This window comes from Procambarus clarkii, chromosome 44, assembly GCF_040958095.1.
Source record: "Procambarus clarkii isolate CNS0578487 chromosome 44, FALCON_Pclarkii_2.0, whole genome shotgun sequence".
In the NCBI taxonomy this organism is placed as follows: Eukaryota; Metazoa; Arthropoda; class Malacostraca; order Decapoda; family Cambaridae; genus Procambarus; species Procambarus clarkii.
The window spans coordinates 2,611,779-2,683,867 of NC_091193.1; the positions used below are offsets into that span (position 1 = coordinate 2,611,779).

Consider the following 72,089-nt stretch of genomic DNA (forward strand, 5'->3'; position numbering starts at 1 on the left):
GAAAACTGCAGGGAGGGTTTGGGCAAAATGTGATTCTTCGACGCTTTCAGTAATTGGCATATTTTCGGTATAAAAATCTTAATTTCAAACTGCGAATAGGAGCAGAAGCCAGAATTTGGCTCCAAAATATGGCTCAAGCGTCGAATTTGGGAAGTTTGGGATATTTTGAAAACTGCAGGGAGGGGATGGGTCAAAATGTGATCCATCGCCGCTTTCAGTAATTGGCATATTTTCGGTATAAAAATTCGTAATTTCAAACTGCGAATACGAGCAGAAAGCCAGAAATTGGCTCCAAAATGTCGCTTAAGGGTCGAATTTGGGATGTTTGGAATATTTTGAGAACTGCAGGGGGTTTGGGCAAAATGTGACCCATCGCCGCATTTAGTAATTAGCATATTTTCCGTATAAAAAGTCGTAATTTCAAACTGCGAATACGTGCAGAGAACTAGAATTTGGCTACAAAATATGGCTCAAGGGTCGAATTTGGTATGTTTGGGATATTTTGAAAACTGCAGGGAGGGTTTTGGGCAAAATGTGATCCATCGTTGATTTCAGTAATTGGCATATTTTCGGTATAAAAAGTCGTAATTTCAAACTGCGAATACGTGTAGAGAGCCAGAATTTGGCTCCAGAATATAGCTCAATGCTCGGATTTGGGATGTTTGGGATGTTTTGAAAACTGCTGGAAGGGTTTGGGCAACATGTGATCCATCGCCGCTATAAGTAATTGGCATATTTTCGGTATAAAAATTCGAAATTTCAAACTGCGAATACGTGCAGAGAGCCAGAATTTGGTTCCAAAATATGGCTCAAGTGTCGAATTTGTGACGTTTGGGATATTTTGAAAACTGCAGGGAGGGTTTGGGCAACATGTGATCCATCGCCGCTATAAGTAATTGGCATATTTTCGGTATAAAGCGTCGTAATTTCAAACTGCGAATACGTGTAGAGAGCCAGAATTTGACTCCAAAATATGGCTCAACGATCGAATTTGGAATGTTTGGGATATTTTGAAAACTGCAGGGGTGTTTGGGCAAAATGTGACTCATCGCTGCTCTCAGTAATTGGCATATTTTCGGTATAAAAAGTCTTAATTTCACACTACTAATACGTGCAGAGAGCCTGAATTTGGCTCCAAAATATTGCCCAAGCGTCGAATTTGGGATGTTTGTGATGTTTTGAAAACTGCGGTGGGGGGGGGGGGCAAAATTTGACCCATCGCCGCTCGCAGTAATTGGCATATTTTCGGTATAAAAAGTCGTAATTTATACAGCGAATACGTGCAGAGATCCAGAATTTGGCTCCAAAATAAGGCTCAAGCGTTGAATTTGGGATGGTTGGGATATTTTGAAAACTGCAGGGAAGGTTTAGGCAAAATGTGATCATTCGCTACTTTCAGTAATTGGCATATTTTCGGTATAAAAAGCAGTAATTTTAAACTCCAAATACGTGCAGAGAGCCAGAATGTGGCTCCAAAATATGGCTTAAGGGTTAAATTTGGAATGTTTAGGATATTTTGAAAACTGAAGGGGGGGGGGGGGGGTTTGGGCAAAATGTGACTCATCGTCGCTCTCAGTAATTGTCATATTTTCGGTATAAAAAGTCGTAATTTCACACTACTAACTCGAATGCTTGTTCTGATATTTACCCTAAATGAGTGGAATATTAGGGAAGTCAAGATGGAAGCACCCTTGGGAATGAGTGATCACAGTGTATTGAACTTTGAGTACCTGGTAGAGCTCGGAATTATCCCCCCCCCCCCCCCCGAAAAAGAACTAGGAAACAAAAGGCTGGCATACCGAAAGGGAAATTATGAGGAGATGAGAAGCTTCCTAAGGGAAATACCTTGGGACACAGTCCTCAGAGCTAAGTCTGTACAAGATATGATGAACTATGTCACCCAAAAGTGTCAGGAGGCAGTAAGCAGATACATCCCGGCCCAAAAGGAAAATCCGAGAAACAAAAGAAGAATCCATGGTATAATAGGGCATGTATGGAAGCAAAGAAACTGAACAAAAGGGCATGGAGGAACTTCCGGAATAACAGAACACCAGAGAGCAGAGAGAGATTCCAGAGAACAAGGAATGAGTATGTTAGGGTGAGAAGAGAAGCAGAGAAAAGTTATCAAAATGATATAGCAAACAAAGCCAAGACCGAACCAAAGCTACTCCACAGTTACATCAGACGGAAAACAACAGTGAAAGAACAGGTAGTGAAATTTAGAACATGCGAGGACAGGTATACAGAGAATGACATAGAGGTGTGTGATGAACTCAACAAGAGGTTCCAAGAGGTCTTCACAACAGAACAAGGTGAGGTCACTGTGCTAGGGGAAAGGGACGTAAACCAGGCGGCCTTGGAAGAGTTTGAAATTACGAGAGAGGAGGGTCAAGAGGCACCTGCTGGATCTGGATGTTAGAAAGGCTCTTGGTCCAGACGGGATCTCGCCATGGGTACTGAAAGAGTGTGCAGAGGCACTTTGCTTGCCACTCTCCATAGTGTATAGTAGGTCACAGGAGACGGGAGACCTACCAGAAATATGGAAGATGGAGAATGTGGTCCCAACATACAAAAAGGGCGACAGGCAAGAGGCACTGAACTACAGGCCAGTATCCTTGACTTGTATACCATGCAAGGTGATGGAGAAGATCGTGAGAAAAATCCTGGTAACACATCTGGAGAGAATGGACTTCGTGACAAATCGACAACATGGGTTCAGGGATGGTAAATCTTGCCTGACGCGTTTAATAGATTTCTATGACCAGGTGACACAGATTAAGCAAGAAAGAGAGGGCTGGGCGGACTGCATTTTCTTGGATTGTCGGAAAGCCTTTGACACAGTACCGCATAAGAGGCTGGTACATAAGCTGGAGAGACAGGCAGGTGTAGCTGGTAAGGTGCTCCAGTGGATAAGGGAGTACCTAAGCAATAGGAAGCAGAGAATTACGGTGAGGGGTGAGACCTCTGATTGGCGTGAAGTCACCAGTGGAGTCCCACAGAGCTCTGTACTCGGTCCTATCTTGTTTCTGATATATGTAAATGATCTCCCGGAGGGTATAGATTCATTTCTCTCAATGTTTGCGGACGATGCCAAAATTATGAGAAGGATTAAGACAGAAGAGGACTGTTTGAGGCTTCACGAAGACCTAGACAAACTGAAGGAATGGTCGAACAAGTGGTTGTTAGAGTTCAACCCAACCAAATGTAATGTAATGAAGATAGGTGTAGGGAGCAGGAGGCCAAATACAAGGTATCATCTGGGAGAGGAAATCCTTCAGGAGTCAGAGAAAGAAAAAGACTTGGGAGTTGATATCACGCCAGACTTGTCTCCTGCAGCACATATCAAGAGGATAACATCAGCGTCATATGCCAGGCTGGCCAACATACGAACGGCCTTTAGAAACTTGTGTAAAGAATCATTCAGAACTTTATATACCACATATGTCAGGCCAATTCTGGAGTATGCAGCCCCAGCATGGTGTCCATATCTAGTCAAGGATAAGACTAAACTGGAAAAGGTTCAAAGATTTGCCACCAGACTAGTACCCGAGCTGAGAGGTATGAGCTACGAGGAGAGACTGCGGGAATTGAACCTCACTTCGCTGGAAGACAGAAGAGTTAGGGGGGATATGATCACTACATTCAAGATTCTCAAGGTCATTGATAGGGTAGATAAAGACAGGCTATTTAACACAAGGGGCACACGCACAAGGGAACACAGGTGGAAACTGAGCGCCCAAATGAGCCACAGAGATATTAGAAAGAACTTTTTTAGTGTCAGAGTGGTAGACAAATGGAATGCATTAGGAAGTGATGTGGTGGAGGCTGACTCCATACACAGTTTCAAGTGTAGATATGATAGAGCCCAATAGGCTCAGTAATCTGTACACCTGTTGATTGACGGTTGAGAGGCGGGACCAAAGAGCCAGAGCTCAACCCCCGCAAACACAACTAGGTGAGCACAACTAGGTGAGTACACACACATACACACATGGAATGCATTAGGAAGTGAATGGAATGCATTAGAAAGTGATGTAGTGGAGGCTGATTCCATACACAGTTTCAAGTGTAGATATGATAGAGCCCAATAGGCTCAAGAATCTGTACATCTGTTGATTGACGGTTGAGAGGCGGGACCAAAGAGCCAGAGCTCAACCCCCGCAAACACATCTAGGTTAGTACAACTAGGTGAGTACACACACACACACACACACACACACACACACACACACACACACACACACACACACACACACACACACACACACACACACACACACACACACACACACACACACACACACACACACACACACACACACACACACACTCACACACACACACACACACACGCACACACACACACACGCACACACACACACACACACACACACACACACACACACACAGGGTATGGGGTGAATGGGGCGGTAATTGGCATATTTTCAGTATAAAATGACGTAATTTCAAACCGCGAATACGTGCAGAGAGCCCGAATTTGGCTCCAAAATATAGTGGGTCGAATTTGGGATGTTTGGGATATTGTGAAAACTGTAGGGAGGGGTTGGGCAAAATGTGATCCATCGCCGCTCTCAGTAATTGGCATATTTTCGGTATAAAAAGTCCTAATTTTAAACTGTGAATTCGTGCAGAGAGCCATAATTTGGCTCCAAAATATGGCTCAAGCTTCGATTTTGGGATGTTTGGGATATTTTGAAAACTGCAGGGAGGGTTTGGGAAAAATGTGATTCTTCGACGCTTTCAGTAATTGGCATATTTTCGGTATAAAAATCTTAATTTCAAACTGCGAATAGGAGCAGAAGCCAGAATTTGGCTCCAAAATATGGCTCAAGCGTCGAATTTGGGATGTTTGGGATATTTTGAAAACTGCAAGCGGATTTGGTCAAAATGTGACTAATCTCCGCTCTCAGTAATTGGCGTATTTTCGGTATAAAAAGTCGTAATTTAAACCGGCGAATACGTGCAGAGAGCCAGAATTTGGCTCCACAATATGGCTCCAGCGTCGAATTTGGGAAGTTTGGGATATTTTGAAAACTGCAGGGAGGGGATGGGTCAAAATGTGATCCATCGCCGCTTTCAGTAATTGGCATATTTTCGGTATAAAAAATCGTAATTTCAAACTGCGAATACGAGCAGAAAGCCAGAAATTGGCTCCAAAATGTCGCTTAAGGGTCGAATTTGGGATGTTTGGAATATTTTGAGAACTGCAGGGGGTTTGGGCAAAATGTGTCCCATTGCCGCTCTCAGTAATTGGCATATTTTCGTTTTAAAAAGTCGTAATTTCACACTACTAACACGTGCAGAGAGCCAGAATTTGGCTCTAGAATATGGCTCAAGCGTCGAATTTGGAATGTTTGTGATATTTTGAAAACTACAGGGAGGGTTTGGGTAAAATGTGACCCATCGTTGCTCTCAGTAATTGGCATATTTTTGGTATAAAAAGTCGTAATTTTAAACTGCAAATATGTGCAGATAGGTAGGAGTTGGCTCCAAAAAATGGCTCAAGGGTCGAATTTGGGATGTTTGGGATATTTTGAAAACTGCAGGGAGGGATTGGGTCAAAATGTGATCCATCGCTGCTCTCAGTAATTGGCTAATTTTCGCTATAAAAAGAAGTAATTTCAAACTGCGAATACGTGCAGAGAGCCAGAATTTGGAGCCAGAATTTTGAATTTGGAGCCAGAATTTGACTGTGTATGGAGTCAGCCTCCACCACATCACTGCCTAATGCATTCCATCCGTTAACTACTCTGACACTGAAAAAGTTCCTTCTAACGTCTCTACGTTATGTGGGTACTCAGTTTCCACCTGTGTCCCCTTGATCGTGTCCCACCAGTGTTGAATAGTTTATCCTTGTTTACCCGGTAGATTCCTCTGAGGATTTTTAAGGTTGTGATCATGTCTTCCCTTACTCTTTTGTCTTCCAGTGTCGTAGTGAACACCACGCCAAGTGTAGTGAACATTACGCCAAGGGTAGTGAACACCACGAAAAAGGGTAGTGAGCGCCACACCAAGGGTAGTGAAAACCATGTCAAGGGTAGTGAACACCACGCCAAGTTCAGTGAACACCACTCCATGTTCAGTGAATACCACGCCAAGGGTAGTGAATCTAAGGGTAGTGAACACCATGCGAATGGTAGTGAACACCAAGCAAATGGTTTAAAAATATCTCAAACATCCCAAATTCAACCCTTGAGCCTCATTTTGGAGCCAAATTCTGGCTCTATGCATGTATTCGCAGTTTGAAACTACGAATTTTTATACCGAAAAAGGCCAATTATTGAAAGCGGCAATGGATCACACTTTGCCCAAACCCTCCCAGCAGTTTTCGAAATATCCCAAACATCCCAAATTCGACGCTTGAAATATATTTTGGAGCCAAATTCTGGCTCTCTGCACGTATTCGCAGTTTGAAATTATAATTTTTATACGGAAAATATGCCAATTACTGAGAGCGGTGATAGGTCACATTTTGCTTAAACACGCGTGCAGTTTTCAAAATATCCCAAACATCCCAAATTCGACCCTTGAGCCTTATTTTGGAGGCAAATTACAACTTTCAGCGCGTATTCGCAGTTTGAATTTTCGACGTTTTATACCGAAAATATGCAAATTACTGAAAGCGTCTTTGAATCATATTTTGCACAAACCCTCCCTGCAGTTATCAAAATATCCCAAACATCCTAAATTGGACGCTTGAGCCATATTTTGGTGCTAAATTCTGGCTCTCTGCACATATTCGCAGTTTGAAATAACGACTTTTTATACCGAAAATATGTCAATTACTGAGACCGGCGATAGGTGACCTTTTGTTCAAACCCCTCTTGCAGTTTTTAAATATCTCAAACATCCCAAATTCGACCCTTGAGCCTTATTTTGGAGCCAAGTTCTGGCTCTCTGCATGTATTCGCAGTTTGAAACTACGACATTTTATACCGAAAAAATTCCAATTATTGAAAGCGGCAATGAATAAAATTTTGCCCAAACCTTCCCTGCAGTGTTCAAAACATCCCAAACATCCCATATTCGACGCTGGAGCTACATTTAGGAGCCAAATCCTGGCTCTCTGCACGTATTTGCAGTTTGAAATTACGACGTTTTATACTGAAAATATGCTAATTACTAAGAGCGGCGATGGGTCACATTTTGCCGAACCCCCTCTGCAGTTTTCAAAATATCCCAAACGGCCCAAATTCGACACTTGAGCCATATTTTTGAGCCAAATTTTGCTCTCTGCACGTATTCGCAGTTTGGAATTATGATTTTTAAAAAGAAAATATGCCAATTACAGAGAGCGGCGATGGGTCACAATTTGCCCAAACCCCCGTGCAGTTTTCAAAATATCCTAAACGTCCCAAATTCGACCCTTGAGCCATATTTTGGAGACAAATTCTGGCTTTCTGCACGTATTCACAGTTTGAAATTGCCACTCTTTACACCGAATAAATGCCAATTACTGATAGCGGCGATGAATCACATTTTGCCCAAACCCTCCCTGCAGTTTTCAAAATATCCCAAACATCCCAAACCCGACGCTTAAGCTATATTTTGGAGCCAAATTCTGGCTCACTGCACGTATTCGCAGTTTGAAATTACGACGTTTTATACTGAAAATATGCTAATTACTTAGAGCTGCGATGGGTCACATTTTGCCCGAACCCACTCTGCAGTTTTCAAAATATCCCAAACGCCCCAACTTTGACGCTTGACCTATATTTAGGAGCCAAATTCTGGCTTTTTGCACGTATTTGCAATATGAAATTACGATTTTTATACCGAAAATATGCCAATTACTGAAAGCAGCGATGAGTCACATTTAGCCCAAAACCTCCTTGTGTTTATCAAAATATCCAAAACATCCCAAATTCGATGCTTGAGTCATAATTTGGAGCCAAATTCTCGATCTCTGCAAGTATTCGCAGTTTGAAATTACGACATTTTATACTGAAAATATGTCAATTTAAAGAGAGCGGCGATGGGTCGTATTTTGCTCAAACCCTCCCTGCAGTTTTCAAAATATCCCAAACATCCCAAATTCGACGCTTGAGCCATATTTTAGAGCCAAATTCTGGCTCTCTGCACGTATTCGCAGTTTGGAATTACGATTTATATACCGAAAATATGCCAATTACAGAGAGCGGCGATGGGTCACAATTTGCCCAAACCCCCATGCAGTTTTCAAAATATCCCAAACATCCCAAATTCGACCCTTGAGCCATATTTTGGACCCAAATTTTTACATCAAATCAAAAAACGAGGTTGCGTATTATTTTGATCATTAAAAAGGCATATGAAAACGTTGTTTCCAATTCAAATGATAAAAATCAATGTATTTTCATAAGAATTACCTAAAATGTTCCTGAATTTCCGTATATATTACTGTAGGAAGAGGTACTCGTAAAACCGCTTTAATCCGGCTGAAACGTAGAAATATGCAATAAAACAGAATTTCACTCCTAATCAATACCTAACTCACTATTTTAACGAGGTATAAATAGTTGATTGAAAATCTTGTATTTAAGGTTAATTTGCAACTATTTACGTGTTTGAATCATATATATCGTAAATTTATTGAATTAATGGCAAAAAAAATAGAAAATGATTGAAAACGCGGAAAACGGCTAAATATTGTCAAAATCGTTGATGTATGGATGAAATATTATAAAGGAAACAACGATGAAAAACCTCAAAGTATTGGTAAATTCGATGATTTTATATTCAAAGCACAATGCAAGAAAACTTGCTTAAAAACGCAATATTATGTGAAATTCTGAGATTTGTAGGCAAAATCACATATAGTGGGACAAAATGAAGTATTATCAAACTATTAATAAATTCGAACATTTTTACCTATATTCACTCTACATGGAAACGTGAAAAAAGTCACTATAATACCAAATTTGAGGATTTTTACATCAAATCATAGAGCGAGGTTGCGAATTATTTTGATCATTAAAAAGGCATATGGAAACATTGTTTCCAATTCAAATGATAAAAATCAATGTGCTTTCTTTAGAATTACCTAAAATGTTCATGAATTTCCCTTTATATTACCGAAAGAAGAGGTTCTCGTAAAACCGCTTTAATCCGGCTGAAACGTCGAAATATACAATAAAAACAGAAAATCTCTCCTAATCAATATCTTACTCACTATTTTAACGAGGTACAAATAGTTGTTTGAAAATCAAATATTTAAGGGTAATTTGCAATTCATTACGTGTTTCCATCATGTTTATCGTAAATTTAATGAATTAATGACAATAAACCGAAAATGCTTGAAAACGTGGAAAAACGACCAAATATGGCCTAAATCGTTGATATTTGGATGAAATTTCATAAAGGAAACAACGATGAAAAACCTCAAAATATTGCTAAATTCGATGATTTTATGTACAAATCACAATGCAAGAAAACTTGCTTAAAAACGCAATATTATGTGAAATTCTGAGATTTGTAGGCCAAATCACAAATAGAGAGACAAGATGAAGTAGTATCTTCAATTGTTTCAGTAAGTTCGAACATTTTTACCTAAAAATCACCCTACTTGAAAAACGTGAAAAAGGTCACTATATTACCAAATTCGAGGATTTTTACCTCAAATCATAGAGGTTGCGTATTATTTTAATCATTAAAAAGGCATATGAAAACGATGTTTTCAATTCAAATGATAAAAATCAATGTGTTTACTTTAGAATTACCTAAAATGTTCCTGAATTTCCGTTTATTTCTGAATTCGTAAAACTGCTCTAATCTGGCTGAAACTTCGAAATATGCAATAAAAACAGAAATTCTCTCCTAATCAATATCTTACTCACTATTTTAACGAGGTAAAGACAGTTGATTTAAAATGAATTATTTGATTTTAATTTGCAAATAATTTCGTGTTTGCATCATATTTAACGTAAATTTATTGAGTTAATGGCAATAAACCGAAAAAGCTTGAAAACGCGGAAAAAACAGCAAAATATTGCCTAAATCGTTGATATTTGGATGAAATTTCATAATGGAAACAACGATGAAAAACCTCAAAATATTGTTAAATTCGATGATTTTATGTACAAGGCACAATGCAAGAAAACTTGCTTAAAAACGCAATATTATGTGAAATTCTGAGATTTGTAGGCCTAATCACATATATTGGGACAACATGAGGTAGTACCAAAATATTAGTAAATTGGAACATTTTTACCTAAAATCACTCTACATGAAAAACGTGAAAAAAGTCACTAAAATACCAAATTCAAGGATTTTTACATAAATTCATAGAGGGAGGTTGCGTATTATTTTGATCATTAAAAAGGCATATGTAAACGTTGTTTCCAATTCAAATGATAAAAATCAATGTGTTTTCTTTAGAATTACCTAAAATGTTCCTGAATTTTCGTATACTCGTAAAACCGCTTTAATTCGGCTGAAATGTCGAAATATGCAATAACAACAGAAAATCTCTCCTAATCAATATCATACTCACTATTTTAAAACACTTTGATGCAACCGGACCGTATATATATGGCCAACTCGGCCAACGGGTTCCGCGCCCGCGCCGTAAATAGCCGGCCGAGCTAAAAAACAACATATAAAATCCAATTCTTATTTGATTGACTTTGGTTTAGTATGAAAATGTTTGCCATTAAATTTTCGTTTTCTCTAAAAGGCACATGGGCCTGTTTGAGAAAACAGCATTGTATTGTAACTTAGAGGAGAGACTATTGAGTTGTTGACACAACGAGGGTAATCGCCCACTTCACACACTCTTGGTGTGGGGGGTTTAGGCAATTTGTGACTCTTCGCCGCTCTCAGTAATTGGCATATTTTCGGTATAAAATGACGTAATTTCAAACCGCGAATACGTGCAGAGAGCCCGAATTTGGCTCCAAAATATAGTTCGAGGATCGAATTTGTGATGTTTGGGATATTGTGAAAACTGCAGGGGGGTTTTGGGCAAAATGTGACCATTCATTTTTTTGGAATTGGAAATGTGAGCCATATTTTGGAGCCAAATTATGGCTCTCTTCACGTATTCGCTGTTTGAATTACAATTTTTATACCGAAAATATGCAAATTTCTGAGAGCAGCGATGGGTCACATTTTGACCAAACCCCCCCCCCCCCCAACCTGCAGTTTTCAAAATATCCCAAACATCACAAATTCGATCGGTAATACATCTTCCATCGGTAATATAAACGGAAAATCAGGAATATTTTAGTTAATTTTAATGAAAACACATTGATTTTTATCATTTGTATTGCAAACAACATTGTCATATGTCTTTTCTAGGAGCTAAATAATACGAAACCTCGCTTTATGATTTGAAGTTAAAATCCTTAAATTTGGTAAAATAGCGACTTTTTTCACGTTTTTCATGTCGTGTGATTTTACGTAAATATATTCGTTTATACCAATATTTCGATACTACTTCATGTTTTCTCACGATATGTGATTTGGCCTTCAAATCTCACAATTTCGCATATTTTCCATTTTGTTGAAAGTTTTCTTGCATTTTGTTTTGTACTAAAAATCATGCAATTTAAACGTCAATATTTTGACGTTTATCATCCCCTTTTCCTTTATGTGATTTAAAGAAAATATCATCGAATTAGGCAATATTTTGCCGTTTTTCCACGTTTTTGAGAATTTTCAGTTTATTGTTATTAATTCATTATATATACGATAAAAATGATGCGAACAGATAATTGATAAGAAATTAACATTAAATACTTCATTTTCAATCAACTATTTGTTTCTCGTTAAAATACTGAATAAGATATTGAAAAGGGGTAAAGTTCTGTTTTTATTGCATATATCGACGTTTCAGTCGGATTAGAGCGGTTTTACGTGTACATCTTCCATCGGTAATATAAACGGAAAATCAGGAACATTTTAGTTAATTTTAATGAAAACACATTGATTTTTATCATTTGTATTAAAACAACATTGTCTTATGTCTTTTCTTGGATCTAAATAAAACGAAACCTCGCTCTATGATTTGAAGCTAAAATCCTCAAATTTGGAAATATAGTGACTTTTTTCACGTTTTTCATGTAGTGTGATTTTACGTAAATATATTCGTTTTTACCAATATTTCGATACTATATCATATTTCATGTAGTATCACGATATGTGATTTGGCCTTCAAATATCAGAATTTCGCATAATATTGCATTTTAAGCAAGTTTTCTTGCATTTTGTTTCGTACTAAAAAACATCGAATTTAGCAATATTTTGACTTCTATCATCCCCTTTTCCTTTATGTGATATAAACAAAATATAATCGAATTAGACAATATTTTGCCGTTTTTCCACGTTTTTGTTCCACAATTCGACCCTTGAGCCTTGGAGGCAAATTCTGGCTCTCAGCATGTAATCGCAGTTTGAAATTACGACTTTTTATACCGAAAATATGTCAATTACTGAGAGCGGCGATAGATCACATTTTGCCCAACCCCTCCCTACAGTTTTCAAAATATCCCAAACATCCCAAATTCGACCCTCGAACTATATTTTGGAGCCAAATTCGGGCTCTCTGCACGTATTCGCGGTTTGAAATTACGTCATTTTATACCGAAAATATGCCAATTACTGAGAGCGGCGAAGAGTCACAAATTGCCCAAACCCCCCACACCAAGAGTGTGTGAAGTGGGCGATTACCCGCGTTGTGTCAACAACTCAATAGTCTCTCCTCTAATTTACAATACAATGCTGTTTTCTCAAACAGGCCCATGTGCCTTTTAGAGAAAACGGAAATTTATTGGCAAACATTTTCATACTAACCCCAAGTCAATCGAATAAGAATTGGATTTTATATGTTGTTTTTTAGATCGGCCGGCTATTTACGGCGCGGGCGCGGAACCCGTTGGCCGAGTTGGCCATATATATACGGTCCGGTTGCATCAAAGTGTTTTAAAATAGTGAGTATGATATTGATTAGGAGAGATTTTCTGTTGTTATTGCATATTTCGACATTTCAGCCGAATTAAAGCGGTTTTACGAGTATACGAAAATTCAGGAACATTTTAGGTAATTCTAAAGAAAACACATTAATTTTTATCATTTGAATTGGAAACAACGTTTTCATATGCCTTTTTAATGATCAAAATAATACGCAACCTCCCTCTATGAATTTATGTAAAAATCCTTGAATTTGGTATTTTAGTGACTTTTTTCACGTTTTTCATGTAGAGTGATTTTAGGTAAAAATGTTTCAATTTACTAATATTTTGGTACTACCTCATGTTGTCCCACTATATGTGATTAGGCCTACAAATCTCAGAATTTCACATAATATTGCGTTTTTAAGCAAGTTTTCTTGCATTGTGCTTTGTACATAAAATCATCGAATTTTGCAAAACTTTGAGGTTTTTCATCGTTGTTTCCTTTAAAAAATTTCATCCAAATATCAACGATTTAGGCAATATTTTGCTGTTTTTTTCCGCGTTTTCAAGCCTTTTCGGTTTATTGCCATAAACTCAATAAATTTACGTTAAATATGATGCAAACACGTAATTAATTGCAAATTAAAATCAAATACTTCATTTTAAATCAACTATCTGTACTTCGTTAAAATAGTGAGTAGGATATTGATTAGGAGAGAATTTCTGTTTTCATTGCATATTTCGACGTTTCAGCCAGATTAGAGCAGTATTACGAATTCAGAAATTAAACGGAAATTCAGGAACATTTTAGGTAATTCTAAAGTAAACACATTGATTTTTATCATTTGAATTAAAAACATCGTTTTCATATGCCTTTTTAATGATCAAAATAATACGCAACCTCAATGATTTGAGGCAAAAATCCTCAAATTTGGTAATATAGTGACTTTTTTCACGTTTTTCAAGTAGGGTGATTTTAGGTAAAAATGTTCGAACTTACTGAAACAATTGAAGATACTACTTCATCTTCTCTCTCTATTTGTGATTAGGCCTACAAATCTCAGAGTTTCACATAATATTGCGTTTTTAAGCAAGTTTTCTTGCATTGTGCCTTGTACATAAAATCATCGAATTTAGCAATATTTTGAGGTTTTTCATCGTTGTTTCCTTTATGAAATTTCATCCAAATATCAACGATTTAGGCCATATTTGGTAGTTTTTCCACGTTTTCAAGCATTTTCGGTTTATTGTCATTAATTCATTAAATTTACGATAAACATGATTCAAACACGTAATGAATTGCAAATTACCCTTAAATATTTGATTTTCAATCAACTATTTGTACCTCGTTAAAATAGTGAGTAAGATATTGATTAGGAGTGATTTTCTGTTTTTATTGTATATTTCGACGTTTCAGCCGGATTAAAGGGGTTTTACGAGTACCTCTTCTTTCGGTAATATAAACGGAAATTCAGGAACATTTTAGGTAATTCTAAAGAAAGCACATTGATTTTTATCATTTGAATTGGAAACAATGTTTCCATATGCCTTTTTAATGATCAAAATAATACGCAACCTCGTTTTTTGATTTGATGTGAAAATCGTCGAATTTGGTATTATAGTGACTTTTTCACGTTTTTCATGTTTGGGATATTTTGAAAACTGCAGAGTGGGTTTGGGCAAAATGTGACCCATCGCCGCTCTTAGTAATTGGCATATTTTCGGTATTGGTCGAATTTGGGATGTTTAGGATACTTTGAAAAGTGCAAGGGCTGTTTGGGCAAAATGTGACCCATCGCCACTCACAGTAATTGGCATATTTTCGCTATAAAAGTCGAAAGATCAAACTGTGAATACGTTCAGAGAGCGAGAATTTGGCTCCAAAATATGGCTCAAGGGTCGAATTTGGGATGTTTGGGATATTTTGAAAACTGCAGAGAGGGTTTTGGGCAAAATGTGATCCATTGCCTGGTTGATACCTGGTTGATGGGGTATCCCAAAATATCCCAAGCCTATCTCAGTAATTTGCATATTTTCGGTAAAAAAAGTCGTAATTTCAAACTGCGAATACGTGCTGAGAGCCAGAATTTGGCTCCAAAATATGGCTCAAGGGTCGAATTTTGGATGTTTGGGACATTTTGAAAACTACAGGGGGGATTAGGGCAAAATGTGATCCATCGCCGCTCTCAGTAATTGGCATATTTTCGGTATAAAAAATCGTAACTTCAAACTGCGAATATGCGCAGAGAGCCAGAATTTGGCTCCAAAATATGGCTCAAACGTCGAATTTAGGATGTTTGGAATATTATGAAAACTGCAAGGGGGTTTGGAAAAAATGTGACCCATCGCTGCTCTCAGAAATTTGCATTTTTTCCGTATAAAAAGTCGAAATTTCAAACGGGAAATACGTGCATTAGCCAGAATTTGGCTCTAAAATATGGCTCAATCGTCGAATTTGGGATGTTTGGAATGTTTTGAAAACTGCAGGGGGGGGGGGGGGGGGGTTGGCAAAATGTGATCCATCGCCGCTTTCAGTAATTGGCATATTTTCGGTATAAAATGACGTAATTTCAAACCGCGAATACGTGCAGAGAGCCCGAATTTGGCTCCAAAATATAGTTCGAGGGTCGAATTTGGGATGTTTGAGATATTTTGAAAACTGTAGGGAGGGGTTGGGCAAAATGTGATCCATCGCCGCTCTCAGTAATTGGCATATTTTCGGTATAAAAAGTCCTAATTTAAAACTGCAAATACGTGCAGAGCCAGAATTTGGCTCCAAAACATGGCTCAAGGGTGGAATTTGGGATGTTTGGGATATTTTGAAAACTACAGGGGGTTTTGGGCAAAATGTGACCCTTCACCTTTCACAGTAATTGGCATTATTTCGGTATAAAATGACGTAATTTCAAACTGCTAATACGTGCAGAGAGCCATAATTTGGCTCCAAAATATGGCTCAAGCTTCGATTTTGGGATGTTTGCGATATTTTGAAAACTGCAGAGGGGGGCGGGGTTGGTCAAAATGTGACCTATCGCTGCTCTAATTAATTGGCATATTTTCAGTATAAAAAGACGTAATTTCAAACTGCGAATACGTGCAGAGTGCCCGAGTTTGGCTCCAAAATATGACTCAAGCGTCGAATTTGGGATGTTTAGGATATTTTAAAAACTGCAGGGGGGGAGGGGGATATGGGCAAAATGTGACCTATCACAGCTCTCATTAATTGACATATTTTCGGTATAAAAGTCGTAATTTCAATCTGCGAATACGTGCAGAACGCCACAATTTGGCTCCAAAATATGGTTCAAGGGTCGAATTTGGGATGTTTGGGATATTTTGAAAACTGCAGAGAGTGTTTGGGAAAATGTGATCCGTCGTTGCTCTCAGTAATTCGCATATTTTCGGTATAAAAAGTCGTAATTTCACACTGCGAATACGTGCAGAGAGCAAGAATTTGGCTCCAAAATATGGCTCAAGCGTCGAATTTCTGATTTTGGGGATATTTTGAAAACTGCAGTGGGGTTTAGGCAAAATGTGATCTATCGCCGCTGTCAGTAATTGGCGTATTTTCGGTATAAAAAGTCGTAATTTCAAACTGCGATTACGTGCAGAGAGCCAGAATTTGCCTCCAAGATATGGCTCAAGGGTCGAATTGTGGAACAAAAACGTGGAAAAACGGCAAAATATTGTCTAATTTGATTATATTTTGTTTATATCACATAAAGGAAAAGTGGATGATAAAAGTCAAAATATTGCTAAATTCGATGATTTTTTGTACGAAACAAAATGCAAGAAAACTTGCTTAAAATGCAATATTTTGCGAAATTCTGATATTTGAAGGCCAAATCACATATCGTGATACTACATGAAATATGAAATAGTATCGAAATATTGGTAAAAACGAATATATTTACGTAAAATCACACTACATGAAAAACGTGAAAAAAGTCACTATATTTCCAAATTGGAGGATTTTAGCTTCATATCATAGAGCGAGGTTTCGTTTTATTTAGATCCAAGAAAAGACATATGACAATGTTGTTTTAATACAAATGATAAAAATCATTTTTATCGAGTCTTCGAGTTTTTATCGAGTTTTCGAGTCACAAATTGCCCAATCCACCCACACCAAGAGTGTGTGAAGTGGGCGATTACCCTCGTTGTGTCAACAACTCAATAGTCTCTGCTCTAAGTTACAATACAATGCGGTTTTCTCAAACAGGCCCATGTGCCTTTTAGAGAAAACGGAAATTTTATGGCAAACATTTTCATACTAACCCAAAGTCAATCGAATAAGAATTGGATTTTATATGTTGTTTTTTAGATCGGCCGGCTATTTACGGCGCGGGCGCGGAACCCGTTGGCCGAGTTGGCCATATATATACAGTCCAGTTGCATCAGTGTTTTAAAATAGTGAGTATGATATTGATTTGGAGAGATTTTCTGTTGTTATTGCATATTTTTGGTACAAGAATTCCACCAACTACGAACCACTTAGTTTGATGAAAGGGAGCAGTAGAACAACAGAAGTGCACTTACATCGCATCAGGCTTGGATACCCATGTGCATGGGAAATAGGCTTACGGGTTCCGGAAGGTGAGAGGAAATGTCAACACTGGGGAGAAATGCCCGACAGACCACTGGAACATTATCTAACACAGTGCACAGTTACAAACCCGTTAAGATTTCACCTTCGATTCGACAGAGCAGAGGAAGTTGTTAAACACATATGGCAAAATCTTACTGAAGCGACCATACGGGTCATACATACTCATCCTCCGCCCAGGTAAACCAGAAACGAGCATCACTTAGTGGGCCAGCCAGAGGCTTAGGGCCCGCGCAGGATTATCCGTGCTAAAAAGAAAAAAAAAAAAAAAAAAAAAATATTGCATATTTCGACGTTTCAGCCAGATTAGAGCAATATTATGAATTCAGAAATAAACGGAAATTCAGGAACATTTTAGGTAATTTTAATTTTTATCATTTGAATTGGAAACAACGTTTTCATATGCCTTTTTAATGATCAAAATAATACGCAACCTCCCTCTATGAATTTATGTAAAAATCCTTGAATTTGGTATTTTAGTGACTTTTTTCACGTTTTTCATGTAGAGTGATTTTAGGTAAAAAAGTTCCAATTTACTAATATTTTGGTACTACCTCATGTTGTCCCACTATATGTGATTAGTCCTACAAATCTCAGAATTTCACATAATATTGCGTTTTTAAGCAAGTTTTCTTGCATTGTGCTTTGTACATAAAATCATCGAATTTTGCAAAACTTTGAGGTTTTTCATCGTTGTTTCCTTTATAAAATTTCATCCAAATATCAACGATTTAGGCAATATTTTGCTGTTTTTTTCCGCGTTTTCAAGCCTTTTCGGTTTATTGCCATTAACTCAATAAATTTACGTTAAATATGATGCAAACACGTAATTAATTGCAAATTAAAATCAAATACTTCATTTTAAATCAACTATCTGTACTTCGTTAAAATAGTGAGTAAGATATTGATTAGGAGAGAATTTCTGTTTTTATTGCATATTTCGACGTTTCAGCCAGATTAGAGCAGTTTTACGAATTCAGAAATGAACGGAAATTCAGGAACATTTTAGGTAATTCTAAAGTAAACACATTGATTTTAATCATTTGAATTAAAAACATCGTTTTCATATGCCTTTTTAATGATCAAAATAATACGCAACCTCAATGATTTGAGGCAAAAATCCTCAAATTTGGTAATATAGTGACTTTTTTCACGTTTTTCAAGTAGGGTGATTTTAGGTAAAAATGTTCGAACTTACTGAAACAATTGAAGATACTACTTCATCTTCTCTCTCTATTTGTGATTTGGCCTACAAATCTCAGAATTTCACATAATATTGCGTTTTTAAGCAAGTTTTCTTGCATTGTGCCTTGTACATAAAATCATCGAATTTAGCAATATTTTGAGGTTTTTCATCATTGTTTCCTTTATGAAATTTCATCCAAATATCAACGATTTAGGCAATATTTGGTAGTTTTTCCACGTTTTCAAGCATTTTCGGTTTATTGTCATTAATTCATTAAATTTACGATAAACATGATTCAAACACGTAATGAATTGCAAATTACCCTTAAATATTTGATTTTCAGTCAACTATTTGTACCTCGTTAAAATAGTGAGTAAGATATTGATTAGGAGAGATTTTCTGTTTTTAATGTATATTTCGACGTTTCAGCCGGATTAAAGCAGTTTTACGAGTACCTCTTCTTTCGGTAATATAAACGGAAATTCAGGAACATTTTAGGTAATTCTAAAGAAAGCACATTGATTTTTATCATTTGAATTGGAAACAATGTTTCCATATGCCTTTTTAATGATCAAAATAATTCGCAACCTCGCTCTATGATTTGATGTAAAAATCCTCAAATTTGGTATTATAGTGACTTTTTTCATGTTTCCATGTAGAGTGAATATAGGTAAAAATGTTCGAATTTATTAATAGTTTGATAATACTTCATTTTGTCTCTCTATTTGTGATTTGGACTACAAATATCAGAGCTTCACATAATATTGCGTTTTTAAGCAAGTTTTCTTGCATTGTGCTTTGAATATAAAATCATCGAATTTACCAATACTTTGAGGTTTTTCATCGTTGTTTCCTTTATAATATTTCATCCAAATATCAACGATTTTGACAATATTTGGCCGTTTGTCCGCGTTTTCAATCATTTTTTTTTTTTCCATTAATTCAATAAATTTACGATATATATGATTCAAACACGTAAATAGTTGCAAATTAACCTTAAATACAAGATTTTCAACCAACTATTTGTACCTTGTTAAAATAGTGAGTTAGGAGTGAAATTCTGTTTTATTGCATATTTCTACGTTTCAGCCGGATTAAAGCGGTTTTACGAGTACCTCTTCCTACAGTAATATATACGGAAATTCAGGAACATTTTAGGTAATTCTAAAGAAAACACATTGATTTTTTTCATTTGAATTGGAAACAACGTTTTCATTTGCCTTTTTAATGATCAAAAAAATACGCAACCTCATTTTTTGATTTGATATAAAAAAATCGTCGAATTTGGTATTATAGTGACTTTTTCACGTTTTTCATGTTTGGGATATTTGGGATATTTTGAAAACTGCAAGGAGGGTTTGGGCAAAATGTGACCCATCGCCGCTCTTAGTAATTGGCATATTTTCGGTATAAAAGTTGTAGTTTCAAACTGCGAATACATGCAGAGAGCGAGAATTTGGCTCAAAAATATTGCACAAGCTTCGAATTTGGGATGGTTGGGATATTTTGAAAACTGTAGAGAGGGTTTGGGAAAAATGTGATCCATTGCCTATCTCAGTAATTTGCATATTTTCGGTAAAAAATGTTGTAATTTCACACTGCGAATACGTGCAGAGAGCCAGAATTTGGATCCAAAATATGGCTCAAAGGTGAAATTTGGGATGTTTGGGATAATTTTTAAAACTGCAGGGGCTGTTTGGGCAAAATGTGACCCATCGCTGCTTTCAGAAATTTGCATTTTTTCGGTATAAAAAGTCATAATTTCAAATTGCGAATACGTGCAGAGAGCCAGAATTTAGCTCCAAAATAGGGCTCAAGGGTCGAATTTGGGATGTTTGGGATATTTTGAAAACTGCAGGGGCTGTTTGGGCAAAATGTGCCCCATCGCTGCTCAGAAATTGGCATTTTTTTCCTATAAAAGTCGAAAGTTCAAACTGCGAATACGAGCAGAGAGCGAGAATTTGGCTCCAAAATAAGACTCAAGGGTCAAATTTAAGATGATTGGGATATTTTGAAAACTACAGGGGGGGATTAGGGCAAAATGTGACCAATCGCCGCTCTCAGTAATTGGCATATTTTCGGTATAAAAAGTCGTAATTTCAAACTGCGAATAGGTGGAGAGAGCGAGAATTTAGCTCCAAAATATTGCTCAACTGTCAAGTTTGGGATGTTTGGGATGTTTTGAAAACTGCAGTGAGGGTTAGGGCAAAATGTGATCCATCGCTGCTCTCAGTAATTGGCATATTTTCGGTATAAAAATTCGTAATTTCAAACTGGGAATACGTGCAGAGAGCCAGAATATGGCTCCAAAATATGGCTCAAACATCGAATTTGGGATGTTTGGAATATTATGAAAACTGCAAGGGGGGCTTGGGCAAAATGTGACCCATCGCTGCTCTCAGAAATTTGCAATTTTTTCGGTATAAAAAAGCTGAAATTTCAAACGGCGAATATGTGCAGGGAGCCAGCATTTGGCTCCCAAATATGGCTCAAGGGTCGAATTTGGGATGTTTGGGATATTTTGAAAGCTGCAGGGGGGTTTGGACAAAATGTGACCCATCGCCACTCACAGTAATTGGCATATTTTCGTTATAAAAGTCGTAATTTCAAACGGCGAATATGTGCATAGAGCCAAAATTTGGCTCCCAAATATAGCTCAAGCGTCGAATTTGGGATGTTTGAAAACTGCAGGGACTGTTTGGGCAAAATGTGATCCTTCGCTGCACTCTGTAATTGGCATTTTTTCGGTTAAAAAATTCGTAATTTCAAACAGCGATCACGTGCAGAGAGCCAGAATTTGGTTCCAAAATATGGCTCTAGCGTCGAATTTGGGATGTTTTGGATATTTTGAAAACTGCAGGGAGGGTTTGGACAAAATGTGATCCATCGCTGATTTCAGTAATTGCCATATTTTCGGTATAAAAGTCGAAATTTCAAACTGCGAATACATGCAGAGATCGAGAATTTGTCTCAGAAATATTGCTCAAGCGTCGAATTTGGGATGTTTGGGATATTTTGAAAACTGCAGAGAGGGTTTGGGCAAAATGTGATCCATTGCCTGGTTGATACCTGGTTGTATCCCAAAATATGGAGTATCCCAAAATATCCCAAGCCTATCTCAGTAATATGCATATTTTCGGTATAAAAAGTCGTAATTTCAACTGCGAATACGTGCAGAGAGACAGAAATTGGCTCCAAAATATGGCTCAATGGTCAAATTTTAGATGTTTGGGATATTTTGAAAACTGCAGTGGGGTTTGGGCAAAATGTGACCCATCGCCACTCAGAGTAATTGGCATATTTTCGGTATAAAAAGTTGTAATTGTCGCTTAGTGTTCACTACCATTTGGCATGGTGTTCACTACCCTTAGCATGGTGTTCACTACCATTAACGTGGTGTTCACTACCCTTGGCGTGGTGTTCACTATCCTTGGCGTGAACACCACGCCAAGGGTAGTGAACAATATGCCAAGGGTAGTGAACACCACGCCAAGGGTAGTGAACACCACGCCAAGGGTAGTGAAAGCCACGCCACGTTCAGTGAATACCACGCCAAGGGTAGTGAACACCACGCCAAGAGTAGTGAACACCACGCCTAGGGTAGTGAACACCACGTTAAGAGTAGTGAACACCACGTCATGGGTAGTGAACACCAAGCCAAGGGTAGTGAACATTACGCCAAGGGAAGTGAACACCACGCCAAGGGTAGTGAGCACCACACCAAGGGTAGTGAAAAACATGCTAAGGGTAGTGAAAGCCACGCTAAGGATAGTGAACACCACGTTAAGGATAGTGAACACCTCGCCAAGTTCAGTGAACACCAAACCAAGGGTAGTGATCACAACGCCAAGGGTAGTGAACACCACGCCATGTTCAGTGAACACCACGCAACGTTCAGTGAATACCACACCAAGGGTAGTGAACACCACACCAAGTGTAGTGAACACCTCGGCAAGTGTAGTGAACACCACGCCAAGAATAGTGAACACCACGCTAAGGGTAGTGAACACCACGCTAAGGGTAGGGAACACCAGGCCAAGGGTAGTGAACACCACGCCAAGGGTAGTGAACACCACGCCAAGGGTAGTGAACACTATGCCAAGTGTAGTGAACACCATGCCAACGGTAGTGAACACCACGCCCAGGGTAGTGAACACCACGTGAAGGGTAGTGAACACCACTCCGAGGGTAGTGAGCACCACGCAATGGGTAATGAACACCACGCCAAGGGTAGTGAACTTCCAAGTGAACACCCTTCACGTGGTGTTCACTACCCTGGGCGTGGTGTTCACTACCCTTGGCATGGTGTTCACTACCCTCTGCATAGTGTTCAATACCCTTGGCGTGGTGTTCACTACCCTTAACGTGGTTTTCACTCCCCTTAGCGTGGTGTTCCCTACCCTTTGCGTGGTGTTCACTGCCCTTGGCGTGGTGTTCACTACCCTTGGCGTGGTGTTCACTGCCCTTGAATTGGTGTTCACTACCCATGGCATGGTGTTCACTGCCCATGGCGTGGTGTTCACTACCCATGGCATGGTGTTCACTACCCATGGCGTGGTGTTTACTACCCTTGGCGTGGTGTTCACTGCCCTTGAATTGGTGTTCACTACCCATGGCATGGTGTTCACTGCCCATGGCGTGGTGTTCACTACCCTTGTCGTGGTGTTCACTGCCCATGGCGTGGTGTTCACTACCTTTAGCGTGGTGTTCACTGCCCATGGCGTGCTGTTCACTACCCATGGCATTGTGTTCACTACCTTTAGCGTGGTGTTCACTACCCTTGGCGTCATGTTCACTACCCTTTGCGTGGTGTTCACTACCCTTGGCTTGGTGTTCACTACACTTCGCTTAGTGTTCACTACCCTTGGCGTGGTGTTCACTATCTTTGGCGTGGTGTTCACTACCCCTGGCGTGGAGTTCATCACCCTTTGCGTGGTGCTCACTACCCTCGGAGTGGTGTTCACTACCCTTCACGTGGTGTTCACTACCCTGGGCGTGGTGTTCACTACCGTTGGCATGGTGTTCACTATCCTTGGCATAGTGTTCACTACCCTTGGCGTTTTGTTCACTACCCTTGGCGTGGTGTTCACTACCCTTGGCGTGGTGTTCTCTACCCTTAGCGTGGTGTTCACTACCCTTAGCGTGGTGTTCACTACCCTTGGCGTGGTGTTCACTACACTTGCCGTGGTGTTCACTACCCTTGGCGTGGTATTCACTGAACGTTGCGTGGTGTTCACTGAACATGGCGTGGTGTTCACTACCCTTGGCGTTGTGTTCACTACCCTTGGTTTGGTGTTCATTGATCTTGGCGTGGTGTTCACTATCCTTAACGTGGTGTTCACTATCCTTGGCGTGGTGTTCTCTACCCTTGGCGTGGTGTTCTCTACTCTTAGCGTGGTGTTCTCTACCCTTAGCGTGGTTTTCACTACCCTTAGCATGTTTTTCACTACCCTTGGCGTGGTGTTCACTTCCCTTTTCGTAATGTTCACTACCCTTGGCTTGGTGTTCACTACCCATGACGTGGTGTTCATTTCTCTTAACGTGGTGTTCACTACCCTGGGCGTGGTGTTCACTACTCCTGGCGTGGTGTTCACTACCCTTGGCGTGGTATTCACTGAACGTGGCGTGGCGTTCACTACCCTTGGCGTGGTGTTCACTACCCTTGGCGTGGTGTTAACTACCCTTGGCATATTGTTCACTACCCTTGGCGTGGTGTTCACTACCATTGACATGGTGTTCACTACCCTTCGCCTGGTGTTCATTACACTTAGCTTGGTGCTCACTACCCTTGGCATGGTGTTCACTACCCTTGGCGTCGTGTTCATTACCTTTGGCGTGGTGCTCACTACCCTTGACGTGGTGTTCACTACCCTTGGCGTGGTGTTCATTACCCTTGACGTGGTGTTCACTACCCTTGATGTGGTGTTTATTTTCCTTGGCATGGTGTTCACTACCCCTGGCGTGGTGTTCACTACCCTTGGCGTGCTGTTCACCACCCTTGGCATGGTGTTCACTACCCTTGGCATAGTGTTCACTACCATTAGCATGGTTTTCACTAACCTTGATGTGGTGTTCACTACCCTTGGCGTGGTGTTCAATACCCTTGGCGTGGGTTTCACTACCCTTGATGTGGTGTTCATTACCCTTGGCGTGGTGTACACTACCCAATGCGTGGAGTTCACTACACTTGGCATGTTGTTCACTACCCATGGCGTGGTGTTCATTACCCTTGGCTTGGTGATCACTTCCCTTGGCGTGGTGTTCACTACCCTTGACATGGTGTTCACTACCCTTGAAGTGGTGTTCACTACCCTTTGTGTGGTGTTTACTCCCCTTGGCATGGTGTTCACTACTCTTAGCGTGGTGTTCACTACCCTTGGCGTGGGGTTCACTACACTTGGCGTGGTGTTCACTACCCTTAACGTGGTGTTCACTACCCTTGACGTCACGTTCACTACCCTTGGCGTGGTTTTCACTACTCTTGGCGTGGGGTTCACTAACCTTGGCGTGGTGTTCACCACCCTTGGCGTGGTGTTCACTACCTATGGCGTGGTGTTCACTTCCCATGGCATGGTGTTCACTACCTATGGCGTGGTGTTCACTACCCTTGGCGTGGTGTTCACTACCCTTGGCGTGGTGTTCACCACCCTTGGCGTGGTGTTCACTAACCTTGGCGTGGTGTTCACTACCCTTGGCGTGGTGTTCACTACCCTTGGCGTGGTCTTCACTACCCTTGGCGTGGTCTTCACTATCATTGGCAATGTGTTCACTACCCTTGGCATGGTGTTCACTACCCTTGGCTTGGTGTTCACGACCCCTGGCGTGGTGTTCACTACCCTTGACGTGGTGTTCACTACCATGGGCGTGGTGTTCACTACCCTTGGCGTGGTGTTCACTACCCTTGGAGTGGTATTCACTGAACGTGGCGTGGTGTTCACTGAACTTGGCGTAGTGTTCACTATCCTTGACATGGTTTTCACTACCCTTGGCATCGTGTTCACTACCCTTGGTGTGGTTCATACTACTTTTGGCGTGGTGTTCACTACCCTTGGCATCGTGTTCACTACATATAGCGTGGTGTTCACTAACCTTGGCGTGGTGTTCACTACCCTTGGCATTGTGTTCACTTCCCTTGGCATGGTGTTCACTACCCTTAGCATGGTTTTCACTAACCTTGACTTGTGTTCACTACCCGTGCCGTGGTGCTCACTACCCTTGGTGTGGTGTTCACTATCCTTAACGTGGTGTTCACAACCCTTGGTGTGGTGTTCATTACCCTTAGCGTGGTGTTCACTACCCTTTGCATGGTGTTCACTACCCTTGACGTGGTGTTCACTACCCTTGGTGTTATGTTCAGTACCCTTCGCATGGGGTTCATTACCCTTAGCGTGGTGTTCATTACCCTTGGCTTGGTATTTACTAACCTTGGCGTGGTGTTCACTACCCTTGGACACGATGTTCACTACCCTTCATTTGGTGTTCACTACCCTTGGCGTGGTGTTCACTACCCCCGACGAGGTGTTCACTACCCTTGGTGTGGTGTTCACTACCCTTGGCGTGGTATTCACTGAACGTTGCGTGGTGTTCACTGAACATGGCGTGGTGTTCACTACCCTTGGCGTTGTGTTCACTACCCTTGGTTTGGTGTTCATTGATCTTGGCGTGGTGTTCACTATCCTTAACGTGGTGTTCACTATCCTTGGCGTGGTGTTCTCTACCCTTGGCGTGGTGTTCTCTACCCTTAGCGTGGTGTTCTCTACCCTTAGCGTGGTTTTCACTACCCTTAGCATGTTTTTCACTACCCTTGGCGTGGTGTTCACTTCCCTTTTCGTAATGTTCACTACCCTTGGCTTGGTGTTCACTACCCATGACGTGGTGTTCATTTCTCTTAACGTGGTGTTCACTACCCTGGGCGTGGTGTTCACTACTCCTGGCGTGGTGTTCACTACCCTTGGCGTGGTATTCACTGAACGTGGCGTGGCGTTCACTACCCTTGGCGTGGTGTTCACTACCCTTGGCGTGGTGTTAACTACTCTTGGCATATTGTTCACTACCCTTGGCGTGGTGTTCACTACCATTGACATGGTGTTCACTACCCTTCGCCTGGTGTTCATTACACTTAGCTTGGTGCTCACTACCCTTGGCATGGTGTTCACTACCCTTGGCGTCGTGTTCATTACCTTTGGCGTGGTGCTCACTACCCTTGACGTGGTGTTCACTACCCTTGGCGTGGTGTTCATTACCCTTGACGTGGTGTTCACTACCCTTCATGTGGTGTTTATTTCCCTTGGCATGGTGTTCACTACCCCTGGCGTGGTGTTCACTACCCTTGGCGTGCTGTTCACCACCCTTGGAATGGTGTTCACTACCCTTGGCATAGTGTTCACTACCATTAGCATGGTTTTCACTAACCTTGATGTGGTGTTCACTACCCTTGGCGTGGTGTTCAATACCCTTGGCGTGTTGTTCACTACCCTTGATGTGATGTTCATTACCGTTGGCGTGGTGTTCACTACCCTTGATGTGATGTTCATTACCCTTGGCGTGGTGTTCACTACCCTTGATGTGATGTTCATTACCCTTGGCGTGGTGTTCACTACCCTTAGCGTGGTGTACACTACCCAATGCGTGGAGTTCACTACACTTGGCATGTTGTTATCTACCCATGGCGTGGTGTTCATTACCCTTGGCTTGGTGATCACTACCCTTGGCGTGGTGTCCACTACATTTGACATGGTGTTCACTACCCTTGAAGTGGTGTTCACTACCCTTTGTGTGGTGTTTACTCCCCTTGGCGTGGTGTTCACTACTCTTAGCGTGGTGTTCACTACCCTTGGCGTGGGGTTCACTGCACTTGGCGTGGTGTTCACTGCCCTTAACGTGGTGTTCACTACCCTTGACGTCACGTTCACTACCCTTGGCGTGGTTTTCACTACTCTTGGCGTGGGGTTCACTAACCTTGGCGTGGTGTTCACCACCCTTGGCGTGGTGTTCACTACCTATGGCGTGGTGTTCACTTCCCATGGCATGGTGTTCACTACCTATGGCGTGGTGTTCACTACCCTTGGCGTGGTGTTCACTACCCTTGGCGTGGTGTTCACCACCCTTGGCGTGGTGTTCACTAACCTTGGCGTGGTGTTCACTACCCTTGGCGTGGTGTTCACTACCCTTGGCGTGGTCTTCACTACCCTTGGCGTGGTCTTCACTATCATTGGCAAGGTGTTCACTACCCTTGGCATGGTGTTCACTACCCTTGGCTTGGTGTTCACGACCATTGGCGTGGTGTTCACTACCCTTGACGTGGTGTTCACTACCATGGGCGTGGTGTTCACTACCCTTGGCGTGGTGTTAACTACCCTTGGAGTGGTATTCACTGAACGTGGCGTGGTGTTCACTGAACTTGGCGTAGTGTTCACTATCCTTGACATGGTTTTCACTACCCTTGGCATCGTGTTCACTACCCTTGGTGTGGTTCATACTACTTTTGGCGTGGTGTTCACTACCCTTGGCATCGTGTTCACTACATATAGCGTGGTGTTCACTAACCTTGGCGTGGTGTTCACTACCCTTGGCATTGTGTTCACTTCCCTTGGCATGGTGTTCACTACCCTTAGCATGGTTTTCACTAACCTTGACTTGTGTTCACTACCCGTGCCGTGGTGCTCACTACCCTTGGTGTGGTGTTCACTATCCTTAACGTGGTGTTCACAACCCTTGGTGTGGTGTTCATTACCCTTAGCGTGGTGTTCACTACCCTTTGCATGGTGTTCACTACCCTTGACGTGGTGTTCACTACCCTTGGTGTTATGTTCAGTACCCTTCGCATGGTGTTCACTACCCTTGGCGTGGGGTTCATTACCCTTAGCGTGGTGTTCATTACCCTTGGCTTGGTATTTACTAACCTTGGCGTGGTGTTCACTACCCTTGGACACGATGTTCACTACCCTTCATTTGGTGTTCACTACCCTTGGCGTGGTGTTCACTACCCCCGACGAGGTGTTCACTACCCTTGGTGTGGTGTTCACTACCCTTGGCGTGGTATTCACTGAACGTTGCGTGGTGTTCACTGAACATGGCGTGGTGTTCACTACCCTTGGCGTTGTGTTCACTACCCTTGGTTTGGTGTTCATTGATCTTGGCGTGGTGTTCACTATCCTTAACGTGGTGTTCACTATCCTTGGCGTGGTGTTCTCTACCCTTGGCGTGGTGTTCTCTACCCTTAGCGTGGTGTTCTCTACCCTTAGCGTGGTTTTCACTACCCTTAGCATGTTTTTCACTACCCTTGGCGTGGTGTTCACTTCCCTTTTCGTAATGTTCACTACCCATGGCTTGGTGTTCACTACCCATGACGTGGTGTTCATTTCTCTTAACGTGGTGTTCACTACCCTGGGCGTGGTGTTCACTACTCCTGGCGTGGTGTTCACTACCCTTGGCGTGGTATTCACTGAACGTGGCGTGGCGTTCACTACCCTTGGCGTGGTGTTCACTACCCTTGGCGTGGTGTTAACTACCCTTGGCATATTGTTCACTACCCTTGGCGTGGTGTTCACTACCATTGACATGGTGTTCACTACCCTTCGCCTGGTGTTCATTACACTTAGCTTGGTGCTCACTACCCTTGGCATGGTGTTCACTACCCTTGGCGTCGTGTTCATTACCTTTGGCGTGGTGCTCACTACCCTTGACGTGGTGTTCACTACCCTTGGCGTGGTGTTCATTACCCTTGACGTGGTGTTCACTACCCTTGGAGTGGTATTCACTGAACGTGGCGTGGTGTTCACTGAACTTGGCGTAGTGTTCACTATCCTTGACATGGTTTTCACTACCCTTGGCATCGTGTTCACTACCCTTGGCGTGGTTCATACTACTTTTGGCGTGGTGTTCACTACCCTTGGCATCGTGTTCACTACATATAGCGTGGTGTTCACTAACCTTGGCGTGGTGTTCACTACCCTTGGCATTGTGTTCACTTCCCTTGGCATGGTGTTCACTACCCTTAGCATGGTTTTCACTAACCTTGACTTGTGTTCACTACCCGTGCCGTGGTGCTCACTACCCGTGGTGTGGTGTTCACTATCCTTAACGTGGTGTTCACAACCCTTGGTGTGGTGTTCATTACCCTTAGCGTGGTGTTCACTACCCTTTGCATGGTGTTCACTACCCTTGACGTGGTGTTCACTACCTTTGGTGTTATGTTCAGTAGTCTTCGCATGGTGTTCACTACCCTTGGCGTGGGGTTCATTACCCTTAGCGTGGTGTTCATTACCCTTGGCTTGGTATTTACTAACCTTGGCGTGGTGTTCACTACCCTTGGACACGATGTTCACTACCCTTCATTTGGTGTTCACTACCCTTAACGTGGTGTTCACTACCCCCGACGAGGTGTTCACTACCCTTGGCATAGTGTTCACTACCCTTGGCATAATGTTCACTACCCTTGGCGTGGGGTTCACTAACCTTGGCGTGGTGTTCACCACCCTTGGCGTGGTGTTCACTGCCCATGGCATGGTGTTCACTACACATGGCGTGGTGTTTACTACCCTTGGCTTGGTGTTCACTACCCTTCGTTTAGTGTTCACTACCATTGGCATGGTGTTCACTACCCATGGCATGGTGTTCACTACCCTTAGCGTAGTGTTCACTACCCTTGGCGTGGTGTTCACTATCCTTGGCGTGGTGTTCACTACCCTTGGCGTTGTGTTCACTACCCTTCACGTGGTGTTCACTACCCTGGGCGTGGTGTTCACTACCCTTGGCATGGTGTTCACTACCCTTGGCATAGTGTTCAATACCCTTGGCGTGGTGTTCACTACCCTTAACGTGGTGTTCACTACCCTTGGCGTGGTGTTCCCTACCCTTAGCGTGGTGTTCACTGCCTCTCGCGTGGTGTTCACTACCCATGGCATGGTGTTCACTACCCATGGCGTGGTGTTTACTACCCTTGGCGTGGTGTTCACTACCCTTGGCGTGGTGTTCCCTACCCTTAGCGTGATGTTCACTGCCTCTGGCGTGGTGTTCACTACCCATGGCATGGTGTTCACTGCCCATGGCGTGGTGTTTACTACCCATGGCATTGTGTTCACTACCTTTAGCGTGGTGTTCACTACCCTTGGCGTCATGTTCACTACCCTTCGCGTGGTGTTCACTACCCTTGGCTTGGTGTTCACTACCCTTCGCTTAGTGTTCACTATCATTGGCATGGTGTTCACTACCCTTGGCATGGTGTTCACTACTATTAGCGTGGTGTTCACTACCCTTGGCGGGGTGTTCACTATCCTTGGCGTGGTGTTCAGTACCCTTCGCGTGGTGTTCACTACCCTTGGCGTGGTGTTCATTACCCTTCACGTGGTGTTCACTACCCTGGGCGTGGTGTTCACTACCGTTGGCATGGTGTTCACTACCCTTGGCGTGGTGTTCACTACCCTTGGCGTGGTGTTCACTACTCTTGGCGTGGTGTTCCCTACCCTTAGCGTGGTGTTCACTACCCTTAGCGTGGTGTTCACTATTCTTGGCGTGGTGTTCACTACACTTGCCGTGGTGTTCACTACCCTTGGTGTGGTGTTCACTACCCTTGGCGTGGTATTCACTGAACGTTGCGTGGTGTTCACTGAACATGGCGTGGTGTTCACTACCCTTGGCGTTGTGTTCACTACCCTTGGTTTGGTGTTCACTGAACTTGGCGTGGTGTTCACTATCCCTAACGTGGTGTTCACTAACCTTAGCGTGGTTTTCACTACCCTTAGCATGTTTTTCACTACCCTTGGTGTGGTGCTCACTACCCATGGCGTGCTGTTCACTTCCCTTGGCGTAATGTTCACTACCCTTGGCTTGGTGTTCACTACCCATGACGTGGTGTTCACTACTCTTAACTTGGTGTTCACTGCCCTGGGCGTGGTGTTCACTACTTTTGGCGTGGTGTTCACTACCCTTGGCATGGTATTCACTGAACGTGGCGTGGCGTTCACTACCCTTGGCGTGGTGTTCACTACTCTTGGCGTGGTGTTCACTACCCTTAGCATATTGTTCACTACCCTTGGCGTGGTGTTCACTACCATTGACATGGTGTTCACTACCCTTCGCCTGGTGTTCATTACCCTTAGCATGGTGTTCACTACCCTTCGCCTGGTGTTCACTACTCTTGGCGTGGTGTTCATTACCCTTGGCGTGGTGCTCACTACCCATGACGTGGTGTTCACTACCCTTGGCGTGGTGTTCATTACCCTTGACGTGGTGTTCACTACCCCTGTCGTGGTGTTCACCACCCTTGGCATGGTGTTCACTACCCTTAACATAGTGTTCACTACCCTTATCATGGTTTTTCACTAACCTTGATGTGGTGTTCACTACCCTTGGCGTGGTGTTCATTACCCTTTGTGTGGTGTTCACTACCCTTCGCGTGGTGCTCACTACCCTTGGCGTGGTGTTCACTACCCTTAGCGTAGTGTTCACTACCCTTGGCGTGGGGTTCACTACACTTGGCGTGGTGTTCACTACCCTTAACGTGGTGTTCACTACCCTTGGCGTGGTTTTCACTACCCTTGGCGTGGGGTTCACTAACCTTGGCGTGGTGTTCACCACCCTTGGCGTGGTGTTCACTACCCTTGGCGTGGTGTTAACTTCCCTTGGCGTGATGTTCACTACCCTTGGCTTGGTGTTTACTACCCTTGGCTTGGTGTTCTCTTTCATTTGCATGGTGTTCACTACCCTTGGCATGGTGTTCACTACCCTTAGCGTGGTCTTCACTACCCTTGGCGTGGTATTCACTACCCTTGGCGTGGTCTTCACTATCATTGGCAACGTGTTCACTACTTTTGGCATGGTGTTCACTACCCTTGGCGTGCTGTTCACTACCCTTGACGTGGTGTTCACTACCCTGGGCGTGGTGTTCACTTCCCTTGCCGTGGTGTTCACTACTCTTGGAGTGGTATTCAATGAACGTGGCGTGGTGTTCACTGAACTTGGCGTGGTGTTCACTATCCTTGACATGGTTTTCACTACCCTTGGTATAGTGCTCATTACTTTTTGGGGTGGTGTTCACTACCCTTGGCATCGTGTTCACTACCCTTATCGTGGTTCTCACTACTTTTGGCGTGGTGTTCACTACCCTTGGCATCGTGTTCACTACATATAGCGTGGTGTTCACTAACCTTGGCGTGGTGTTCACTACTCTTGACGTGGTATTCACTAACCTTCATTTGGTGTTCGCTACCTTTGGCGTGGTGTTCACTACCCCTGGCGAGGTGTTCATTACCCTTGGCATAGTGTTCACTACCCTTGGCATAGTGTTCACTACCCTTTACGTGGTATTCACTACCCTTGGCGTGGGGTTCATTACCCTTGGCGTGGTGTTCACTACCCTTGGCATGGTGTTCACTTCCTTTTGCATGGTGTTCACTATCCTTGGCTTGGTATTTACTAACCTTGGCGTGGTGTTCACTACCCTTGGCATGGTGTTCACTACCATTCATTTGGTGTTCACTACCCCTGGCGAGGTGTTCACTACCCTTTGCATAGTGTTCACTACCCTTGGCATAGTGTTCACTTCCCTTGGCATGGTGTTCACAACCCTTTGCATAGTTTTCACTAACCTTGACGTGGTGTTCACTACCCTTGGCGTGGTGTTCACTACCCATGGCATGGTGTTCACTACCCATGGCGTCGTGTTCACTACCCTTGGCGTGTGGTTCACTACCCTTCTCGTGGTGTTCACTACCTTTGGCTTTGTGTTCACAACTATTGGCTTGATGTTCACTACCCTTGGCGTGATGTTCACTACCCTTGGCGTGGTCTTCACTACCCTTTGCGTGGTGTTCACTACCCCTGGCGTGGTGATCACCACCCTTGGCGTGGTGTTCACTACCCTTGGCGTGGTGTTCACTACCCTTGACGTGGTATTCACTGAACGTGGCGTGGTGTTCAATGAACTTGGCGTGGTGTTAACTACCCTTGACATGGTTTTCACTTTCCTTGGTGTGGTGTTCACTACCCATGACGTGGTGTTCACTACCCTTGGCGTAATGTTTACTACTCCTGGCGTGGTGTTCGCTTCCCTTGGTGTGGTGTTCACTACCCATGACGTGGTGTTCACTACTCCTAGCGTGGTGTTCACTACTCTTAGCGTGGTGTTCACTACCCTCTGCATGGTGTTCACTACCCTTTGCGAGGTGTTTACTAACCTTGGCGTGGTGTTCACTACCTTTGGCATGGTGTTCACTACCCTTCATTTGGTGTTCACTACCATTGGTGTGGTGTTCACTACCTTAACGTGGTGTTCACTACCCTTGGCATGGTGTTCTCTACCCCTGGCGAGGTGTTCACTACCCTTGGCATGGTGTTCACTACCCTTGGCGTGGTGTTCACTTCCCTTGGCGTGGTGTTCACTACCCCTGGCGAGGTGTTAACTACCCTTGGCATGGTGTTCACTACCCTTGGCATTGTGTTCACTTCCCTTGGCATGGTGTTCACTACCCTTAGCATGGTTTTCACTAACCTTGACGTGCTGTTCACTAACCTTGCCGTGGTGTTCACTACCCTTTGTGTGGTGCTCACTACCCTTGGTGTGGTGTTCACTATCCTTGACGTGGTGTTCACAACCCTTGGTGTGGTGTTTATTACCCTTAGCGTGGTGTTCACTACCATTTGCATGGTGTTCACTACCCTTGACCTGGTGTTCACTACCCTTGGTGTTATGTTCAGTACCCTTCGCGTGGTGTTCACTACCCTTAGCGTGGTGTTCACTACCTATGGTGTTTTGTTCACTACCCTTAGCATGTTGTTCACTACCCTTGGCGTGGGGTTCATTACCTTTAGCGTGGTGTTCACTACCCTTGGCATGGTGTTCACTTCCCTTTGCATGGTGTTCACAACCCTTGGCTTGGTATTTACTAACCTTGGCGTGGTGTTCACTACCCTTGGACCCGATGTTCACTACCCTTCATTTGGTGTTCACTACCCTTGGCGTGGTGTTCACTACCCCGACGAGGTGTTCACTACCCTTGGCATAGTGTTCACTTCCCTTGGCATGGTGTTCACTGCCCTTAGCATGGTTTTCACTAACCTTGACGTGGTGTTCACTACCTTTGGCGTGGTGTTCACTACCCATGGCATGGTGTTCACTACCCATGGCGTCATGTTCACTACCCTTGGCGTGGTGTTCACTACCCTTGGCGTTATGTTCACTACCCTTGGCGTGGTGTTCACTACCTTTGGCTTGGTGTTCACTACTATTGGCTTGATGTTCACTACCCTTGGCGTGGTCTTCACTACCCTTTGCGTGGTGTTCACTACCCCTAGCGTGGTGTTCACTACCCCTAGCGTGGTGTTCACCACCCTTGGCGTTATGTTCACTACCCTTGGCGTGGTGTTCACTACCTTTGGCTTGGTGTTCACTACCATTGGCTTGATGTTCACTACCCTTGGCGTGGTCTTCACTACCCTTTGCGTAGTGTTCACTACCCCTAGCGTGGTGTTCACCACCATTGGCGTGGTGTTCACTACCTTTTGCTTGGTGATCACTACCATTCGCATGGTGTTCACTACCCTTGGATTCACTACCCTTGGCGTGGTATTCACTGAACGTGGCGTGGTGTTCACTTAACTTGGCGTGGTGTTCACTACCCTTGACATGGTTTTCACTACCCTTGGTGTGGCGCTCACTACCCTTGGCGTGGTGTTCACTACCCTTGGCGTAATGTTCACTACACTTGGCGTGGTGTTCACTACGACACTGGAAGACAGAAGAGTAAGGGAAGACATGATCACAACCTAAAAAATCCTCAGAGGAATCTACCGGGTAAACAAGGATAAACTATTCAACACTGGTGGGACACGATCAAAGGGACACAGGTGGAAACTGAGTACCCACATAACGTACAGAGACGTTAGAAGGAACTTTTTCAGTGTCAGAGTACTTAACGGATGGAATGCATTAGGCAGTGATGTGGTGGAGGCTGACTCCATACACAGTCAAATTCTGGCTCCAAATTCTGGCTCTCTGCACGTATTCGCTGTTTTAAATTACGACTTTTTACACCGAAAATATGCTAATTGCTGAAAGCGGCGTTGGATCACATTTTGCCCAATCCCCTCCCTGCAGTTTTCAAAATATCCCAAACATCCAAAATTCGACGCTTGAGCCATATTTTGGAGCCAAATTCTGGCTCTTTGCACGTATTTGCAGTTTGAAATTACGACTTTTTATTCCGAAAATATGCCAATTACTGAGAGCCGGAATGGGTTACATTTTGTCCAAACCCCCATGCAGTTTCCAAATAACCTAAACATCCCAAATTCGACCCTTGAACCATATTTTGGAGGCAAATTCTGGCCCTCTGCACGTATACGCAGTTTGAAATTACGACTGTTTTATACCGAAATTATGCCAATTCCTGAAAGCGGCAATGGGTCACATTTTGCCCAAACCCACCTGCAGTTTTTAAAATATCCCAAACATCCCAAATTCGACTCCTGAGCCATATTTTGGAGCCAAATTCTGGCTCTCTGCACGTATTCACAGTTTGAAATTACGACCTTTTACACCGAAAATATGTCAATTACTGAGAGCAGCGATGGGTCACATTTTGCTCCGAACCCCCCCGCCCCCCCTGCAGTTTTCAAAATATCACAAACATCCCAAATTCGACCCTTGAGCCATATTTTGGAGTCAAATTCCGACTTTCTGCTCGTATTCGCAGTTTGAAATTACGTCTTTCTACACCGAAAATATGCCAATTACTCAGAGTAGCGATGGGTCACATTTTGCACGAACCCCCCTTTGCAGTTTTCAAAATATCCAAAACATCCCAAATTCGACGCTTCAGCCATATTTTGGAGCCATATTCTGGCTCTCTGCACGTATTCGCAGTTTGTAATTATGACTTTTTATACCGAAAATATGCCAATTAATTAAAGTGGCGATGGATAACTTTTTGCCCAAACCCTCACTGCAGTTTTCAAAATATCCCAAACATCCTAAATTCGACCCTTGAGCCATATTTTGGAGCCAAATTCTGGCTCTCTGCACGTATTCGCAGTTTGAAATTACGACTTTTTATACCGAAAATATGCCATTTACTGACAGCGGCGATGGATCACATTTTGACCCAACCCCTCCCTGCAGTTTTCAAAATATCCCAAACATCCCAAATTCGACGCTTGACCTATATTTTTAAGCCAAATTCTGACTCTCTGCACGTATTCGCAGTTTGAAATTACGAATTTTTATACCGAAAATTTGCCAATTACTGAGAGCGGCGATGGATCACATTTTTTCCGAAACCCCCCTGCAGTTTTTAAAATATCCCAACATCCCAAATTCGACGCTTAACCCATATTTTGAAGCCAAATTCTGGCTCTCTGCACGTATTCGCAGTTTGAAATTACGAATTTTTATACCGAAAATATGCCAATTACTGAGAGCAGCGATGGGTCACATTTGCCCAAAACCCCCCTGCAGATTTGAAAATATCCCAAACATCCCAAATTCGACCATTGAGCCATATTTTGGAGCGAAATTCTGGCTTTCTGCACGTATTCGCAGTTAGAAATTACTACTTTTTATACCGAAAATATGCCAATTACTGAAAGCAGCGTTGGATCATATTTTGCCCAAACCCATCATATTTTGCCCAAACCCTCCCTGCAGTTTTCAAAATATCCCAAACATCCCAAATTCGACCCTTGAACAATATTTTGGAGCCAAATTCTGGCTCTATGCACGTATTCGCAGTTTGAAGTTACGACTTTTTACACCGGAAATATGCCAATTACTGAGAGCGGCGATGGATCAGATTTTGCCCAAACCCCCCTGCAGTTTTCAAAATATCCCAAACATCCCAAATTCAACGCTTGAGCCATATTTTGGAGCCAAATTCTGGCTTTCTGGACGTATTCGCAGTTTGAAATTACGACTTTTTACACCGAAAATATGCCAATTACTGAGAGCGGCGATGGGTCACATTTTGCCTAAACCCCCCCCCCCCCCTGCAGTTTTCAAAATATCCCAAATATCTCAAATTCGACCCTCAAGCAATACTTTGGAGCCATATTCTGGCTCTCTGCGCGTGTTAGTAGTGTGAAATTACGAATTTTTATACCGAAATTATGCCAATTACTGAGAGCGGCGATGGGTCACATTTTGCCCAAACCCCTGCTACAGTTTTCAAAATATCCCAAACATCCCATATTCGACCCTTGAGCCATATTTTGGAGCCAAATTCTGGCTCTCTGCACGTATTTGCAGTTTGAAATTACGTCTTTTTATACCGAAAATATGCCAATTACTGAATAGTACAGTACAATTACTGCCTGCCTGCCTGCCTGCTTAAACTTTTCCACTCAATATGCTGTTGAATATCAATCTCCAGTGTTCACTTACCGTTAATTCATACAGTATTAAACAAATGAATCATTAACAAACCTTTAAACATTTCAAGCACCTACATTCTTTCTAACATGAATCACAATAACTAATATACTCAACTCAGCCCCAAACACTTTTCTTATTCCGTCCTAAACACCTTACCATATATAACCTATCTCAAAAAAGTAAGTTTAAATACCTAACTGCCATCTCTCCCTTCCCCCCCCCCCCTCACCCCCCCTACCCATGACTACCCACAGGACAGGGGAGCTACCCACGATAGCTCCCCTGAACCCCCCTACCACCAACCTTCCCCCAACGGTGGCCGCCATATCCCTACTCCCTTCCCACCCCCACTGTTACCCCCCCCCCCCACCTCAATCCCCGTCAAACAGAGAAAAAGGCGGCGATAAGGCTATATTTTCCCAGCAAACCGTTCGCCTCTTTTGGACACACAACACTAAATATTAATTAATACACACTTTTAAACATACACATGTCTGTCAGTTAGCCTAAATTCTCCTATATTCTTTCATTCATGACACTGCTTCACTGGACAGCAACCTCATCGAATAACGCTGCCATTTATTTTTAACTGTCAATACAAACTCACAACTTCATGTCAGTCATTGCAATTGTTTATAAATAGACACTACCTCTCCCCGCTTGCTCCGAGGTATAAATACAGGTGCCAAATTTGATTCAGAAGGCAACTCCAGCGTGGCCTAGTCGGATAGAACATGTTCTTAATCCGGATAGACCTGCGTTCGAGCCTGTCGCAACGGTTGCAACTACAGGGCACAGATAGATTTCTGTGATGTCCTCTCCTGTAGAAGCATCAGTTTCGATAGTTTCTCTGGATAGCCGAAATTGATTGACTGCCCCTTGGAATGTGGGGAAGGGTTGAAATCCGGGGGCCCACGGACGGATACCTGGATAAATAAATTACAATTTTATTTTCTTGATAAAAATAATTTAAATATTTTTAAAAAATTTTAATTAATAAAATTTTAAATTAATTTAACTCCAATTTAATTGGAGTTAAAAATCTAGTTAAATCTAGGACTTTTAGACTTAGATTTTTAAATTTAGAGTCTAAATTTAAATGGAGTATATTTATTATTAAAAATGGATAATTATTATGGATTAAATATTACTTGTATACTTTTTACTTACTAAATATTACTTGTACTTTTTTGCACCTTGAGAACACTGCTTCTCACCACATCTAGGAAGGGAAGGAGGGAAGGAGGGAGGGAGGGAGGGAGGTTTATTTTCTGTTGTTGGGTTAGGGTAGGTTACATTAGGTTTATCCAACCTAACTAACCTAAATTAACCTAACCTAATCAACCATTAGTTTATAAACCTTTATAACTTTAATATATTAAATTATATTAAATAATTATTAATTTTTTTTTAGAAAATTAAAATTTATTAAAAAAAATTTAAAACTATATTAAAGAAAATTATTATAAAATATTATTATAAAAATATTATTATAAAATATTATTATAAAATATTATTATAAAATATAAAATATACTATATTAAATAAAAGATAAACTTGTTCCTTAAATAACCTTTATAAACCTTTGATAACTATAGGTTATAAATAATAAGAATATAAACTCCATTAGGCAGTTAGGTTAGCTTAGGTTTTAGGTTAGTTTAGATTATAGGTTAGGATTAGGTTCAGGTTAGTTTAAGTTACAGGTTAGCTTAGGTTTTAGGTTAGTTTAGATTATAGGTTAGGATTAGGTTTAGGTTAGGTTGGGAAATAAGCTAGGAGTCACTGCTTTAAAACAACCGACGGCTAAAAGGACTCACTCCAAGATTAATGCTCGATCCTGCTGGCACAAATAGGTGAGTACACATAAATGAATGACTTGTTCCTTCACGACTGACAATCGGCGATTCAAGGGTTCGAATCCCGGTCGGACAGGGTTGTTATTGTTGGTAGCGTTTTCTTTCACTTAATGCCTCTATTCACTTAGCAGTAAATAGGTATCGAGGAGTTAGTGAGCTACTTGCATCCTGGTGAGTTAGCGAGGGTTAGTCACTAGGTGGACCTTGTGGGGGTAGGTGTTATAAGCCTAACATGTGTATATATAATCTGCCTGTCCCCCGAGTCAATGATGTTACATTTATTAACTAAATGAAGCCTAAGAGAGCATATCTTTATTATGAGATTAGGAGAGCCTAAGATTAGTCATTTATTCTTTGAAGAGTTTTGCTTAGGTTCTTTAATTACCGGTAAGTGGGTGGCATTTGTATGCAATTTGTGCGAAATCAATAGCATGCCAACATTTCCATTTTGGAGCAACAGTCCATTTGTTGTTGGTTACATGTTGACTAAATAGTTGCTATAAGCACTATCATTAATAGAGAATTAGCTGGTATGTGTGAGTATCCTCCGCCACAGTTACCATTATCTTGACCCACTCATTCCCTAACTCACTGACATGTGATTGGCTACTATTTGTATATAATAGCAACAGCCTTACTTTGACTTTTTTTTTTTTACATTTTTGCACCTTGAGAACACTGCTTCTCACCACATCAGCCAAGTTAAGAAACGTTGACTTTGGTTAGTACTTGGATGAGTGACCTGCCTGGGAACACCAACTGGTGCGGATGATGGTATTCATATTTGGGCAGTCTTCGTGGGTCAATGTGTGTGTGTGTGTGTGTGTGTGTGTGTGTGTGTGTGTGTGTGTGTGTGTGTGTGTGTGTGTGTGTGTGTGTGTGTGTGTGTGTGTGTGTGTGTGTGTGTGTGTGTGTGTGTGTGTGTGTGTTTGTGTGTGTGTGTGTGTGTGTGTGTGTGTGTGTGTGTGTGTGTGTGTGTGTGTGTGTGTGTGTGTGTGTGTGTGTGTGTGTGTGTGTGTGTGTGTGTGTGTGTGTGTGTGTGTGTGTGTGTGTGTGTGTGTGTGTGTGTGTGTGTGTGTTTGTGTGTGTGTGTGTGTGTACTCACCTATATGTACTCACCTATATGTGCTTGCAGGATCGAGCATTGACTCTTGGATCCCGCCTTTCTAGCTATCGGTTGTTTACAGCAATGACTCCTGTCCCATTTCCCTATCATACCTAGTTTAAAAGTATGAATAGTATTTGCTTCCACAACCTGTTCCCCAAGTGCATTCCATTTTTCTACTACTCTCACGCTAAAAGAAAACTTCCTAACATCTCTGTGACTCATCTGAGTTTCCAGTTTCCACCCATGTCCCCTCGTTCTGTTATTATTACGTGTGAACATTTCATCTATTTCCACTTTGTCAATTCCCCTGAGTATTTTATATGTCCCTATCATATCTCCTCTCTCCCTTCTTTTCTCTAGTGTCGTAAGGTTCAGTTCCTTCAGCCGCTCTTCATATCCCATCCCTCGTAGCTCTGGGACAAGCCTCGTCGCAAACCTCTGAACCTTCTCCAGTTTCTTTATGTGTTTCTTCAGGTGGGGGCTCCATGATGGCGCGGCATACTCTAAGACGGGTCTCACGTAGGCAGTGTAAAGCGCCCTAAAAGCTTCCTCATTTAGGTTTCTGAATGAAGTTCTAATTTTCGCCAGTGTAGAGTACGCTGCTGTCGTTATCCTATTTATATGTGCCTCAGGAGTTAGATTAGGTGTCACATCCACTCCCAGGTCTCTTTCTTGAATCGTTACAGGTAGGCTGTTCCCCTTCAATGTGTACTGTCCCTTTGGTCTCCTGTCACCTGATCCCATTTCCATAACTTTACATTTACTGGTGTTAAACTCCAGTAGCCATTTCCCTGACCATCTCTGCAGCCTGTTTAAGTCCTCTTGGAGGATCCTACAATCCTCGTCTGTCACAACTCTTCTCATTAATTTTGCGTCATCTGCAAACATTGACATGTATGATTCCACTCCTGTAAACATATCATTTACGTAAATTAGAAAGAGGATTGGTCCCAGCACCGATCCTTCAGGTACTCCACTTGTTACTGTTCGCCAGTCCGACTTTTCGCCCCTTACCATTACCCTCTGGCTCCTTCCTGTTAGGTAGTTCTTCACCCATACTAGGGCCTTTCCGCTTACTCCTGCCTGCCTCTCAAGTTTGTATAGCAGTCTCATGTGCGGTACCGTATCAAAGGCCTTTTGGCAGTCAAGAAATATGCAGTCTGCCCAGCCTTCTCTGTCCTGCCTTATCCTTGTTACTTTATCATAGAATTCTAAAAGGTTTGTTAGGCATGATTTCCCTGTCCAGAACCCATGTTGGTGCTTGTTTACAAACCCAATGCTCTCCAGGTGCTCAACAAGTCTTAGCCTAATTATTCTTTCAAGTATTTTGCAGGGGATGCTTGTCAGTGATACGGGTCTGTAGTTAAGTGCCTCCTCCCTATCACCCTTTTTGAAAATCGGTACGACATTTGCCTCCTTCCAGCAACTGGGCAATTCTCCCGACATAAGTGACTCATTAAAGATCATTGCCAGAGGCACGCTGAGAGCCTGCGCTGCCTCTTTGAGTATCCATGGTGATACTTTGTCTGGTCCAACAGCTTTATTTGCATCCAGTGTTGTCAACTGTTTCATTACATCCTCTGCTGTCACCTCTATATCCGATAGTCTTTCATCTTGGGTAATCTCTTCTAACAATGGGAGCTGCTCAGGCTCGGTTGTGAACACTCCATGGAATTTTGCATTCAGTACCTCGCAGATTTCCTTGTCGCTTTCTGTATATGCCCCTTCTGTTTTCCTCAGTCTTGTCACTTGGTCATTTACCGACATCTTCCTTCTTATATGGCTATGTAGTAATTTTGGTTGCTTTTTCGCTTTGACTGCAATATCGTTCTCATAATTTCTTTCCGACACTCGTTTTATGTTAATGTAATCATTCCTAGCTCTGTTACATCTAATCCTGTTGTCCTCTGTCCTTTGTCTTCTGTACTTCCTCCACTCCCTCCTGCTTCTCACCTTTGCTTCCTGACACTGTCTATTAAACCATGGGTTATTATATTCCCTCCTGCTTTTTTCCTTTATTGTTGGAATAAATCTATCTTCAGCCTCCTTGCATTTCAATATGACTTGGTTCATCATACCTTGCACTGTTTTTCCTCTAAGTTCTTCCTCCCACTGCACTTCTCCCAGGTAGTCCCTTATCCTTCTGTAGTCCCCTTTTCTGTAATCAAGTCTCCTTTCCCGGACCTCTTGTCCTTTGGTCTCAATTTTAAGCTCCATCATGTAGTCAAAGACTAGGACACAATGGTCACTAGCTCCTTGTGGTATTTCATGTTCCAACTGCTCGATGTCTTCTACATTCTGAGTGATAATGAGATCTAATAGGCTGGGCGTATCCCCTCCTCTTTCCCTAGTATCTTCTTTCACATGCTGTGTTAGGAAATTCCTGTCAATAACGTCTACCAGCTTCGCTCCCCAGGTCTCCTCCCCGCCATGGGGATTCCTCGTTTCCCAATTTATCTCTCCGTGATTTAGGTCCCCCATGACCAGCAGCTTCGCTCTCATTCTATGCGCTAAAGTTGCTGCCCTCTGCAGTTCATCCATACATGTCTTGTTGCTGTCCTCGTACTCCTGCCTGGGCCTTCTACTGTTTGGTGGGGGATTGTAGAGTATCAAGATTACAATCTTCTTCCCATCCACTGTCAGAGTTCCATGTATGAAGCTTGTGCTTTCATTGGTACCCGATTTTCCAGCTCATCAAACTTCCATTTCCGCTTTATTAGTAGTGCCACTCCTCCTCCCTGTCTCTGTGTCCTTTCTTTTCTTATCACCTGGTACCCCTCTGGAAAGATTGCATCCGAGATCATGCCATTTATTTTAGTTTCCACTATTGCCACTATGTCTGGGTCTGCCTCACTAACTCTTTCTTTTATCTCTTCTGCTTTATTGGCTACCCCATCAGCATTGGTGTACCAAACCTTGAGACTCTTCTTGGAAACTCGGGTGTCAGAGTTCCCCTTTCACCAGGGGTCTGGGGGGAACTGGGGGGTGTCTGGGGGGCAAGTGGGGGCTGTGGGGTGAGTGGGGGGGTGCTAGGGGGTGTGGGGGTGAGTGGGGGGGTGCTAGGGGGGTAGGAAGGGCATAATGGGTCTGAAAGTTAGGGGTCTGAATAGCATAGGGGGGTTGAGAAATAGAGTGAGACTGAGAGTCAGATAGAGGTTGAGAGGTTGGGGGGAAGAGGGATACTGAGGGCGGAGAGCTGAGATGAGAATGGAGCATGGGTGCTGGGAGTGGAAGAGAGGGTATATTAGTTAGGGGGGAATCGGGGGTAGGTGGGGGTTTTGGGGTAGAAGAGGGGAAGAGGGAGATGGGGGAAGGTGTTAGGGGGTCACAAGGTGAGGGGGTTAAATGTGGGCTGGAGGTGCATAGGAGGGGTGAGGGTTGGGTGGGGTTTGGGGGTGAGTGGAAGAGGGGTGCAGTGGAAGCTGGGATGGAGTAGATGGAATTGAAGTCAATGGGGTAGAAGGGGCAGGGGAGTGGGAAGGGGTATTTGGGGAGGGGGGATGGGAAGGTGGGTTTGGGGAGGGCATGGCTTGACCCACTGGGGTCGCTGACAAGTGTGATGTAGCAGGGGCAGGGGAATCGTTGTGGAGGTGCAAATGTGGAAGGGACAGGGGGGTTGTGGGAGGCTGAGGCCGGGGGGGATGTATAGGAGGGCTGAGTTGGGGAGGATGCGACCTGGGTGTGTGTGTGTGTGTGTGTGTGTGTGTGTGTGTGGTGTGTGTGTGTGTGGTGTTGTGTGTGTGTGTGTGTGTGTGTGTGTGTGTGTGTGTGTGTGTGTGTTTGTGTGTGTGTGTGTGTGTGTGTGTGTGTGTGTGTGTGTGTGTGTGTGTGTGTGTGTGTGTGTGTGTGTGTGTGTGTGTGTGTGTGTGTGTGTGTGTGTGTGTGTGTGTACTCACCTAGTTGTGCTTGCGGGGGTTGAGCTCTGGCTCTTTGGTCCCGCCTCTCAACCGTCAATCAACAGGTGTACAGGTTCCTGAACCTATTGGGCTCTATCATATCTACACTTGAAACTGTGTATGGAGTCAGCCTCCACCACATTGCTTCCTAATGCATTCCATTTGTCAACCACTCTGACACTAAAAAAGTTCTTTCTAATATATCTGTGGCTCATTTGGGCACTCAGTTTCCACCTGTGTCCCCTAGTGCGTGTGCCCCTTGTGTTAAATAGCCTCTCTTTATCAACCCTGTCGATTCCCTTGAGAATCTTGAATGTGGTGATAATGTCCCCCCTAACTCTTCTGTCTTCCAACGAAGTGAGGTTCAATTCCCGTAGTCTCTCCTCGTAGCTCATACCTCTCAGCTCGGGTACTAGTCTGGTGGCAAACCTTTGAACCTTTTCCAGTTTAGTCTTATGCTTGACTAGATATGGACTCCATGCTGGAGCCGCATACTGCAGGATTGGTCTGACATATGGGTATAATGTTCTGAAAGATTCCTTACACAAGTTTCTAAAGGCCGTTCTTAAGTTAGCCAACCTGGCATATGCTGCTGATGTTATCCTCTTGATATGAGCTTCAGGGGACAGGTCTGGCGTGATATCAACCCCCAGGTCTTTCTCTCTCTCTGACTCTTGAAGTATTTCATCTCTCAAGTGATACCTTGTATCTGGTCTCCTGCTTCCTACTCCTATCTTCATTACATTACATTTGCTTGGGTTAAACTCTAAAATCCATTTGTTCGACCATTCCTGCAGCTTGTCCAGGTCTTCATGAAGCCTCAAGCTGTCCTCCTCTGTCTTAATCCTTCCATAATTTTGGCGTCGTCAGCAAACATTGAGAGGAATGAGTCTATACCCTCTGGGAGATCATTTAAGTATATCAGAAACAGGATAGGTCCAAGCACAGAGCCCTGTGGGACTCCACTGGTGACTTCCCGCCATTCTGAGGTCTCACCCCTCACTATAACTCTCTGCTTCCTATTGCTTAGGTACTCCCTTATCCACTAGAGCGCCCTACCAGTTACTCCTGCCTGTTTCTCCAGCTTATGCATCAACCTTTTATGGGGTACTGTGTCAAAGGCTTTCCGACAGTCCAAAAAAATGCAGTCCGCCCATCCTTCTCTTTCTTGCTTAACCACACACCATGTGTGTGTGTGTGTGTGTATGTGTGTGTGTGTGTGTGTGTGTGTGTGTGTGTGTGTGTGTGTGTGTGTGTGTGTGTGTGTGTGTGTGTGTGTGTGTGTGTGTGTGTGTGTGTGTGTGTGTGTGTGTGTGTGTGTGTGTGTGTGTGTGTGTGTGTGTGTGTGTGTGTACTCACCTAGTTGTACTCACCTAGTTGTGTTTGCGGGGGTTGAGCTCTGGCTCTTTGTTCCCGCCTCTCAACTGTCAATCAACAGATGTACAGATTCTTGAGCCTATTGGGCTCTATCATATCTACACTTGAAACTGTGTATGGAGTCAGCCTCCACTACATCACTTTCTAATGCATTCCATTCACTTCCTAATGCATTCCATGTGTGTGTGTGTGTGTGTGTGTGTGTGTGTGTGTGTGTGTGTGTGTGTGTGTGTTGTGTGGTGTGTGTGTGTGTTGTGTGTGTGTGTGTGTGTGTGTGTGTGTGTGTGTGTGTGTGTGTGTGTGTGTGTGTGTGTACTCACCTAGTTGTGCTCACCTAGTTGTGTTTGCGGGGGTTGAGCTCTGGCTCTTTGGTCCCGCCTCTCAACCGTCAATCAACAGGAGTACAGATTCCTGAGCCTATTGGGCTCTATCATATCTACACTTGAAACTGTGTATGGAGTCAGCCTCCACCACATCACTTCCTAATGCATTCCATTTGTCTACACACTGACACTAAAAAAGTTCTTTCTAATATCTCTGTGGCTCATTTGGGCGCTCAGTTTCCACCTGTTTCCCCTTGTGCGTGTGCCCCTTGTGTTAAATAGCCTGTCTTTATCTACCCTATCAATGACCTTGAGAATCTTGAATGTAGTGATCATGTCCCCCCTAACTCTTCTGTCTTCCAGCGAAGTGAGGTTCAATTCCCGCAGTCTCTCCTCGTAGCTCATACCTCTCAGCTCGGGTTCTAGTCTGGTGGCAAATCTTTGAACCTTTTCCAGTTTAGTCTTATCCTTGACTAGATATGGACACCATGCTGGGGCTGCATACTCCAGAATTGGCCTGACATATGTGGTATACAAAGTTCTGAATGATTCTTTACACAAATTTCTGAATGCCGTTCGTATGTTGGCCAGCCTGGCATATGACGCTGATGTTATCCTCTTGATATGTGCTGCAGGAGACAAGTCTGGCGTGATATCAACTCCCAAGTCTTTTTCTTTCTCTGACTCCTGAAGGATTTCCTCTCCCAGATGATACCTTGTATTTGGCCTCCTGCTCCCTACACCTATCTTCATTACATTACATTTGGTTGGGTTGAACTCTAACAACCACTTGTTCGACCATTCCTTCAGTTTGTCTAGGTCTTCTTGAAGCCTCAAACAGTCCTCTTCTGTCTTAATCCTTCTCATAATTTTGGCATCGTCCGCAAACATTGAGAGAAATAAATCTATACCCTCCGGGAGATCATTTACATATATCAGAAACAAGATAGGGCCGAGTACAGAGCCCTGTGGGACTCCACTGGTGACTTCACGCCAATCAGAGGTCTCAACCCTCACCGTAACTCTCTGCTTCTTATTGCTTAGTGTTATGATCTCAGCCTGCAGGAGAAACGAGTCTCCCTCCTTGAGAGTTATTCCTCAAGCCTGACCTGATTAGAAGGTCTAACAAATATTGAGGTGATAACGCATATGTAAAATGGCTGGTTGGATATGTATAACAGTTTGAGATTATGGGCAATGAAGAAGAAAACAGATAAATGACTGGCTAGGAGATGTGGACATTTTGCTGGAGGCGTGAGGCTCGCTTCTGGAAGGGCTTTGACCTCACTTGAGTGCCAGACATCGCAGGGGGAAGCCGCGCTCCGTTGAGCTCCCATCAGAAGGGAACCCCTAGTGATATATCTCGAAGAGAAGAGAAGTGTGTAGACGTGCCAGCTGTGGAACCGAGCTGGGAACGTTGTGGTCTCAAGTCCTGGTCGAAGAAGAGAGTATCAAGCCGGCCAGAGACATTATTGTGGGCCGTGGGAGCGCCCTGACCAGACGCCGTCAGAGGGAAAGCGCCCTCGACCAGCCGATCTGTGGTAAGCACGATATACGCCAGTTCATAGTGATCACTTGTAGTTGGTCGTGTGCCCAGCGACAGTAGCAATGTTTATTTATAAGTTAGACATGTTTAATAAGGCAGAAGGCCTGAAATAGGAGAGTGGAGAGGGAGGAACACGGAGCGACGTCCGCCCCCTCTGAGCGCTGGCGGACGACTGAGGGAGCCTGGCTCCGGATGGAGGAAGACCCTCCCAGCGAGTGAGGACCGCCGCCAGGCGGGTGGAGTATGGACCCGCCCAAAACGGGGAGTCCACTCTCACTGTATGTAGAGGACAGATAGAGGTTTGAGGCAAGCATATTGTGTGGTTATTTTTGTTTATGTGTTAAAGGGGAACATTTTATTGGAGTGTCGATGGGTTGCAGGTTTGTTCTTTGGGGAAGAAGTTGCTGAGAACTTCGAAGCCAGCAGATGAATGTAGCTGATGAGACTCCAAGGTAGGGAGCAGAGGACCTCGAGCTGTGAGGAGAAGCAGCGGTGAAGAGGAGTGTCACGTGCTTCTGTAGAGGTGGTGTAGCAGCCAAGAGAGCTGTGGAAGAACCTAACAGAAGGGTGAAGCACCGTAGTTACTCAAGGAAACTTCATGATAGCAGCCTGGAGGAGCTGCAGAGGATCCTGGTAGTGAAGCCCGGCAGAACCTAAAGATATTAGGGTAGTGAACTTCCAGAGGTGGAAGGGGAAGTTCTGGTGGATTACTATAGGGAGTTGATAGTGTTTGGTTGTCATTAGTGTGCAAGACGCAGTGAGAGGTGAGTGACTGTTTGCATTCTTATGTCAAGGAGTGTTTTACACTGAAGTTTAGAGTTACAGCCGTAGGGTGGATTATCTACAGATGTATGGCGTTCTAGGACTGATAGAGTGATCGATTGATCATTGTTGTGTATCAATGAACATTTATACTGATATGTTATTGCATTCAAATGCTGATTTTCTATATATACATTATCTTGCTGATAGTGCAACAGTGTATGTAGGCTTGACCAACTTGAGGAGGTTAATGGTATCAGGTGGCGAACCAGGAGATAGGATACCCCTTGATAAGCTGATAATAGAGTTCTGATGGTGTTGGAGTGCAACCTGATTGTGATATTATAGAGTATAGGATTCATTATTATTATATGTGTGTATGTATCGTGTATGTGCTTTGTCAAGTAAATGTGTCACAATTTGCTGGTGTTTGCCCTTGTCCTAGTGAGGCTTCCCAGGAGGTAGTAAAGAAGGAGAGAGAAAGAACCAAGAACCACTGCTGTGGACAGGGTAGGAGGTAATACTAGTAAGTCATAGGGGATTGAGGAGATCATATCTTATCTAAGGAGAGAGTGGGGAGTCACAGCGGCTCGAGTGGGTGTGTGCACGTGACAACGAGGCTAAGTGTTGGAGCCGCGTCCCCTAAACGTGTGACGTTGAGCCCCTCTCCAAGAGCCAGAAGCGCCTAGTGTGATCTCCTAGTGAAGTGTAAGCACTCTACCGAGTTGTGGGTTGGGTTGTCCGTAGAGAAGGATCAACGACGACAACACCAACCAACCCACGAGTCTATAATATTAGGTACTCCCTTATCCATTGGAGCACCTTACCAGCTACACCTGCCTGTCTCTCCAGCTTATGTACCAGCCTCTTATTCGGTACTGTGTCAAAGGCTTTCCGACAATCCAAGAAAATGCAGTCCGCCCAGCCCTCTCTTTCTTGCTTAATCTGTGTCACCTGGTCATAGAATTCTATTAAGCCAGTCAGGCAAGATTTACCCTCCCTGAACCCATGTTGTCGATTTGTCACGAAGTCCCTTCTCTCCAGATGTGCTACCAGGTTTTTCTCACGATCTTCTCCATCACCTTGCATGGTATACAAGTCAAGGATACTGGCCTGTAGTTCAGTGCCTCTTGTCTGTCGCCCTTTTTGTATATTGGGACCACATTCGCCGTCTTCCATATTTCTGGTAGGTCTCCCGTCTCCAGTGACCTACTATACACTATGGAGAGTGGCAAGCAAAGTGCCTCTGCACACTCTTTCAGTAACCATGGCGAGATTCCGTCTGGACCAACAGCCTTTCTAACATCCAGATCCAGCAGGTGTCTCTTGACCTCCTCTCTCGTAATTTCAAACTCTTCCAAGGGCCTGGTTTACGTCCCTTTCTCCTGCACAGTGACCTCACCTTGTTCTGTTGTGAAGACCCTCTTGGAACCTCTTGTTGAGTTCATCACACACCTCTTTGTCATTCTCTGTATAACTGTCCTCGCCTGTTCTAAGTTTCAATACCTGTTCTTTCACTGTTGCTTTCCGTCTGATGTAACTGTGGAGTAGCTTTGGTTCGGTCTTGGCTTTGTTTGCTATATCATTTTCATAACTTTTCTCTGCTTCTCTTCTCACCCTGACATACTCATTCCAGGTTCTCTGGTATCTCTCTCTGCTTTCTAGTGTTCTGTTATTCCGGAAGTTCCTCCATGCCCTTTTGTTCAGTTTCTTTGCTTCCATACATGCCCTATTATACCATGGATTCTTCTTTTGTTTCTCGGATTTTCCTTTTGGGCCGGGATGTATCTGCTTGCTGCCTCCTGACACTTTTGGGTGACATAGTTCATCATATCTTGTACAGACTTAGCTCTGAGGACTGTGTCCCAAGGTATTTCCCTTAGGAAGCTTCTCATCTCCTCATAATTTCCCTTTCGGTATGCCAGCCTTTTGTTTCCTAGTTCTTTTTCGGGGGGGATAATTCCGAGCTCTACCAGGTACTCAAAGTTCAATACACTGTGATCACTCATTCCCAAGGGTGCTTCCATCTAGACTTCCCTAATATCCCACTCATTTAGGGTAAATATCAGATCAAGCATTCGTGTTAGTAGTGTGAAATTACGACTTTTTATACCAAAAATATGACAATTACTGAGAGCGACGATGAGTCACATTTTGCCCAACCCCCCCCCCCCCTGCAGTTTTCAAAATATCCCAAACATCCCGAATTCAACGTTTGAGCTATATTTTGGAGAAAATTCTGGCTTTCTGCACGTATTCGCAGTTTGAAATTACGACTTTTTATACCGACAATACGCCAATTACTGAGAGCAGCGATGGGTCACATTTTGCCCAAACCCTCCCTGCAGTTTTCAAAATATCCCAAACATCCCAAATTCAACGCTTGAGTCTTATTTTGGAGCCAAATTCTGGCTCTCTGCACGTATTCGCTGTATAAATTACGACTTTTTATACCGAAAATATGCCAATTACTGAGAGGGGCGATAGGGCACATTTTGCCTCCCCCCCCCCACCGCAGTTTTCAAAACATCCCAAACATCCCAAATTCGACGCTTGAGCCATACTTTGGAGCTATATTCTGGCTTTCTGCACGTGTTAGTAGTTTGAAATTACGACTTTTTATACCGAAAATATGCCAATTACTGAGAGATGCAATGGGTTACATTTTGCCCGAACCCCTCTGCAGTTTCCAAATATCCCAAACATCCCAAATTCGACCCTTGAACCATATTTTGGAGCCAAATTCTGGCCCTCTGCAAGCATTCGCAGTTTGAAATTACGACTTTTTGTACCGAAAATATGCCAATTACTCAGAGCGACGATGGATCACATTTTGACCCAACCTCTCCCTGCAGTTTTCAAAATATCCCAAACATCCCAAATTCGACACTTGAGCCATATTTTCGAGCCAAATTCTGGCTTTCTGCATGTATTCGCAATTTAAAATTACGACGAATTATACCGAAAATATGCCAATTAGTGAAAGCGGCGATGAATCACATTTTGCTCAAATAATCCCTGCAGTTTTCAAAATATCTCAAACATTCCAAATTCGACCCTTGAGCCATATTTTGGAGCCAAATTCTGACTCCAAATTCGACCCTTGAGCCATATTTTCTAGCCAAATTCTGGCTCTCTGCACATTTTCGCAGTTTGAAATTACGACATTTTATACCGAAAATATGCCAATTACTGAAAGCGGTGATGGGTCACATTTTGCCCAAACCCCCCTGCAGTTTTCAAACTATCCCAAATTCGACCCTTGAGCTATATTTTGGAGCCAATTTCTGGTTCTCTGCACGTATACACAGTTTGAAATTACGACTTTTTATACCGAAAATATGTTTAATTCTGAAAGCGGCGATGGATCACATTTTGCCCAAACCCTCTCTGCAGTTTTCAAAATATCCCAAACATCCCAAATTCGACCTTTGAGCCATATTTTCGAGCCAAATTCTGGCTTTCTGCACGTATTCCCAGTTTTAAATTACGATTTTTTATACCGAAAATATGCCAATTACTGAAAGCTGCGATGAATCACATTTTGCCCAAACCCTCCCTGCAATTTTCAAAATATCCCAAACGTCCAAAATTCAACGCTTGAGCCAAATTTTGGACCCAAATTCTGGTTCTTTGCACGTATTCCCAGTATGAAATTTTGACGAATTATACCAAAAATATGCCAATTACTGAAAGCGGCGATGAATCACATTTTGCCCAATCCCTCCCTGCAGTTTTCAAAATATCTCAAACATCCCAAATTGGACTCTTGAGCCGTATTTTGGAGCCCAATTCTGGCTCTCTGCACATTTTCGCAGTTTGAAATTACGTCTTTTTATACCTAAAATATGCCAATTACTGAGAGCGGCGGTGGGTCACATGTTGCCCAAACCCCCCTGCAGTTTTCAAACTATCCCAAACATCCCAAATTCGACCCTTGAGCCATATTTTGGAGCCAATTTCTGGTTCTCTGCACGTATACGCAGTTTGAAATTACGACTTTTTATAACGAAAATATGTTTAATTCTGAAAGAGGCGTTGGATCACATTTTGCCCAAACCCTCCCTGCAGTTTTCAAAAAATATCCCAAACATCCCAAATTCGACCCTTGAGCCATATTTTGGAGCCAAATTCTGGCTCTCTGCACGTATTTGCAGTTTGAAATTACGACTTTTTATACCGAAAATTTATTTAGTACTGAGAGCAGCGATGGATCACACTTTGCCCAAACCCTCTGCAGTTTTCGAAATATCCCAAACATCCCAAATTCGACGCTTGAGCCATATTTTGGAGCCAAATTCTGGCTCTCTGCACGTATTCCCAGTTTGAAATTACGATTTTTTTTTACCGAAAATATGCCAGTTACTGAAAGCGGGCATGGATCATATTTTGCCCAAACCTTCCTTGCAGTTTTCAAAATATCCCAAACATCCCAAATTCGACGCTTTAGCCATATTTTGGAGCCAAATTCTGGCTCTCTTTACGTATTCGCAGTTTGAAATTACGAATTTTTATAGCGAAAATATGCCAATTATTGTGAGCGGTGATTGGTCACATTTTGCCCAAACCTCCCCCCCCCCTTGCAGTTTTCAAAATATCCCAAACATCCCAAATTCGACGCTTGAGCCATATTTTGGAGTCAAATTCTGGCTCTCTGCACGTATTCCCAGTTTGAAATTACGATTTTTTATACCGAAAATATGCCAATTACTGAAATCGGGCATGGATCATATTTTGCCCAAACCCTCCTTGCAGTTTTCAAAATATCAAAAACATCGCAAATTCGACCATTGATCAATATTTTGGAGCGAAATTCTGGCTCTCTACACGCATTCGCAGTTTGTAATTACGACTTTTTACACCGAAAATATGCCAATTACTGAGAGCGGCGATGGGTCACATTTTGCCCAAACCCCTCTGAAGTTTTCAAAATCCCCCTGCAGTTTTCAAAATATCTCAAACCATCCCAAATTCAACGCTTGATCCATATTTTGGAACCAAATTCTGGCTCTCTGCACGTATTCGCAGTTTGAAATTACGACTATTTACACCGAAAATATGCCAATTACTGAGATCGGCGATGGGTCACCTTTTGCCCAAACCCCTCTGAAGTTTTCAAAATATCCCGAACATCCTAAATTAGACCCTTGAGCTATATTTTGGAGCCAAATTCTGGCTTTCTGCACGTATTCGCAGTTTGAAAATACGTTTTTTATACTGAAAATATGCCAATTACTGAGAGCAGCGATGGGTCACATTTTGCCCAAAGCCCCCCCTGCAGTTTGCAAAATATCCCAAACATCCCAAATTAGACACTTGAGCCAATTTTTCGAGCCAAATTCTGGCTTTCTACACGTATTCGCAGTTTTAAATTACAAAGAATTATACCGAAAATATGCCAATTACTGAAAGCGGCGATGAATCACATTTTGCCCAAACCCTCCCTGCAGTTTTCAAAATATCCCAAACGTCCAAAATTCACCGCTTGAGCCAAATTTTGGACCCAAATTCTGGTTCTCTGCACGTATTCGCAGTTTGAAATTACGACTTTTTATACCGAAAATGTGTTTAGTACTGAGAGCGGCGATGGATCACATTTTGCCCCAACCCTCCCTGCAGTTTTCAAAATATCCCAAATATCCCAAATTCGACACTTCAGCCATATTTTCGAGCCAAATTCTGGCTTTCTGCTCGTATTCACAGTTTGAAATTTTGACGAATTATACCTAAATAATACCAATTACTGAAAGCGGCGATGAATCTCATTTTGCCCAATCCCTCCCAGCAGTTTTCAAAATATCTCAGACATCCCAAATTCGACCATTGAGCCGTATTTTGGAGCGAAATTCTGGCTTTCTGCACATTTTCGCAGTTTGAAATTACATCATTTTATACCGAAAATATGCCAATTACTGAGAGCGGTGGTAAGTCACATTTTGCCCAAGATCCCCTGCAGTTTTCAAAATATCCCAAACATCCAAAATTCGACGCTTGAGCCATATTTTGGAGCGCAATTCTAGCTCTCTGCACGTATTCGCAGTTTGAAATTACGACTTTTTGTACCGAAAATTTGCCAATTACTGAAAGCGGCGATGAACCACATTTTGCCCAAACCCTCCCTTCAGTTTTCAAAATATCTCAAACATCCCAAATTCGACCATTGAGCCATATTTGGGAGCCAAATTCTGGCTCTCTGCACATTTTCGCAGTTTGAACTTACGACATTTTATACCGAAAATATGCCAATTACTGAAAGAGGCGATGGGTCACATTTTCCCCTCCCCCCCTGCAGTTTTAAAAGCATCCCAAACATCCCAAATTCGACGCATGAGCCATATTTTGGAGCCAAATTCGTTCTCTGCACGTATTCGCACGTTGAAATTACGTCATTTTATACCGAAAATATGCCAATTACTGAGAGCGGCGGTGGGTCACATATTGCCGAAATCCCCCTGCCGTTTTTAAACTATCCCAAACATCCCAAATTCGACCCTTGAGCCGTATTTTGGAGCAAATTCAAGCTTTCTGCACGTTTTCGCAGTTTGAAATTACGTCATTTTATTCCGAAAATATGCCAATTACTGAGAGCAGTGGTAAGTCACATTTTGCCTAAAACTCCCTGCAGTTTTCAAACTCTCCCAAGCATTCCAAATTCGACCATTGAGCCATATTTTGGAGCCAAATTCTGGCTCTGCTCGCATACGCAGTTTGAAATTACGAATTTTTATACCGAAAATATGTTTATTTCAGAAAGCGGCGATGGATCACATTTTGCCAAAGCAGTCCCTGCAGTTTTCAAAATATCCCAAACACCCCAAATTCAACGCTTGAGCTATATTTTGGAGCCAAATTCTGGCTCTCTGCACGTATTCGCAGTTTGAAATTACGAATTTTTATACCAAAAATTGTTTAGTACTGAGAGCGGCGATGGATCACACTTTGCCCAAACCTTCCCTGCAGTTTTCAAAATATCCCAAACATCTCTAATTCGACGCTTGAGATATCTTTTGGAGTCAAATTCTGGCTCTCTGCACGTATTCGCCGTTTTAAATTACGACTTTTTATTCGAAAATATGCCAATTACTGAAAGCGGCGATGGATCACATTTTGCCCAAACCTTCCCTGCAGTTTTCAAAATATCCCAAACATCCCAAATTCGACGCTTGAGCCATATTTTGGAGCCAAATTCTGGTTCTCTGCACGTATTCTCTGTTCGAAATTTCGATTTTTTATACCGAAAAAGTGCAAATTTCTGAGAGCAGCGATTGGTCACATTTTCCCAAACAGCCCCTACAGTTTTTAAAATATCCCAAACATTCAAATTCGACGCTTGAGCCATATTTGGGAGCCAAATTCTAGCTCTCTGCACGTATTCGCAGTTGAAATTACGATATTTTATACTGAAAATATGCCAATTACTGAAGCGGCGATGGGTCACATTTTGCCCAAACCCCTATGAAGTTTTCAAAATATCCCAAACATCCAAATTCGACGTTTGAGCCATATTTTGGAGCTAAATTCTGGCTCTCTGCACGTATTGCAGTTTGAAATTACGTCTTTTTGTACCGAAAATATGCCAATTACTGAAAGCGCGATGGATCACATTTTGCCCAACCCTCCCTGCAGTTTTCTAAATATCCCAAACATCCAAATTCGACGTTGAGCATATTTTGGAGCCAAATTCTGGCTCTCTGCACGTATTTGCAGTTTGAAATTACGACTTTTTATACGAAAATATGCCAATTACTGAGAGCGCGATGGGTCACATTTTGCCCAAACCCCCTGCATTTCAAAATATCCCAAACAACCCAAATTGACGCTTGACCATATTTTGGAGCCAAATTTTGCCTCTGCACGTATTCGCAGTTTGAAATTACGATTTTATATCGAAAATATGCAATTACTGAGAGCGCGATGGGTCACATTTTGCCCAAACCCCCCTGCAGTTTTCAAAATATCCCAAATCCCAAATTCGACGCTTGAGCCAATTTTGGAGCAAATTCTGGCTTTCTGCACGTATTCGCAGTTTGAAATTACGATTTTAACCGAAAATATGCCAATTACTAAGCGGCGATGGGTCACATTTTGCCCAAACCCTCTGCAGTTTTCAAATATCCCAAACATCCCAAATTCGAGCCTGAACAATATTTTGGAGCAAATTCTGGCTCTCTGCACGTATTCGCAGTTGAAATTACGACTTTTTGTACGAAAATATGCCAATTACTGAAAGTGGCGATGGATCACATTTTGCCCAAATCCCCCCTGCAGTTTTCAAAATATCCCAAACATCCAAATTTGAACCTTGTGCTATTTTTGGAGCCAACTTCTGGCTTCTGCACGTATTCGCAGTTTGAAATTACGACTTTTTATACCGAAAATATGCCAATTACTGAAAGTGGCTATGGATCACATTTTGCCCTCAACCCCACCCTGCAGTTTTCAAAATATCCCAAACATCCCAAATTCGACCCTTGAGCCATATTTTGGACCCAAATTCTGGCTCTCTGCACGTATTCGCAGTTTGAAAATACGACTTTTTGTACCGAAAACATTCCACTTACTGAAATCGGCGATGGATCACTTTTTGCCCAAATCCTCCCTGCAGTTTTCAAAATATCCCAAACATCTCAAATTCGACACTTGAACCATATTTTGGACCCAAATTCAGGCTCTCAGCACGTATTCGCAGTTTGAAATTACGACTTTTTTTACCGCGCTCGCACGCGCACACACACACACACATACACACACACACACACACACAGTCTTGGGTCAGCTTTGATCGTGAGCAGACGTGTAGGGTCAGCGGTCGCGTTAACCGAGGGAACAATAGGGTTCAAGGGAGCGGGTGTACTGTGCAGTGAGAATCGGGACAGTGTAAATTGAACAGTGGCATTGTTATGCAACACATTGATCACATCTCGTGGTGAATTATTTTAGTGAATTTAGAGAAGATAGCTAGTGAAGATCGACTTCTTGAGGCAGCATCAGTCGCATCAGCCGGGACACAAGTGGAGACCTGAAGACCTCACAGGATTACCGACGACACGCCGTGTATTCACCTAGAGTGCTTGTGGGGGGCTGGCTGGTAAGTGTCTCTCATAAGTCTCCAACAGTGTACAAGGTTTATATAATATCATATCATAGACACCATTGCATTCCATTCAATAATACAATCGTAATAATACAATCGTGGTAGACAGGTAACAGGGACAGCAACTGTGAGCTCACTGGGAACCCAGATAAGCCGCTAATCCTCCCCCACCCGCCGTAACCTGAAGACTACACCTCACCCATCTCTTAACCCACCATCTCACTCTCCCAACACCCCCCCCCCCCACCACCACTCCCACTCTCCCAAAACACTCCCCCCCCCCACCACACCCACTCACACTAGGACTATTCTTGCTCTCTCTCTTGCTCTCTCTCTCTTGACAAGGGCAACATGGCAGGTGGACGCAACAGGGACACAGGGAACAGCCAAATTGATCAAACGAGGGACATGTTAACCCAAGTTCTGGAGGATTCAGGAAGGAGATGCAGGAAATGAGGATTACAATTAACAACCTGCAAAGTGAGCTGACATCAGCAAGAGAGGAGATCAAATCCCTCACAGAAAAAATAAAAAGACCGAGCATCAGATTATCATCCAAAGGGAAGGTGGGAATGTTACATTGGAAGGAAATGCCTCTGTACCTGAAAAATTTGCAGACATACTGAAAAAGAGCTCAGAAGCAATGGACACAGTGAGGGAGGTAGCGATGCAAGCAGCCACCTCACAGGAAGCAGCAAGATGCACCACTCAGCTGCTGGAGAGAAAAAGATCAGTGGTAGTTGTAGGCATAAAAGAACAGGATGGATCCAACAGGCAAGAATGGAATAGCAAGGATAGAGAGGCAGTACAGGGGCTACTGAAGGGGTTACAGATGGAAGGGGCTGAAAGAAACATTGAGAAGGTTTTCAGGTTGGGCTGGTACAACAAGGACAGAAACCGACTTGTAAAGGTGGTGTTTACAAACGAAACCACGAAGGAGGATATTCTCGAAAGGAAGAGTCGACTGCAGCATGTGGAGGGATACAAGAAAGTATTCCTGCAGAGGGACAGGACGAAGGAGGAGAGAGCCAGGGCAGCAGAGGCAAGGAGGAAGCGCAGGGAGGGAGAAGCAAACCAGGAAATTTCAGCCCCCAACACAACAGTCCTAGAGACAAGAGGCGAACCCAAAACCAGCATCCCAGCAACACCAGAGGGGAGGGCAACCCCACCACCCCCTCTGCATAGAAACCCTCCCTTCCCCTCACACTACCTGCCCCCACCCAACCCTCCCTCCCCCCCACCCCATTCTTACCCTGTCATCCCTTCCCCATTTCCATCATGTCCCCCCTCCCACCTTTCCCCCCTGTCCCCCCTCCCCCTTCATCCCATACCCTCCCTATCCCTCCTCCCCCCTCACCCCGTATCCTCCATGTCCCCCCTATCTCCTTAACCCACACCCTACCTGTCCCCCCTTCCATGAAACCCCCACCCCTCACCCCAAACTCCCCTGAAACCCTGCAAACCACCTCACAGATCATCTCACCCACTGAAAAGCTTCCCACACCAGCAGAATGCTCGCCAAGAAAGGGACAAGAAAATGAACTGAAGAAAGTGAGCTTCAAGGCAATGTACACTAACATAGATGGAATTACTAATAAAACAAGTGAACTCGGAGAATGGGCACTAGAAGAAAACCCAGACATAATAGCACTCACAGAAACAAAGCTAACAAACACCATAACAAACGCAGTGTTTCCACAGGGCTACTATGTAGTGAGGAAAGAGAGAGAAGGGAGAGGAGGAGGTGGTGTAGCTTTGCTACTAAGAGAAGGTTGGAGTTTCGAAGAGATGGTAATTAAGAACTGTGAAGGTTTCAGTGACTACATATCAGGCACCATAGCAACTGGGGACAGAAAATTATAGTAGTAGTCATATATAACCCCCCACCGAATGTCAGAAGACCCAGACAGGAATATGATAGAAACAACTTGGCCACCATCAATATAATAGAGAGAGCAGCTTCTGTGGCTAGCAGGAACGGATCCAGGCTACTAATCATGGGAGACTTCAACCATGGAAAGATAGATTGGGGGAACAGAGACCCACATGGAGGCCCAGACACATGGAGAGCTAAGCTGCTGGATGTGGCAACAAGAAACTTTCTAAGTCAACACGTCAAGGGACCGACAAGAACGAGAGGAGGGGATGAACCAGCCTTGCTTGATCTGATATTTACCCTAAATGAGTCGGATATAAGGGAAGTTAAGTTGGAAGCCCCCTTGGGAATGAGTGATCATAGTGTATTGAGCTTTGAGTACCTGGTTGAGCTAGGAATTATCACCCCCAAAAAAGAACTGGAAAACAAAGGGCTGGCGTACCGAAAGAGAAACTACGAGGAGATGAATAAATTCCTATGGGATATACATTGGGACACAGAACTCGGAACCAAGTCTGTACAAGACATGATGGACTATGTCACCCAAAAATGTCAGGAGGCTGTAAGCAGGTTTGTCCCAGCCCAACAGGAAAAAACAGAGAAGCAAAGGAAGAATCCGTGGTTTAATAAGGAATGTATGAAAGCAAAGGAGCTGAACAAAAGGGCATGGAGGAACTTCCGTATAACAGAACACCAGAAAGTAGAGAGAGATACCAGAGAACCAGGAACGAGTATGTTAGTGTGAGAAGAGCAGCTGAGAAAAGGTATGAATATGATATAGCTAATAAAGCCAAGACCGAACCAAAGCTACTACACAGTCACATCAGGAGGAAGACAACAGTGAAGGAACAGGTGATGAAACTTAGGGTGGGCGAGGACAGGTACACAGAGAATGACAAAGAGGTGTGTGAAGAACTCAACAAAAGGTTCCAGGAGGTCTTTACAATAGAACAGGGAGAAGTCACGGTGCTAGGAGAGGTGGCAGCAAACCAGGTGACCATGGCAAGGTTCGAAATTACAAGAGATGAGGTCAAGAAGCACCTATTGGAGCTGGATGTGAGAAAAGCTGTTGGGCCGGATGGAATCTCACCATGGGTATTGAAAGAGTGTGCAGGAGCACTTAGCTTGCCACTCTCCATAGTGTATAGTAGGTCACTGGAAACGGGAGACCTACCAGAAGTATGGAAGACTGCTAATGTAGTACCAATATTTAAAAAGGGTGACAGACAAGAGGCACTGAACTACAGGCCAGTGTCCTTAACTTGTATACCATGCAAGGTGATGGAGAAGATTGTGAGAAAAAACCTAGTAACACATCTGGAGAGAAGAGACTTCGTGACAACCCATCAACATGGGTTCAGGGAGGGTAAATCTTGCCTTACAGGCTTGATAGAATTCTATGATCAGGTGACAAAGATTAAGCAAGAAAGAGAAGGATGGGCGGACTGCATTTTTTTGGACTGTCGGAAAGCCTTTGACACAGTACCCCATAAAAGGTTGATGCATAAGCTGGAGAAACAGGCAGGAGTAACTGGTAGGGCCTCCAGTGGATAAGGGAGTACCTAAGCAATAGGAAGCAGAGAGTTATAGTGAGGGGTGAGACCTCATAATGGCGGAAGTCACCAGTGGAGTCCCACAGGGCTCTGTGCTTGGACCTATCCTGTTTCTGATATACGTAAATGATCTCCCAGAGGGTATAGACTCATTCCTCTCAATGTTTGCTGACGACGCCAAAATTATGAGAAGGATTAAGACAGAGGAGGACAGCTTGAGGCTTCAAGAAGACCTGGACAAGCTGCAGGAATGGTCGAACAATGGATGTTAGAGTTTAACCCAAGCAAATGTAATGTAATAATGAAGATAGGAGTAGGAAGCAGGAGACCAGATACAAGGTATCACTTGGGAGATGAAATACTTCAAGAGTCAGAGAGAGAGAAAGACCTGGGGGTTGATATCACGCCAGACCTGTCCCCTGAAGCTCATATCAAGAGGATAACATCAGCAGCATATGCCAGGTTGGCTAACATAAGAACGGCCTTTAGAAACTTGTGTAAGGAATCTTTCAGAACATTATATACCACATATGTCAGACCAATCCTGGAGTATGGGCTCCAGCATGGAGTCCATATCTAGTCAAGCATAAGACTAAACTGGAAAAGGTTCAAAGGTTTGCCACCAGACTAGTACCCGAGCTGAGAGGTATGAGCTACGAGGAGAGACTACGGGAATTGAACCTCACTTCGTTGGAAGACAGAAGAGTTAGGGGGGACATGATCACCACATTCAAGATTCTCAAGGGAATCGACAGGGTTGATAAAGATAGGCTATTTAACACAAGGGGCACACGCACTAGGGGACACAGGTGGAAACTGAGTGCCCAAATGAGCCACAGAGATATTAGAAAGAACTTTTTTAGTGTCAGAGTGGTTGACAAATGGAATGCATTAGGAAGCAATGTGGTGGAGGCTGACTCCATACACAGTTTCAAGTGTAGATATGATAGAGCCCAATAGGCTCAGGAACCTGTACACCTGTTGATTGACGGTTGAGAGGCGGGACCAAAGAGCCAGAGCTCAACCCCCGCAAGCACAACTAGGTGAGTACAACTAGGTGAGTACACACACACACACACACACACACACACACACACACACACACACACACACACACACACACACACACACACACACACACACACACACACACACACACACACACACACACACACACACACACACACACACACACACACACACACACACACACACACACACACACACACACACACACACACACACACACACACACACACACACACACACACACACACACACACACACACACACACACACACACACAACTCGCCATCCCCTCCCTCTCTCCCACCTCCTCCCCCCTTCAATACACACTCAGACACACCTACTCCCTCCACCCCCCTCCTCCCCCCCTCTCTCTGTCCCCCTCTCTCTCTCTCTCTCTCTCTCTCTCTCTCTCTCTCTCTCTCTCTCTCTCTCCTCTCTCTCTCTCTCTCTCTCTCTCTCTCTCTCTCTCTCTCTCTCTCTCTCTCTCTCTCTCTCTCTCTCTCTCTCTCTCTCTCTCTCTCTCTCTCTCTCTCTCTCTCTCTCTCTCTCTCTCTCTTCTCTCTCTCTCTCTCTCTCTCTCTCTCTCTCTCTCTCTCTCTCTCTCTCTCTCTCTCTCCTCTCTCTCTCTCTCTCTCTCTCTCTCTCTCTCTCTCTCTCTCTCTCTCTCTCTCTCTCTCTCTCTCTCTCTCTCTTCTCTCTCTCTCTCTCTCTCTCTCTCTCTCTCTCTCTCTCTCTCTCTCTCTCTCTCTCTCTCTCTCTCTCTCTCTCTCTCTCTCTCTCTCTCTCTCTCTCTCTCCTCTCTCTCCTCTCTCTCTCTCTCTCTCTCTCTCTCTCTCTCTTATCTCTCTCTCTATCTCTCTCTCCTCTCTCTCTCTCCTCTCTCTCTCTCTCTCTCTCTTCTTCTTCTCTCTCTCTCTCTCTCTCTCTCTCTCTCTCTCTTCTCTCTCTCTCTCTATCTCTCTTCTATCTCTCTCTCTCTCTCTCTCTCCTCTCTCTCTCTCTCTCTCTCTCTGAGCCCTGAAGCTAGGTCTGCAGTTAAGAAAGTTGCCATGGAAGTGGCTTCCTCTCAGGAAGCGGCTAGATGTACTAGCCGGCTGATAGAGAGAAATAGAGCAGTAGTAGTAGCAGGCATTAAAGAGCAAACAGGGGCCAGACCAAAGGAGCGGAGAGACAAGGACATGATTAAAGAGATCCTTAAAGAGGTAAGGATGTAGGGAGCTGAGCAAAATGTTGAAAAGGTTTTCAGGCTTGGAAAGTACAACAAGGACAGAGACCGAATGATAAAGGTGGTTTTCATGAGCGAAATCGCGAAAGAGGAACTATTAGAAAGGAAGTGCTGTCTAGTAGGTGTAGAGAAGTTCAAAAGAGTATTCTTGCAGAGGGATATGACAAGGGAAGAGAGAATGCAGGCAGCAGACGCGAGGAAGGAGCGCAGGGAGAGAGAAAGGAATCAGGGAGCCACACCCACGATCCTTACAATCCCAGAGGGGAATGGGGAACCCTCCTCAAACAGTGCATTAGCCACAGGGAGTGCGGCACCACCCCCACATTCCACCCAACAGACACCCTACCTGCCCCAACCCCTGTCAGCCCCCCACTAAGTACCCACATAAGGCACCCTCCCCCACCCACCCCTCTCCTCCCACTCACCCCCCCTCCTCACACTCCCCCTCCCCCCAGGACCTCCCTTCTCCCCCATCCCACAAGCCTGCCATTCTCCCCCACCCCCTAAGCTCCCCACTCCCCCACCCCACCTAAGCCTTCCCCTCTCCACCACTCCCCAAAACCCTCCCCTCTTCCTCAACCACCTCAGCCTTCCCTTTTCCCCCCACGCCCCCCAAGCCCTCCCCACTTTATTGCCCCCCAAACCCCCCCTTTTCCCCCATCCCCCCCCCCCCCCCCCAACCCTCCCCCTCTCACCCACCCCCCAACCCTCTCCCCCTCACCCACTCCCCCTACCCTCCCCCCCTCACCCACTCCCCCTACCCTCCCCCTCCCCCCTACCCCCAAGCCCTTCCTCCTCCACCAGTCTCCCCATACCAGATCCTCCCCGCTCCCGCTCACCCCAGACCCCACAGGTCCCCCCCCCCCCAGAGGAGAAGCAGAAGAGAGTTAGTTTCACGGCAATGTACTCGAACATAGATGAGATCACAAGCAAGGCAAGTGAACTAAGAGAAAGAGCACAAGAAGTGAACCCAGATGTAATTGGACTCACTGAAACAAAACTCTCTGGAATCATAACGAATGCCGTGTTTCCCCAGGAGTACACAATAATAAGGAAAGAGAGGGAAGGTAGGGGAGGAGGAGGAGTGGCCCTACTCATGAGTAAGGAATGGAATTTTAAGGAGATGGCTATCCCGGACTGTGAGGGTTTCAGAGACTACATAGCAGGCACCATGACAATGGGAGGACCAAGGATAGTAGTAGCAGTAATATACAACCCTCCACCAAATGACAGAAGACCCAGTCAAGAGTACGAAAGCAACAACATGGCAGTTAACACTATAATTGAGAGGGCAGCCTCTTCTGCCTGTAGAAATAGATCCCACCTGCTCATCATGGGCGACTTCAATCACGGCAGGATTGATTGGGAGAACAAGGAACCGCATGGAGGCGAGGATACGTGGAGAGCCAAACTACTGGAGGTGGCGACTAGAAACTTCTTAACCCAGCATGTCAGTGAACCCACAAGGATGAGAGGAAATGACGAACCAGCGAGACTCGACCTGGTTTTCACCCTGAACGACTCTGACATAAGAGAAATCAGTTTTGAGGACCCAGTAGGAATGAGCGACCACAGTGTATTGGTGTTTGAGTACCTGATTGAAGAAGGGTTATTAAACTCGAGGAGGGATACCGAAACCAAAAGGTTAGCATACCGAAAGGGAAACTATGAGGAGATAAGAAAATGCCTAGCAGACATAGCATGGGAAACAGAGCTCAGGGAAAAGACGGCCCAAGATATGATGGAATACATCACGCAAAAATGCAAGGACGCAGCAAACAAGTTTGTCCCAGTCCAAAAGGAAAACAGTGAAATGAAGATGAGAAACCCATGGTTTAATCAGAGATGTAGGCTAGCTAAGCAGCAAAGTAAAAGGGCATGAGAAACTATAGGAATAACAGGACACTGGAGAGCAGAGAAAGATACCAGAATGCCAGGAATGAATATGTTAGGATGAGAAGAGAGGCAGAAAGACAATACGAAAATGACATCGCAAGCAAGGCAAAGACTCAGCCTAAATTGCTGCATAGCCACATTAGGAGAAAAACAACAGTAAAGGAACAGGTTATGAGATTAAGGATAGGGGCAGAAGGATTCACTACAAACGACAAGGAAGTGTGTGAGGAACTGAATAAGAAATTCCAAGAGGTTTTCACCTTAGAGCAAGGAGAAATCCCAGAGATAAGAGAGGGAACCAGGAACCACTGGAAGAGTTTGAGATTACCAGCGGGGAAGTAAGGAAGTGTTTACTAGAATTGGATGTGACAAAGGCTATAGGCCCAGATGGAATCTCCCCTTGGATACTAAAGGAAGGAGCAGAAGAACTGTGCCTCCCGCTCTCCATGCTGTATAACAAATCACTGGCAAGAGGGGAACTGCCAGAAATTTGGAAAGCAGCTAACGTATTCCCGATATACAAGAAAGGGGATAGACAGGAGGCACTGAATTACAGACCAGTGTCCCTAACCTGCATACCATGCAAGATGATGGAGAAGATTGTGCGAAGAAAGCTAGTGGAGCACCTGGAGCGAAAGAACTTTGTAACACAGCATCAACATGGATTCAGGGATGGCAGGTCCTGCCTCACAGGGTTACTTGAATTCTACGACCAGGCAACAAAAATAAGGCAAGAAAGAGAAGGGTGGGCAGACTGCATATTTTTGGATTGTCAGAAAGCCTTTGTCACAGTGCCACACAAGAGGCTAGTGAAAAAACTGAGATGCAGGCTGGAGTGAAAGGGAAGGTACTCCGTTGGATACAGGAGTACCTAAGTAACAGGAGACAACGAGTCAGTGTGAGGGGTGAGGTCTCAGATTGGCGAGACGTTACGAGTGGAGTACCGCAGGGGTCAGTCCTTGGACCTATACTGTTTCTGATATATGTAAATGATCTTCCAGAGGGTATAGAATCGTTTCTCTCTATGTTTGACGATGATGCAAAAATTATGAGGAGGATTACCCCTCACACAGACTCGTTGTCTCCTGTTGCTTAGGTACTACTCTATCCACCGGAGTACCTTCCCTCTCACTCCAGCCTGCATCTCCAACTTTCGCACTAGCCTCTTGTGTGGCACTGTATCAAAGGCTTTCTGACAATCCAAAAATATGCAGTCAGCCCACCCTTCTCTTTCTTGCCTTATTTTGTTGCCTGGTCGTAGAATTCAAGTAACCCTGTGAGGCAGGACCTGCCATCCCTGAACCCATGTTGATGCTGTGTTACAAAGTTCCTTCTCTCCAGATGCTCCACTCCACACAGTGTGTGTGTGTGTGTGTGTGTGTGTGGTGTGTGTGTGTGTGTGTGTGTGTGTGTGTGTGTGTGTGTGTGTGTGTGTGTGGGTGTGTGTGTGTGTGTGTGTGTGTGTGTGTGTGTACTCACCTAGTTGTGTTTGCGGGGGTTGAGCTCTGGCTGTATGGTCCCACCTCTCAACCGTCAATCAACAGGTGTACAGATTCCTGAGCCTATTGGGCTCTATCATATCTACACTTGAAACTGTGTATGGAGTCAGCCTCCACCACATCACAGTCATTTTTGGACCATTCACTCAGTCTGTCTAGGTCATCTTGTAGCCTCCTACTATCGTCCTCAGTTTCAATCCTCCTCATAATTTTTGCATCATCGGCAAACATAGAGAGAAACGATTCTATACCCTCTGGAAGATCATTTACATATATCAGAAACATTGATTGAAACAGAGGATGAAACATTGATTGGAGGATTGAAACAGAGGATGATAGTAGGAGGCTACAAGATGACCTGGATGGACTGAGTGAATGGTCCAGCAAATGGCTGTTGAAGTTCAACCCGAGTAAATGCAAAGTAATGAAACTAGGCAGTGGAAACAGGAGGCCAGGCACAGGATACAGAATAGGAGATGAAGTACTTAATGAAACAAGAGCCAGAGCTCAACCCCCGCAAGCACAATTAGGTGAGTCACACACACACCACACACACAACCACACACACACACACACACACACACACACACACACACCACACACACACACACACACACACACACCACACACACACACACACACACACACCACACAACAACACACACACACACACGCACATGGAATGCATTAGGAAGTGAATGGAATGCATTAGAAAGTGATGTGGTGGAGGGTGACTCCATACACAGTTTCAAGTGTAGATATGATAGAGCCCAATAGGCTCAAGAATCTGTACATCTGTTGATTGACGGTTGAGAGGCGGGAACAAAGAGCCAGAGCTCAACCCCGCAAACACAACTAGGTGAGTACAACTAGGTGAGCACACACACCACACACACACACACACACACACACACACACACACACACACACACACACACACACACATACACACATATACACACACACCTCCCCCCTCTCTCCCTCACCCGTTCTCTCCCTCACCCGCTCTCTCCCTCTCCATCTATCTCCCTCTCCTCTCTCTCCCTCTCTCCCTCCCGCCTCTCTCTCCATATCCTCCCCCCCTCCCCTTCTACTTTCTTCTCACTTCAGTGGAAGGGTCGGATCCTCTCCACCCACCCATTTATCTCCCTTTATCACTCCCTCTCTCTCTCTCTCTCTTTCTCTCTCTCTCTCCCTCCCCCATCCCGCTCTGCCCTCCTGACAAATCCCTTCATGGCACAAGTATAGGAACAGGGTCAAGCATGGCAGCCAGAGGTGCCAGGGGAACAGGGAAGAGCCAAGGTGACGAAATGAAGGGAATGTTCACCCAGTTTCTGGAGGACATCAAGAGTGAGATGCAAGAAATGATGCAGGAAATGAAGAAAGAAATAAGCAACCTGAAAAGAGAGCTGACAGCAGCAAAGGAGGAGATTAGAGCCCTCAAAGAGAATGGTATCGAAGCCGAGAATCAGAAAACCATCCAGGGAGAAGGTGGTAATAGTTTTTTGGATGAGAATGCCACAATAAAAGCAACATTTGCGGAAATACTAAAAAAAAATAACTCTGAAGTAATGACTGCAGTGATGGAGGTGGCCATGAAAGCAGCCACCTCACAGGAGGCGGCACGCTCCACTAGCCAACTGCTGGAAAGGAAACAGATCAGTGGTTGCGGTGGGTATTAAAGAGCAGGAAAGGCTCTAATAGGACAGAGTGGAATGACAAGGACAAAGCAGCAGTGAATGAAGTACTAAAGGCACTTGACATGGAAGGGGATGAGCATAGCATTGAGAAGGCTTTCAGGCTAGGCTGGTACAACAAAGACCGAGACCGAATGATAAAGATAGTGTTTGCAAACGAGAGCACAAAGGAGAAGACTCCTATCAAGGAAGAGCTCCCTGAAAAACGTGGGAAAATTAAAAAATGTATTCCTCCAGAGAGACATGACAAGGAAGGAGAGAGCCGTGGCGGCAGAAGCAAGGAAGAGGCGCAGGGCGAGAGGGGAAAACCAGGAAGTCACAGCTCCCAACACAACACCCCCAGAAGCGAGGGGGGAACCCACAACCAGCTACCCAGTAACACCAGAAGGGAGGACAACCCTGCCTCCCTCCTCTGCATAGAAAACCCCCTTACCCCAAACCCTCTCTGCCCCCACTCAAATGTTCAGCCAAATCTCCCTCCCCCCACACCCAATCCCCCCTTCTACCCCTCCCCTCCTCCCGAGTCCTCCCTCCCCCCCCTTTCCTTCCCATCCTCCCTCCCCTTTCACCCCATACCCTCCCTGTCCCTCCCCCTTCAGTGGATCCCCCGCCCCTCATCCCAGTATCCTCTGAGACCCTGTTATCCACCTCACAGGTCCTCACACCCATGGACCAGCCTCCCCCACCAGCAGAACATTCACCAGGGAGGCGATTTGAGAAGGGACAGAAGAAAGTGAGCCTCAAAGCGATGTACACTAACATAGATGGAATTACAAATAAAGCAAATGAGCTTGGAGAACGGGTACTAGAGGAAAACCCAGACATAATAGCCCTCACAGAAACAAAGATCACGAAAACGATAACAAACGCAGTGTTCCCAGGACTATTATGTTATGAGGAAAGAGAGGGAAGGAAGAGGTGGGGGTGGTGTAGCTCTGCTGGTAAGAAAAGGCTGGGATTTTGAGGAGATGGATATTCAGGGCTGTGAAGGTTTCAGTGACTACATAGCAGGTACCGTAACAAATGGAGGGAAAAAAATTATAGTCGTAGTCATATATAATCCACCACCAAATGACAGAAGACCTAGACAGGAATATGATAGAAATAACATGGCCACCATTAACATAATAGAAAGAGCAGCTTCTGTTGCTAGCAGGAATGGATCTGGACTACTAATTATGGGAGACTTCAACCATGGGAAGATAGATTGGAAGATCAGAGACCTGCATGGAGGACCAGAAACATGGAGGGCTAAGCTGCTGGACGTGGCAACAAGAAACTTTCTAAGCCAGCACATCACAGAACCAACAAGAATGAGAGGAGAAGATGAACCAGCAATGCTTGATTTGATATTTACCCTAAATGAGTGGGATATAAGAGAAGTTAAGATGGAAGTGCCCTTGGGAATGAGTGACCACAGTGTATTGAACTTTGAGTACCTGGTAGAGCTAGAACTTCTCTCCCCCAAAAAGAACTAGGAATCAAAAGGCTGGCATACCGAAAGGGAAATTATGAACAGATGAGAAGTTTCCTAAGTGTAATACCTTGGGACACAGACCTCAGAGATAAGTCTGTACAGGGTATGATGGACTATGTTACCCAAAAGTGTCAGGGCAGTAAACAGGTTCATCCCGGCCCAACGGGAAAAATCCGAGAAGCAACAGAAGAATCCATGGTATAATAGGGCATGTATGGAAGCGAAGAAACTGAACAAAAGGGCGTGGAGGAACTTCCGGAATAACAGAACACCAGAAAGCAGAGAGAGATACCAGAGAACCAGGAATGAGTACGTCAGGGTGAGAAGAGAAGCAGAGAAAAGTTTTGAAAATGATATAGCAAACAAAGCCGAGACCGAACCAAAGCTACTCCACAGTCACATCAGAAGGAAAACAACAGTGAAAGAACAGGTATTGAAACCTCGAACAGGCGAGGACAGGTATACAGAGAATGACAGAGAGGTGTGTGAAGAACTCGACAAGAGGTTCCAGGAGGTCTTCACAATAGAACAAGGTGAGGTCACTGTGCTAGGAGAAAGGGAGGTAAACCAGGCGGCCTTGGAAGAGTTCGAAATTACGAGAGAGGAGGTCAAGAGACACCTGCTAGATCTGGATGTTAGAAAGGCTGTTGGTCCAGATGGGATCTCACCATGGATACTGAAAGAGTGTGCAGAGGCACTTTGCTTGCCACTCTCCATAGTGTATAGTAAGTCACTGGAGACGGGAGACCTACCAGAAATATGGAAGACGGCGAATGTGGTCCCAATATACAAAAAGGGCGACAGGCAATAGGCACTTAACTACAGGCCAGTGTCCTTGACTTGTATACCATGCAAGGTGATGGAGAAGATCGTGAGAAAAAACCTGGTAACACATCTGGAGAGAAGGGACTTCGTGACAAATCGCCAACATGGGTTCAGGGAGGGTAAATCTTGCCTTACAGGCTTGATAGAATTCTACGATCAGGTGACAAAGATTAGGCAAGAAAGAGAGGGCTGGGCGGACTACATTTTCTTGGATTGTCGGAAAGCCTTTGACACAGTACCGCATAAGAGGCTGGTACATAAGCTGGAGAGACAGGCAGGTGTAGCTGGTAAGGTGCTCCAGTGGATAAGGGAGTATCTAAGCAATAGGAAGCAGAGAGTTACGATGAGGGGTGAGACCTCCGATTGGCGTGGTCACCAGTGGAGTCCCACAGGGCTCTGTACTCGGTCCTATCTTGTTTCTGATATATGTAAATGATCTCACAGAGGGTATCGATTCATTTCTCTCAATGTTTGCAGACGATGCTAAAATTATGAGAAGGATTAAAACAGAAGAGGACTGTTTGAGGCTTCAAGAAGACCTAGACAAGCTGAAGGAATGGTCGAACAAATGGTTGTTAGAGTTTAACCCAACCAAATGTAATGTAATGAGAGATAGGTGTAGGGAGCAGGAGGCCAGATACAAGGTATCATCTAAGAGAGGAAGAATTCTTCAGGAGTCAGAGAAGGAAAAAGACTTGGGGGTTGACATCACGCCAGACCTGTCTCCTGCAGCACATATCAAGCGGATAACATTGAGCGGCATATGCCAGGCTGGCCAACATACGAACGGCATTCAGGAACTTGTGAAAAGAATCATTCAGAACTTTGTATACCACATATGTCAGGCCAATCCTGGAGTATGCAGCCCCAGCATGGAGTCCATATCTAGTCAAGGATAAGACTAAACTGGAAAAGGTTCAAAGGTTTGCCAAAGACTAGTACCTGAGCTGAGAGGTATGAGCTACGAGGAGAGACTACGGGAATTAAACCTCACTT

At 43.9% G+C, this 72,089-nt stretch overlaps 1 protein-coding gene across 1 annotated transcript; it reads right to left on the bottom strand.

Annotated features, from left to right (window-relative positions):
- Nucleotides 1-8,877: 8,877 nt before the first annotated feature.
- On the bottom strand, nucleotides 8,878-32,735 carry LOC138350087 (aspartic and glutamic acid-rich protein-like). Its single transcript, XM_069300374.1, has 2 exons — nucleotides 32,411-32,735; nucleotides 8,878-8,882 (listed from the first exon to the last, which is right to left on the bottom strand). Exons 1-2 carry the CDS (start codon nucleotides 32,733-32,735, stop codon nucleotides 8,878-8,880), a joined length of 330 nt encoding a protein of 109 aa, XP_069156475.1.
- Between the last annotated feature and the right edge of the window lie 39,354 nt (nucleotides 32,736-72,089).

Coding starts and splice junctions, on each gene's coding strand:
- LOC138350087 (XM_069300374.1), bottom strand. CDS start 32,735: ATGCCAAGGGTAGTGAACACCACCCCAAAAAGTAATGAGCACTATACC.